Genomic DNA, 65,860 nt, shown 5'->3' on the forward strand with positions numbered 1-65,860 from the left:
CCAAGTCATGAATATGACAATTCTTGTCCATTCGTCTTTGATGTGTTTTGTCATTTGATTTTGCCATGTGATTAAGGACTTTCCTATTTGATTTTCCTCTGAGTTCAGTATTTTGGTGATTTTACTTTTTTTCTACAAATAATTTACCACTGCTGCCATGATTGGTATACCTATGTCTCTATACTTTTGTTGCAGGGGAGACAAATAAGCAACTGTTCTATTATATCCCTCGCCTATGACTCTCAATTTATTCTTTTGAAAATTTTACACCCTTCTTTTTGCACCATGGGAAACTAATTTAATTAATTACAACATTGGACACAATATCATGTCTTAAAATGAACAAGACTAAGTTCCAACCAATAAGTCTTATAAGTTGAAAATTTCCAATTTACAAGTCTTGCAAATCTTCATATATGTAGATTTTATACAGAGTGATATGTGTAAAAGAGGGACAAAAGATACCAGAGGGACAGTCAAACTCATAAATCGAAAATATACTGACAATGCCAATGAAAAAGAAAAACGGACAAACAATAGTACACATGACACAACATAGAAAACTAAAGAATAAGCAACACAAACCCCAAGTGTAAGCTATGTGTATACAGCACTAAATAATAAGTTTCAACATTCAAACTTATGATCGATTTGATATGGAATTGGTTAAACAGAAACATAGTGATATACATTTACTTTTATGGGTGTCAATTTTTGTGGATTACTGAAAACTTGCATTTTCGTGGAATTTTGATTTTGTGGATTTGCCAATCTCTGTATGCAAAGCCTATTGACAATATGTTATTCGTTGAACATTTGAATTCGTGTTTCACCTATCCCTACAAAACCCACGAAAATTGGTATTTAACAAATAATAATGAATCCACAGTACATTACAGTGTATTTGGTCATGATTTCTATATTAAGTATATTCATCTATGAACAAGAAACTGTGATATATACAAATAATAAGCCTTTTTGTGGTGTGATTAACAATGAGACCACTATAAACAAAAGGCAAAGTGACATAGGTGTAAGCAGATATAAATATAAATTCTACCACTGTATCGAGTGTGACTATATTTTTCCCCTTGGGACAGTTAAATTTTCAAATTTAAACCACAAGGCTCGCTGAGCGTTTAAAATATTTAAAATCTAGATCGAGAGTGAATAAATACAACACAAAATTTGGTGGTAGAATCTGTTTCTCTAATGATTTTTAAACAGTATCATATGCTGGCAAAAAGATGCGTTCTCTCTATGGAATGGTCCCCTCTTTCATACCGTCACAATAGGACATTCAGAGGAAAGCAAGAAGATTCATCGTCATAATTGAATTTTTACCAATGAAGAACTGATTTCAAAAAACAAACCACAGGTTAATTAAACAAAAATAATCAACAAGTAAAAAACAGGTAAATTGTGTAAAAATTAGAGAAATAAAAGTAAGGCTTTCAACACCAAACAAAACCTACTGTATCAAAAGTAAGCTATTTAAGTCCCTGACATCAAAAAATGTAAAAGATTTCAAACAAGAAAACAAACAGCATAATTTATCTTGTATATGTTCAGGTCATGGCGTCCAATAAACCTATACCATGTGGACCCTGCCAAGAAGGAAAGGTAAACAATGAAGCTGACATCTGGTGTAACAACTGTGATGAAGGATTGTGCTCTACATGTTCCACTCATCACAAACGATCCAAAGGAACACGTAATCATAAGACTATTGATATCAAAAGCTATAAACCATCCATTCCTGCTATTACAACTGAATGTGCCAAACATGGTAAACAGCTCAACTTATATTGCCCCAGTCATTTAATGCCTTGCTGTGATGAATGTATGTCCAATAGTCATTCAAAATGTACTGGAATAAAAAGTCTAGCCGGTGTTGTGGAGAAAACAAAAATTGAGGTTTCCACACAGTCCATAGAAAAACAAATTGACTCCATCAAACATTTTCTGGATAAACTTATTGAAAACAAATCTATAAACATTAGCATAGGTGAAAAAGAAAATGAAAACATCAAAAAACTTATTACTAATATTCGCAAGAAAATTAATAATCATTTAATCAACCTGGAGAAGAAGTTATGCAATGAAGCAGACGCCATCTTGAATAAGGAAAAATCTAAAGCAACAGATCTAATGACTGAAGTTGAAGGAAAACAGAAAAAATTACAGGAAATGCAAGACCACTTACATACAGTCATATCTAACAGTTCAAAACTGCAATCCTTTCTAGGAGTACATCAGATTGAACAGCAAATACACCAATTTCAACGATATGTCGACAATCTAGAAAATGATGATAGGGTCAAAGAATTTGACATCAAAATGAAACAAAATAATGAAATAGAAACAATACTCAGCAAATTAGAATCATTGGAAACTCTTGGAGAAGTAATGGTTGTTAAAACCGATATAGACTTGAATAGAGATACAAGTGTGAAGAGGGAAGCACAAGTAGAATCAAGAGAACAATCCAACATAAACAACATGACCATGAATATTGAAGCAAAGATAGACCCCAATATAAAGAAAATGTGGTATAGTGACATGATTTGTCTGATGGATGGACGATTTATAGTAGTGGAATGGAGAGGTAAAAGTAACCTACTTAATTCAAATGGCAAACTTGAGAAACAGTTACCTATATCTGATGGAGCCAGTGTCACACAAATCAATCAGAACACTATTGCCATAACTTATCCTCATGAGAAAAACATAAAGATCTTCAATATGGACAATGAAACAGTTACCAAAGTTATCACCTTAAACAAAGCATGCCTTGGTTTATCATTCTCTAATAATTCTCTGGTTGTAGGTTTGGGCAGTGATGAAATCCGTATTATAGACTTAGAAGGAAAAACACTGAAGTCAATAAAAGTCCAGTGTAAATCAGAACTGGATTACCTTGTTTATTGTAATGACAGAGTAATCTATAGTGACTTGGTTGGTGACACAGTATACTGTGTTGATGAATCAGGTAAACAGATCTGGCAATATAAACAGGATTTAAAAGGACCTATGGGACTTTGTAAAGATACTTATGGTAACATTATTGTAGCAGACAAAAACTCTGATAGAATAATAGTGATATCAAAAGATGGACAGAATAGTAAAGTACTGATAAGTCAAGAGGAAGGACTAAATGATCCTAAGTGTATTTGTTTAAAACATAACGAATCATCAGGTTTTATTTGTGATCTCATGGGCACATACTTAGCAAAATTCAATTTATCTTCTGGATAAAATATGCAATTAGAAGTAAAATGATCATGTACTACAACAAATTACATATATTCATTTACCATAGGCATACGCTTATAAGTTGGAGTTTAGGAGAAAGTTTAGAATTCAGAGAGAGATACTTAATCATAAGCAAGATTCAGCAACCAAAAGAAAAATCCAAACTGAGAAGAGATTGTCAGATGTGAATTTTTTTTATCAAATTAGTTTGGTGATGGCAAAACCTACTAAGTCTTTAAATAAAAGTTTTTGTTGAAAACAAAATACTACAAGACTGTCTTAGTGATATTCAGTAAGATATAAATTTTTATCAGCTGATTAACAAAAAGACAAGCTTCTCTCCAAAAATTTATTTGTAAAGGTATAGAACCACTAATTCATGTCTGGTTGGAAAGAACATTCAAGAAAAAAGTATATATATTTTAAACAAAATAGTAAAATATTTGGATAGTTTTGATATCAAATAAAAGCTTGGGGATTAAGGATCACTGTAGAACCCTTGTTGAAAATTTCTTTTGAATAATAATAAGTAAAATATAAAATTTTAATAAGAGGGCAAATTTTCCCTTTTGTTCAGATCAGAAGTACCTGTTTTTGTACTACCATTCTTCCGGGAACCAGTATGCTCTGATATATATATATATGCAATTAAAGGTATGTTTAATTTTTCAGCACAGGATAAGGTATAGTTTTGACATGAAATAACTGCCACTATATTTGAACTTAAAGACAAGATTTTAACATAGAAAGCAATGGCGCTATGAATTAGTGGTTTTACACCTATATATGGTTGCTTTTAGGAATATTTCTATGTTTCAACAGAGGTATTCAATTTTTCCATCACTTATGATCATATTTTGATTTTTGATAAAAAATAATATGCCACTGAGGATGACAGGTTTTATATCATTTCTGTAATCTTATTTAAAAATTGTATTCAATTGTCAAAAGATGTTGAATTTCTCAATATTGATACAAATTCTTTTGATCTTTCAATTGTTTAGAAGGGGCAAGGATTTCTAATAAGAACAAAATATCAATTAAATAACTTGGCATGATTAGAAATAGAATCTTGAAAGGAACATGTAGTATATTTTTTCAATGCTGTTTGACTTAAAATAATTTAAAAAAAGAGAATGTTTTCAACAAGAGCTAAATAATATTTTTTATTTAAATAGTAGTTAAAAAATTTCCTGCATATAAATATACATGTACATTTACCCTAGGATGGAGTACTCTCAAACATAATTAACCCTTCCCACCCCCACATTCTTTGTGTGCCTTTCCCAAGTCAGGATCCTGTAATTAAGTGGTTGTCATTGGTTCATTTCTGTCAGATATTATTTTTCAAAAATTGTTTTGTTATAATTAGGCTGTAAATTTTCTAAATTGGAATTGTTTCATATTTTTCATGTCATGCCTTTAAGGAGGCTCGCTGGTATGAAAATTTCAGCAAAAAATTGAACATTTTTTTTTCATTACAAATTTTATTTATATATATTCAATATAGTTATTACTTTATGATATGGTACACCAAATAACCCAAAAATTAGATTCAGTTTGGCCCCAGATGACTTTTAAAATTCTTATATCATTATAAAGGCTCCAAATTATCTCCCTTTGGTGCAAAATTGCCATTTTTTGCCATAAAATTGAAATATCTTTTTTCACTCATCGGTGACCTATATTTTTTATTACTGTTTTCAAATAAGCTGTACACAAACTAAATAATTGTAAAATTTAAGCGATTTCTGTAATTTAGTTCTTTTTTTATTTCGATATTACCTCTATTTCTCCTATTAGTTCAACAGAAAAAAGGACATTAACAAATATGTATGCTTCTTTCGGAGGCAGATTGTGAGCTTAAGGATGTTCGCTACTCTGTTAAAAAATAACAAGCTTTTTAAAAGACTATTATGAATTGATAGTATATAAATAAAGAAACTAAAAAAGTAGAAAAAAATGGAGGATCCGTGTGCTCGTTTTCGAGCCATTGAAAATTGGCAGGAAATAATTCTCTCTAGATTTTTTATATGTTTAACCTTATTTGTTTCAAAAACTATGAAACAATAACAAGAATTTTATAAAATTTTGAAATATGGCTTTTTAAACTTTATGTAATAAAATTATGAAAAGAAAAGTAGGGGTTAGTGGGCAAAATTTTTTAATGACAATACATGGATAAAACCAGAGGATTCCAAAAATCTGGCAAAAAATTAAAAAATGGAGGAGCAAACATTTTTCTATTATATATAAGTATATTAAGTATATAATAAAGTTCATTTATAAAAAAATATAGCAAAATCCTATATTAAAAAAATAAATATTTATACCCGCGAGCCCCCTTAATAGCCAACTACATTGTATGGGTTTTTCTCATTGTTGAAGGCCTTACATTTTCCTACATTGTTTATTGGAGAGCAAATTTATGATAACTGTAACTGGAATTAATGTATTTTGTTTTAATTTTATCAAATGATTACGTAAATAACACTGATTTTCCAATTTTAAAATTTAAAAAGACTGCTTTTTTGTACATATTTTGTATTTTGTTTTTCCTATGGAAAAAATGAATATTTTTTATCATTCATCTTTAAAAAAGCATTTTTCAGAATTATTTTATGAATTTGGAAATCCGCACCATCTAAAAATCCAAAGTGATCACATTGATCAAGCATGGCTGAATACAAAATCTCAATCAGTTCAGTGAGACAAATGCCTGAATTTATGAATGGTTGGATACACAGTAAACTTCTGTAATTAAATGAGCCCTTTTACATGAGGGTGAGGGGATGTCAATATTCCATGGCTGAAAATTGACATAGGGGTTACAAAAGAATTATAAAGTTCAAAAATAAAAACAATTATCTCTATTTTATGAAATTTTCCTTTGATCTTACTGACTGATCATTTCCTTTCTAAGCACAGTAGATTAATAAGAAAAATTATCGCTAAATACTATGGGCCTTCATGCTCGTTGTCAATGAAATTAACACTGTTGTCATAAAATTATAATCCTGGTACTTTTGATAACTATTGTCATAGGTAACAGATATCATTGGTCATCTCAACTCGATTGCTTTTTTTACTTTTCCCTATATCGGCTAAAGTGAGAAAAACAATCCAGTTGAGAAGATCAAAGATAATCTATAAATAACTTAACAACCAACCACAAGTGAGTAACTTGAAATAAAATATAATTTTTCTTGGTCTGAAAATATGATTACCTTTGCCCGTCTATTGTGCATATAGATATTCCCCAATCATCAGGGCTGTACCTTGCCAGATGTGGTATATAATTAGCTACCTGTTAAAATATTTTACATTTTTAAGTGTTTTGTTTTTCAATTACAAATATATTACTGTAAATTCAAAAATTAATGTGATCTCAATTCGATTCATTTATTTTCGTGGGTACCAATTTTTGTGGATTAAGGAAGATTTGCACGTTCATGGATATCTAATTTTGTGGTTTTGAACAGTCTGTGTACAAGCCTATGTAAAATATGTCATTTTTTTAACTTTTAATTTCGTGGTTCACTTGTACCCAAGAAATCCACAAAAAATGGTATCCAACAAATAATAATGAATCTACAGTATGTATATCATATTTGTTTTTCATTTATTGTTTTGTACATAAATCATGCAATTAGTTTTATATTTGAATTGCTTTACATTTGTTATTGGGTTTATTTAAGCTAATTATATGCAGTATGGGTTTTGTTCATTGTTGAAAGCTGTACAGTGACCTACAGTTGTAAACTAATATTTCATTTGGTCTCTACTGGAGAGCTGTCTCAGTAGCTGATAAGAGGAAATGATCGCTAATGGTTGCTATTAGTGATCATTTCCTCCTATCAGTAATACAATGTACATGTATTACCTTACCCTCCCACCATTATTACTTTTAACTACCAAATAAAAATCATCTATTTTTTGCCTAAACATAGGGAAATCTGGTATGATGAAAAGCTTTTGTAATATAAATTATAATTACAGTTAAACCCTTTTCTCTATGTCTAGCTGTTATTGTAAATAATAATAATATGCAGGTTTTTTTCTATGTCTAGCCGTAATTGTAATTAATATATATGCTTTATATAATTTTTGTATATACATACGTAATTCTTGATCGATCCTTTCATTAAAAATGTATGTTGGTTTCTATGAAAATTAAAATTTTGAAACCTATATCTATAAATAGCTAGATTTAAATCACGTCAGAAAACACATTTCTATTGTGATAAAAATGGAAAAGGCTCTTTGTAAATGAAAGCAAGTTATAACTTTGAAAAATAAGATTAGAATCATGTTCAGACTTATTTGCATGAAACTGATTGGCAGAATTTCTATAATATTATCCATAGCAAGTTTATCTAAATGTTCGATGTATACAGAATCAGTTTTAGTCTTGATATTTGTATGAATATATTGGCATACTGGTAGCAAGATCTTGATCCTGGAGTTAAGTAATAGAAATCGTAATGTTATCAGTTTATATATGGAAATGGATATTGCTTTTTTCCATATATATTTTGTGGTGAATAATTTCTCCCTTATAAAGTAAAAAATATTAGTAATTTCATATGGGATATACATAATTATTATTATTATACTTCATGTTAAAATGCCACCTTTTGATTGGCTAATATGAGGGTGTTAATTTACTCTATCACATGGCTGAGAGGGTGACAATTTTTTTGAATGTCACCCTCTCATGAAGATCAATCAAAAATCTTTAAAGGACAATGAATTGAATTTACATCAAGTAATTAAATACAATACTTTAAAAGTTCTACGCTTTGACTCAGATTTTATTATCTGTCAAAATAAAAAAATAAAATATCTTGCCTCACTTTTGTTGTTTTTCTAATACTCATAACGTTTTTATGTACCGGACGTCATAGAAATTACGTTTAAATAAAATTAAACTGTAAAAGACAATAATGATAGGACATTCAGTACAATAAATCAAATAGTACATAACTGAGAGGGCTTTGTCGTGGTTGACAATGTTTTCTCAGGGTAACAATCTGCTCTTTCACCCTCTCAGCTATGCGTTATTTATATAATAATTTTTATTCTGTCTGGGGGAGATTATTTACCACATTTAAATTAAGTGAGATTGATTATCTCCGCTTATTTTGTTTTAATCATTAGTTGTAAGTTATTACATTAGTATATCATGTATATATAGTGTGCAGTGCATTTAGATTTACACTCATAACTATATTATTTCACAGCACTTTTTAACTTATCACCCTTTAAGAAGGATTTATACCTTGCAAGACACCCATGAATAAAGAGTAGTATTTGATAGGCTGATAGGCTTTTGTAATATTTTATAATGATTACTGCTCACTCTTTTTATTATGTCTAGCCATAACTGTAAATAATATGGTTGTAAATTTTTGGATACACATAAGTAATCCTCCTTTTAATAAAAATATATGTTGGTTTATATGAAAATTAGATTTTGAAGCCTATCTATAAATAGCTAGATTAAGTCACATCACCCATTTCTGTTTCGATAAAAATATAAAAGATGCTTTGTAAAAGAAAGCAAGTTTAAACCTTTAAAAAAAAAGTTTAGAATCATGGTAAGACTTATTTGTATAAAGCCGAATTTGAGAATTTCTATAATGTTATCCAAATCAAGGGTTAATGTTAGATGTATACAGAATCAGTTTTAGTTTTGATATTTGTATGAATATATTGGCATACTGGTAACACCATTTTAATCCTGAAGTTTAGTAATAGAAATTGTAATGTTATCAGTATATATATGAAATGAATATATTACTTTAATTGTTATATATTTTATTGTGAATAATTTCCCCCTGACAGAATAAAAATTGTAAATAATTTCATCACTTTGAGATTAGTTGTCTCCCCTTATTTTGTTTTAATCATCAGTTGTAAGTTATTATTCATCAATTATGGACTTTTTGACGAGGTCAATATGTTATAAATATGGACCGGTTCAGACTATATTGACCGTGGACAAAGTTCAAGTGTCAATATAATCTAACAGGTCCATATATTACTTATTGACTGAGTAAATATTCTTTAAATTATATATTACATATGTAAATAATGTATTAGGAAAATGGCGTTCAAAGTATTTTTCTGTTTATTTTTTAATTGTATTTTGCTTGTTGTGTTAGCTAAAAGTTCTTGTATTCTTAGCATTTAACATAAAATTCTTGATATCTCCTTCTGATCAACTTAAAAATTTACTTTTCGAATCGTCTGCAGCGCTTCCTCCATGTTCGCTATGTATGATGTGTGAATTTTTAATATTGACCATCAAAATACATATAACATGTATAAATAGAAACATAGCGTCAATATACATTAAAATAGAAAAAAGGCTTCGAATACATAAAATAACCTTTGAAACAATTAATATTATATATCCAATGATAACAGGAGAATGCTACACCATATGAGCCAGTCCATGCGAAAAGGTACAAAAACGAAAAATCTACGAAATTCTAAAAAGTGTGCATAATTATTGGTAGTAGACTTGTGATTTACAAAACACATGTACTTTTTCTCATATCATCAAGCTGTGAGCTACACGCACCTGCAAGTGTTGAGACCCATCTTTAGTTTTATCAAGATTTTTAGTGAATTATTTCATATATTTCAATCATTTTCAAAGTACAGTTTAAATGGCTTGATTTGCCAATTGATAATGTTAACCCCGGTAGCAGTGGGGATAAGGCTCTCGCTTACAATGCGGATATCAATGCAATCAAACCGGGCAACGGGTCGAATCCAGTGCAACTTAGGTTGATTTATATAATATTAAATAACTTAATATAATATTAAATAACTTAACTTAACTTAAAATTATTTCAATTTCTAAAACACAAGATGTCATAGTTTTTGTATTTTCCCTCATGTTTTAATGTTGTCTTACTTTCTTTAAACCTGTAGAACTGACGGAAATTATTGACTTTTGTCTCTGAAGTGTCGTAAATTTTTAAGTTTCTGGTCGGTATAGCATTAGTCCGTGGAACAAATGATTTTACACTTGCTCAAATACCAAAAATTCAGATATTTCTACTTCTTTTTCTGTTTTAGTTGACAAATTCGGGATAGAATTGACAATCTTATGAATGTTTACATTAATGTAATTTTTTTCGGATAAAATCGTTTTTCAAAAATACTATAACAAACTTTCATAACGTGTCCTGTAAAGTTTACCAAAAGGACTGTTTGTACCTTTTCGCATGGACTGCATGGTTCATATCATTTTTAAAAATCACAAAAAAAAAACCAAAAAAATCGAAATTTCCAAAATGCAATGAAATATCGAAATATTTATAATACTTCATATCCAACGTTATAATTTAATGCAAATTTTGACATATAATTATCCCTAGCAACTTAAATTCTCCCCTTAGCAACCATACACCAATCAGCAAAAAGTCCATATTCCAAATATTTAAGCAACGATTTGAAGTTTCAAATGGATTCGGCATCTATCAAAACATCTAGTTTGCATAAAACACATCTAAAATATATTGATTTTTTAAAAAGTTATGGCGAAATCACTCATTTACTTTACATTGGCTTTGCTTGGTACTTTCGCCGATATCACCTATATGAGCCAGTCCATGCGAAAAGGTACAAAAACGAAAAAATTACGAAATTCTAAAAAGTGTGCATAATTATTGGTAGTAGACTTGTGATTTATAAAACACATTTACTATTCCTCATATTATCAAGCTGTGAGCTACGCGCACCTACAAGTGTTGAGACCCCCCTTTTAGTTTTATCAAGATTTTTAGTGAATTATTTCATATATTTCAATCATTTTCAAAGTACAGTTTAAATGGCTTGATTTGCCAATTGATAATGTTAACCCCGGTAGCAGTGGGGATAAGGCTCTCGCTTACGGTGCAGATATCAATGCAATCAAACCGGGCAACGGTTCGAAATCAGTGCAACTTAGGTTGATTTATATAATATTAAATAACTTAATATAATATTAAATAACTTAATATAATATTAAATAACTTAACTTAAAATTTCAATTTCTAAAACACAAGATGTCATAGTTTTTGTATTTTCTCTCATGTTTTAATGTTGTCTTACTTTCTTTAAACCTGTAGAACTGACGGAAATTATTGACTTTTGTCTCTGAAGTGTTGTAAATTTTTAAGTTTCTGGTCGGTATAGCATTAGTCCGGGGAACAAATGATTTTACACTTGCTCAAATACCAAAAATTAGGATATTTCTACGTCTTTTTCTGTTTTAGTGGACAAATTCGGGATAGAATTGACAATCTTATGAATGTTTACATTAATGTAATTTTTTTTCAGATAAAATCGTTTTTCAAAAATACTATAACAAACTTTGATAATGTGTCCTGTAAAGTTTACCAAAAGGACTTTTTGTACCTTTTCACATGGACTGGCTCATATGTAATATTCTTGTATATAAAGTGTGTAGTGCATTTTTATTAAAGGTTCATACTCATAACTATGTTTTTCACAGCACTTAATAACTTATCACCCTTTAAGGTGGGTCTCATTGGGGTCTAAGCGTGACACGGGATTGCCTATTTTTGGTAAGCGTGACACAGGAAAGTCAAATTATTGTGTCATGAAAACGGGAAATGAGGTCTAGCGGGACCCGGGTAATGACAAAAAAATGAGAATTGCTTATGTACATAGTGTAAGCGGGATACAGGAATCTGACAAAACAGTAAGCGGGATCCGGGATCCGGGATCGGAACCCCCCAATGAGACCCCCTTTAAGTCGGATTTATACCTTTAGGTGTTATACCATGGTACGTTACATCTGGGACCCGGGAAATGACAAAAAAATGAGAATTGCTTATGTACATAGTGTAAGCGGGATACGGGAATCTGACAAAACAGTAAGCGTGGTCCGGGATCGGAACCCCCCAATGAGACCCCCTTTAAGTAGGATTTATACCTTTTAGGTGTAATACCACCAAATCATGGTACGTCACATCCGGTTGTATACGAAAATAGGTCAAAAAAATTTCCCTTGAATTTGACAGTTGTAGGTAATTAATCCTACATTTTATTGCAGTAAAAGATGTCTGTGTCATAAACATATGTCTTGTGTATTCCAAAGCACCATTATTTTTTCATTTGGGATTTCTATAGAATATTTTGTAATTTTGAGGTTACATGGTGACTAAACCTTGTACACAGTTAAAATAAGGGGAGAAATTTGATTGGTTAACTTCCAGTGATGGTTATTTTCTTATATGCAATGAAATGTTATGTGAATTTTTGTCTATTATACTGGACAGGATCAAACTTTACTCATGCCAAGTATTTCTTGATTTGTAACAAAGATAAATTCGACATATTTTTTGAAAAAGTGCAAATTTAACAAAGACTAATAGGGGGAAATCAATGGTGGTATTACACCTTTTAAGACACCCATGCATAAAAGTATGATTATTTCCCCTTAAATTAAAGTGTATCAGTTTTTCAAAGAAATAACAAACAAAAGTGAACCAATGTAAATCTGTAGTACAATAGAGTCAATAAAGTCGATACCTCGGGTATGCAGGGTCTTTATGATAAAAAACATAAAATGTAGAGAGTCTTATGACAACAACACTTTAGGGACTGCAGAAATTTATTGATCGACATGTTTCGATGCCTAGGGCACCGTCATCAGGATAAAAACAATACATAAAATCATGTTGAAGTACAAAATTGGGTTGTTAAAATTTAAACGTCACAATGTTACAGTTTCAAAGTTTATTTTATTAATTGTATCTTAATGGCTTAACAAATTATAGAATGAAGGTCCATGCTTATCCAAACTCTTGATAAAGTAGCTAGTTCCTCCCTTATTTGTTGTATATGTATGTAAATTCAGATTCTATATTATCTACCCTTCATTTTAGTATGATTAATTTTTCAAGGTGTGTTTTTTGTTTCTTTGTTGTAAATAGTTTTTGTTTTTAGTATATTTTTATATTGAGGAATATGAATAAGTTTAAATATGGAAAGAACCCTATATATTTGTTTTTCTTTGAAATCAATCACAATAACTAACAATAATATTAATATCAAAATATATTTAATGAGTATTAACTATAAATGGCAACATATATAATGCAAAAAATAATGGTCTTGCCATGACAAAAAGTAGATATGTTTAGTATTTTTTAATACCATCCAGTTAGGCCAACTAAAATTAATTAGTAGATTTTCATCCAAATTTTTGAAAAAAATGGGGAGGATTTTATTTTTTATTTTTTATTTCTTATGAAACCCTCTTGTGACGTGTTCTTCATATACCCAAGTGTAATAATAAGCTTATATCATGTATATACATGTATTTATAAGGAATCGTACATAATTTTTTTTAAATCTTAAATAAAAATCTAGTGTTGACAACCACTCACGGTTCTACATGTAATTGCTGCTTTAGCAACCTATTTTTAGTAAACGGCATAAACATAAACGGCATAAACATGCTCTCTTCAGTTGGACTTCCTTCACCAAATTTATGTTTTTTTGTCTCCATAAAATGGAACAAATATGCATTGGTATGCAACACAAGAATTATGAGTACAGAATAAAATGAAAACTCAAACAGTTTTGAAAATAATAGGGTTGGTGCTTTTATGATTCTTCTTATAGATGCAAATATAATTAATATGTAAAACATGAACTAAACAAAAAAGAAGTTGTTTAATGACTCTATTGAGGGTATTGGGACAGAAGGTGTTTGCTTTTTGTCAACAAAAAAGTGTATGTTTGCCGACTTTTTGAACTCAATATACTGTCATAAATCTAACAAGTTCGTGCTTGTGTCAATTGGTTTAATCCAGTTATATTTGTACCAATGTGTTCCACGATTCTTGCTCTTTGGATATAATTCATAGTAAAAAATTCCTGACACAAAGGCATTTTAGATTCATTTTATCAATAAAATAATAAACGGTTCTAATCACAGAAATGTGTGTCATGCCGCAATTTGCGTTCTTGGACACAGCGTATTACTTGAATCCCGAGTATTTCATGCCCTTCTCGTAATCAATCTCTATTCTCGGTAGATGATTTGTCACCATAGAGCTGCAGAATCATTTTAAATTACTCGGAAGGAATACGAAAACCGAAATTTGAAACAGGAAGTTTTGAATGAAACGAAATGTTTGACGTTTACCGGAAACGGAAATGAACAAAATCCGGAAATCGTAAATTTTTAAAAATAAAAAAAATCGGGGCGGGGCGATTTCAGAGGGGCGGGCGGGGATGAAAATCTATCAATTAATTTTAATTGGCCTTAGACAAAAAACTTATATTTTATTTGGTACACATAAGTATACACATTTATTTAGCATTTCAAATTGTTTCTTTATTCAGTATATATGTAGTAGTCATTATGTTTTATTGTTGATTAATTGAGTTTGACGAACAAATAATAAGTACTGCAATTGTTCCATATTTTTACTTCTATCTCTTAAGGTATAGAACCACTAATTCAGGCAGGGTCGGAAAGAACATACAAGAAAGTAGTACATATTTTGAACAAAATAGTTCCTACGCATAGCTGTGTCAATAGTGGGAATATTTTGGTAGTTTTTGTATCAAATGAAAGCTTGGACACTTGGGATCACTGCAGAACCCTTGTTAAAAGTTCCACTTGAATAATAAAGAAGTATATGAAATTTTAATAAGAAGGCACATTTGGCCTGTTGTTCAGATCAGAAGTTCCTGTTTTTGTACTATCAAACTTCGGGGAACCAGTACGCTCTAATATGCAATTAAAGGTATGTTGATTCTTTCAGCACAAGTCAGGATAAGGTATTGTTTTGACATGAAATAACTGCCACTTTATTTGAACTTCAGGCAAAGTAGCCATAAATGCTTGAAATTGCAGAATTTAACATAGAAAGCAATGGGGCTATGAATTAAGCTTACATATGTGTATGTTCATGAATGTCATTGAAGCTTTTTATTAATCTATGATTTTAATTTACAGGCTTTGTATTGTATTTGCATATTTCATGATATTTGACTTACTGATCTATTTTCAATTAATAAAAATCTATATTTCAAGTTTCTCTTGGATTGTTTTCAGAACCCAAATGAAGTATCTTATTCGATTATTTGAGTACTGTGGACTCATTATTATTCGTTGGATACCAATTTTCCTGGATTTTGTGGGTACAGGTGAAACATGAATTTAAATGTCAAACAATTGACAAATTTTCATAAGGCTTGCATGTAGAATTTGACAAAACCATGAAATTATATATCCACGAACATGCAAATTTTGCTCAATCCACAAAAATTGGTACCAAAGAAAATAAACATGATAAATGAATCCACAGTACTCAAGTTTAGCCGAACACACCACCCTTATCCAAACAAACATCAATGTCCACAACAAACCAGCAAATTTCACATCCTGTCTGTATAACCTTACCCTGCTAGCATTATTACTCTTACCTTTCCAATAAAGAACCTTAACCTGCCAGCACTATTACTCTTAGCTTTCCAATAAAGAACCTTACCCTGCCAGCACTATTACTCTTAGCTTTCCAATAAAGAACCTCACCCTGCCAGCACTATTACTCTTAGCTTTCCAATAATGAACCTTACCCTGCCATCACTATTACTCTTAGCTTTCCAATAAAGAACCTTACCCTACCACCACTATAACTCTTAGCTTTCCAATAAAGAACCTTACCCTGCCACCACTATTACTCTTAGCTTTCCAATAAAGTACCTCACCCTGCCAGCACTATTACTCTTAGCTTTCCAATAAAGAACCTTACCCTGCCATCATTATTACTCTTAGCTTTCCAATAAAGAACCTTACCCTCCCACCACTGACCACTATTACTCTTAGCTTTCCAATATAGAACCTTACCCTGCCAGCAATAATACCCTTAGCTTTCCAATAAAGAACCTTACCCTGCCAGCACTATTACTCTTAGCTTTCCAATAAAGAACCTCACCCTGCCAGCACTATTACTCTTAGCTTTCCAATAATGAACCTTACTCTGCCATCACTATTACTCTTAGCTTTCCAATAAAGAACCCTACCCTACCACCACTATTACTCTTAGCTTTCCAATAAAGAACCTTACCCTGCCATCATTATTACTCTTAGCTTTCCAATAAAGAACCTTACCCTCCCACCACTGACCACTATTACTCTTAGCTTTCCAATATAGAACCTTACCCTGCCAGCAATAATACCCTTAGCTTTCCAATAAAGAACCTTACCCTGTTAGCACTATTACTCTAAGCTTTCCAATAAAGAACCTTACCCTGCCAGCACTATTACTCTTAGCTTTCAATAAAGAACCTTACCTTGCCAGCACTATTACTCTTAGCTTTCCAATAAAGATCATCTATTTGTTGTCTAAACATAGGGAAATCTGGTATGATAAAATTCAGGGGCGTAGCTAGGCAATTTTGATGTGTACGCAATGTCAGAGAAGGAATTCATACGGCAGGGGGTCTGGGGGCCGCTCAACTTTGCTATCAAATGATCGACGAAAGGTAGATACATTGTACATTTTGAGTTTCATAAAAATGAGTTGATGTCCATGGTCTCTTAAGAATGTCATATTTTATTTCATCAGTTATTTTGAAATCTTCAGAAAAGATGCATGTCAGGGTAGGAAGGCATAAAAGACATGACAATGGTGTTTTGACACCCGGAGGACTCAGCCATTTTAAATTGTTTGCATCAGCATTGAACAGAATCACAATGCTGGTTTCGTAAATGAAAAGGGAAGACTAGTTTTCAGAAGAATATAGCTACAAAGCGGCAGATCATTAACATATTTGTATATATTTTTTTTTATTAACTTCATTACTTTAGTTATCATGGTTATAGTGTTACTAGATTTACCATATTTATATTTTTGTGAAATTTTCGATGTGTACGCAACTGCGTTTTTGCTTATGGGTTGCTACGCACCTGAAATTGTTGTGGAAGGCTTTGGCTATCAAGACTATATTATCTGCTATACAACTGAAATAAACAAAAAGAATTGGAAGCTATTGTTAACTAATGATACCCCCTTTTAATATTCTTTAAACAGGAAGTTAAAGAGGAATCAAATCACAAAATAAAACATAATCGCATCAAGCTCAATAAGAAATTTGAGGAAGCTCTTATTTGTATATTTTCCCTAAAAAAGTGCATGGCCTGTATGTGTCAGTATAATACATGTGACGTTGAGATGAAAAGCAATAAAATCCCTTATGCTTTGTTTTTTTGTGTGTTTATTGCTGTGCATGTACTGATTTTTTTGTGTCATGGATGAATACACCATATTCTGGGTTTTTTTTATGACATGTAAGTATTTGGTAAACAGGAAGTTGATAAGGGATGAATCTGATTCTGAATTTGTGTCACATGGTCTAGAATGCTGAAATGAAGCCTGGGAATAAATTTCAGGAAGTGATTATCAGAAGTTCCTTAGCAAATGCAACAAAATGTTAGTTTTAATTGTTTTACAGTTTGTTATGTCAGAGCCTGTATTTGGTATGAGTTTTGCACAATGTGAAGGCTATAAAGTGACCTATAATTTCTTAACATCTAACTCCCTTGCGAACTTGTGGCTAGTTATCTCATTGGCAATCATACCCAAATTTTCTTATTTTATATAAATGGGAGACAACTTAAAATTACAAAAAGAAGCTCTATTTAACCATCATTATCTATTAGGATTTCATTCACAAAACAGCTGTTACTCAGTTCTATTCAAACTAAAACAATTCATAACATTAAATAAATGTATTTGTATGGTTTTGTTTGTTCAATTTATGCTTTTTGATTTTAAAATTGTTTCTAAATTTTAGTGTCTGATGAAAAGGTTATTCTAGAAACATGTTCTGCACACTGCCTCTAACCTGTCTTTGTTAAGTAAAATGCATGCCGAATAACCACAATATCCCAAGATGACATCTAAAGTTCTATATAACTTACTCTTTGAATGTGTTTTTATCAACAAACAAACCATGTAGGTCTGCCTGTGCTTGTACATTGTTCAAATTCTCCATACTCTCTGTCAGCCTGGGGTCAGAATCACGTAAACCATAATTTGCTATTGCCTGAAGAAGGAAGAAAAATAACGATTTGTCATACAATTGACCTAGTCCCAAGTCAGGGGCCTGTAATTAGGTGGTTGTTGTTTGTTTCTGTATTATATCATAATTGATTTTGTCATGTTTGTGGTGTATTGTTTTGTTACGAAATGGTTGGTTTTCTTGTTTCAATTATTTTACATTTTGTCATGCTAGGCTCTCTTAGAGTTGACTATTTGGTAAGGGTGTTGCTCATTGTTGAAGTACAGTGATCATAAGCTGCTTACAACTGGATCATTTGAACTCTGGTGGATAGTTGTCTCATATACCACTATACATGATCTTCTTATTTTTATATGATGCTGAATAAAAACACAATCGGATTAAAATAAAGATAATGAGTCTACTTAGCTTTGTTTTATACAAGGATCTGAAAACACTGGGCTCTACTTTCTGTTTTTAAAATTCTTTGAAGAATCCTCTGATTTTGTTGAATTAAAACACACCATCAAGAATTTGAAAGCTGAAATTTCATTGGCTGATATATATAGTAAATACAAGAACAGAAAGTAAAATGGAGTCTTGTCAGATCCTAAATGAGCAATGTTTGAACACAGGATCTGTATTTTAATCAGATAGAATAAAAACAAGGAATTATTTGAATCTGGAAAATTGATGAGAAATTTATGATGAAAACTAACCCATGCAACTAAATAGGGTTAGCTGTGTGCCCATGGCTAATTATAAGGGGGGTTAATCAATTCATACTGAAATTATAGTGAAAGCAGAATTGACCTTAGCCATGCTCATATGACTAACCCTATTTAGTTGGGTTAGTTTTCATCATACATTTAAATTTCTAATCAATTTTCGAGAATTCAAAATTATTCCAGATTCAACTGATTTCTAGTTTAAACATGATAAAATGGCATTTCTTACAGTTCTAAATTTCTGCACGCTCAACCTGTCTCCATTATCACTAAGATAATCAAACAATCTATCTTCAAAATTCTGTATTGCCCAGGATTCTCTGCAAAATATAAAGTTCTATTTATTTTGAGTCGGTTTATATATCTACACACAATTGATGATGTACCTCATGTTGATGAAGTTGATAGTTCAAAGAGACAAACTACAGGATGTGTTGCACATAAATATATACATGTACATGTGTATAAAAGTTACATGGATATATATAACAAAAAATGTTCAGTTTTTATTGCCAAATGTCATGAATGTAAAAATTTGCAAACAACCCTGTATATCTGGTACCAATGTGCATTAAAATACACACACAGGGGGATTTAATTTAAATATCACTCTGGATTGTGATCAGTGATTTACTCCAAAATATTGTCATGACACATATTTATGTCTTTGTCAAATATAACATTTTGCACACGGAAAGATATTTTGGAGTGAAATTAGAACACTGTTCATAATGAAAAAACTTTACACCCCCAAAAAGAGATTTTAACTGACTTGCATGTGTGTGTTAAAGCAGTGTCTAAAAGAAGAATAAAAATATAAAACACCATGCACAAGTTGTGTTGAAATCATTTAGAAAAAAAAGTGCACATGAAAAACAATCTTGCTAGAAATTACCGTTCTTTTGGTAGTTTTCTTGATGCAAGAACTCTGTAAAAGATATATATAATATATTATCACAATTACAGTTACCATGGTGAAACAATTAAATCTTAGTTGAATAAATGTCTCATTTTAAGTAGATCGGGCATATATTACAATGCATACATGTACATGTCCCAAATCATGAGTCTCTGGCCTTTGTTAGTTATGTATGTTTTATAATTTAAGTTCATTTATATGTTTTAGTGACATTCATTTGGTGACCCTCTGCTGTTGTTTTTTATTTGGGCGGGTTGTTGTCTCTTTGACACATTCCCCATTTCCATTCTCAATTTTATTTTGATTGAACTAGCTAGTACACATTTTATTTAGGGGACAGCTGAAACCCGCCTATAGGTGCAGGATTTTCTTGCTATGTAAAGACCCATTGGTGGCCTACCGCTGTTTTCTGATCTTTGGTCGGGTTGTTGTCTCTTTGATACATTTTCCATTTTCATTCTCAATTTCATGACCTGATCAAGCTATGTCTCTAAGTACTGGAAACAATAATGTTTTGTTATAAAAATGAAAGTTTGAAGGAGGAATCCTGAATGAATTACATGTATTAAAGTGTACCAAATTCTGGACCCTAATTTGGACCAACTTGAAACCTGAGCCCATAATCAAAAATCTACGTACATGTTTATATTCAGCATATTAAAGAACCCCAAGAATTCAATTTTTGTTAAAATCAAACCAAGTTTAATTTTGGACACTTTGGACCTTAATCATGTTAATGTACATTGTCAGATTGTAGACCAATTTGAAAATGGGATCAAAATTTAAGAATCTAAATACACTGTTAGAATCAGCATATCAAAGAACCCCAACCTCAATCCCAACTTTTTTTTTTGTGGTCATAAACCTTGTGTTTAAATTTTATAGATTTCTATTTTCTTATACTAAAGTTATTGTGCGAAGACCACAAACTAGAGGCTCTCAAGAGCCTGTGTCGCTCACCTGTTAATGTGTTTACTGATGTCGGCCATCTTCGTTGGTAGGTGGGGTCATTAGACACTTTTTTTTAAAATAGATACCCTAGTATTATGATTGTGGCCAAGTTTGGTTAAATTTGGCCAAGGACGTTTTAGAAAAGATTTTTATACAAGTTACAAAAATGACGAAAAGTTGTTCAATATTGACTATAAAGGGCAATAACTCCTTAAGGGGTCCTCTAACCATTTTGATCATGCTGACTTATTTGTAGATCTTACTTTGCTGAACATTACTGCTGTTAACAGTTTATCTCTATCTATAATAGTATTCAAGATAATAACCAAAAACTGCAAAATTTCCTTAAAATCACCAATTTTAGGGCAGCAACCCAACAACAGGTTGTTTGATTCAACTCAAAATTTGTGAGGGGATATATCTTATTCTGATGGACATTTAAATCTTGAAAGATTTGCCCTAAATGTCTTAATTTCAAAGATATAAAGCAAAAACTGCATTTTACCACTATGTTCTAATTTTAGCCATGTCGGCCATTTTGTTTGGCAGGCTGGGTCATCGGACACATTTTTTAAACTATAAACCACAATGATAATTGTGGCCAAGTTTGGTTAAATTTGGCAAAGTAGTTTTGGAGAAGAAGATTTTTAGAAAAGTTACAAAAAATGATGAAAAGTTGTTAAAAATTGACTATAAAGGGCAATAACTCCTTAAGGGGTCAACTGACAATTTTGGTCATGTTGACTTATTTGTAGGTCTTACTTTGCTGAACATTATTGCTGTTTACAGTTTATCTCTATCTATAATAGTATTCAAGATAATAACCAAAAACTGCAAAATTTCCTTAAAATAACCATTTCACAGGCAGCAACCCAACAACAGGTTGTCCTATTCGTCTGAAAATTTCAAGGCAGATAGATCTTGACCTGATCAACCATTTTACCTCATGTCAGATTTGCTCTAAATGCTTTGGTTTTTGAGTTATAAGCCAAAAACTGCATTTTACCCCTATGTTCTATTTTTAGCCATGGCGGCCATCTTGGTTGGTTTGACGGGTCACACCACACATTTTTTAAACTAGATACCCCAAGGATGATTGTGGCCAAGTTTGGTAGAATTTGGCCCAGTAGTTTCAGAGGAGAAGATTTTTGTAAAAGTTTACGGATGACGGACGACGGACGCCAAGTGATGAGAAAAGCTCACTTGACCTTTAAAAATGCTTATTTGTGCCCCTTTTTGGCCCCTAATTCCTAAACTGTTGGGACAATAAAAACCAAATTCATTCCCAACATTCCTTTAGTGATTATGAAGTTGAACCTTGTGTTAAAATTCTATTGATTTCTATTTACTAATACTAAAGTTATTATCCAGAAATAATCTGTCTGCGGAAGATGCTGACAACGACATGATACCAATATGACCAATATATATGACTAAAAAAAAATTTGTCATTCGAATAAAAACTAAAGGGTCAAAAGAGCCTGTGTTGCTCACCTTGGTCTATATATATGTGCATATAAAACAAAGGACAGGTGAGCTAAAAATCCAATAAAAACATTGAATGTAAATGATCAATGATATGAACCTCAGGCTCTCACAGAAGTCGTATATTATAAGACTTGTGCATGTTCTGTAAAATCTTGATGTTGTCAATGTCATTACATCTTGTTCATGCTATGATTGTGAAATCTTGGTGTCAGCAATGTCTCATATATATAGCTATTTTTTAAGTCTGTGTAAAATTTAAAAGTCAGTCATCATCACTTTAGTTTGGCTACATTCTTTTGTATAATCATGGTGTTAGCAACGTTCAAGTTTTAGAAAAAGAGTCAATTTGCCACCCCTATATATACAGTTAAAGACTTTTTAATGGTCGTGTCATTGGTTTGCAGTCTCCTTTTTATATACTTAATAGTCGTGATAGTAGAAAGGAAATCCAGGATTCATTCTTAAACTGATTCTAAACATGAAGAAACTAGCTAATTTCCTAATTTTTCATAATTCAATATTTAGTGTGAGCAATACAACAAGCATATCTACAAGAACATATTTGCAATTATGTATAAATCATGATAAATATAGGCATAACTTACTTTTCCTCTTTTGCTGGAAACTGTGTATGGTAAGTGTTTGGATTGTTGGTACCAGTGTTGTACCAGTGTCTGTTTATTACAGAGTTACAAGAACCAACCAGTGTAAAACCGTTCTTAGAATATCGTCCAAAGTTTTCAAGCTTGATTATTTTCTTTACAAAGGTTACATGTCGATGCATCATAGTACTAAATTAATAGTAGATTTTCGTCCAATGTTGTAAGCCAGTAGAAATGTTTTACGTTGAATCTAATTAAATCTGTCTTTTACATAAACAAAGGCAAGATTTTTCTGAAAGCACCTGTACAAACTATCATATAAGCAAGTTTTTCCACATGTAAATTAATTTTAGAGAAAAATGTCTTCTGTTAATATTTCAACAGGAAGTAGACTGGCTTTCTTACAGTCTGGAAGTTTGCAATCGTATAGAAAATGTTGTTAGATGACAAGGGAAACTACTCATAACTTTGGAGGTGTGTACAAATACGGCATTTTAATTGGTTGATAAGTACATTTTTGTTTGAAGATGTCAACAAATACACGTGGAAAACCAAAACCCTTATATATGTATATGTGTATAACTTTCTTATTTCAATAAACATGTACGAGGGTGTGAATAGGGTTATTATATAGAGAATAATAATATAAAAATAACTTTATGATAACCGAGGGTTTTGATGGGGTTAAATGATTTAAAAAGAATAATATATGCCCTTAAAAATGAAGATTAGAAAATAACGGGCAAAAAAATGAAGATTAGAGAAAAAAAGGGTTAATTTTTTGAAGATTAGAGAAAAAAGGGGTGAAAATTAAATGTTTACAGAATAAAAGACCCCCCCCCCCCCCATTCAAACCCTCATAACCGACCATAACATAAGTCCAAATAATTATGACTTCTTGCAACATTGTTATACTCATTTTCTTGAAAATTGTATGCAAGTTAAATAATTTGTCAGAGGCGGATTAAGGGGGGGCTTTTTAGGGAAAAAAATGGTTGCTTATATATATATATAGGGAATAACTGAAGCGTCCCTCTTAGGCAGTCAGTGGGCCCCCCGAAATCCTGGGCTTAAAAACACGAGATCCCAAGGTCCCGAATTCAAATAAATGAAATCCCGGCATCCCGAAATTTGAAAAAAAGAATTTCCGGATCCCGAAAGGGTCAATCCCAAAATCCCGAGTTTAAAAACACTTGATCCCGGAGTTCCGATAAAGGTCCTATCCCCCTTCTTGAATGATTGACTGATAAGAAAACGTAGCCGGTAGGCATTTTCTCCAAGTTGCATTGACTTCCAAAAGGCTAATTTTTTGTCAATGAAATTGTTTAAAAATATCGCTTGTTTAAAATTTTAGAAAATATCAATGTAGTTTGAAAATGAATGATAAAAATCGACCAGGAGCTGTCTCGGGCTCCCGTAGAATGCTTTGCAGAAGATTACGTACTTTCTCCGAGTTGCCGCGTGGCTTCCAAAAGACTTTATGTTTTGAAATGGGAAATATGTCAAAGAGACAACAACCCGACCAAAGAGCAGACAACAGACGAAGGCTACCATTAAGTCTTTTGATTATATTGCTCAAATTTTGACACCATGATTGGTTAATGAAAATATTTTTTTTTAATATTTACTTTCCCTCTTGATAATTTCATTCTTTTGAGAATTTCGCAAGTTGGCATTGTTTACAGCAGATACATTGTATTATATGTCTCTGATGGCAGCTAAAGCTAGACACTGGCTTTCTTCGCTTATCTGGAAAAATAAACTGGTTTAATAAGGGTGTGTTTTTTTAATTGGGGTTAAAAGTTACAGTGCATGTGTTGATGGTCATTAGTTAGTACCATATTGTTTTCTCACCTGTGACAAAAGTCGTAGAATCCAAGACCTATATGGAGTAAAATCCAGTGGCTGTGGCGTCGTAAACGATTTGTAGAAAGCTTTATATTCTGTTGTTTCTTATTTGTGTTTGTAACTTGTGTTGTTTATTATATTTGTAAAAGAATATTATATTACAATGATATTATATTATGCTCCTTGTGAGCCCATTTTATGGAAATAAAGCATCTTCTTCTTCTTCTTCTTCTTCTTCTTCTTCTTCTTCTTCTTCTTCTTCTTCTTCTTCTTCTTCTTCTTCTTCTTCTTCTTCTTCTTCTTCTTCTTCTTCTTCTATTCCATAATGTAGAAGAGCTGACTGCATGCAATAGGTAGGTTTTGTCATAATAGAGGCCATTCGGGATGATGATCGGGAAAATTTCGACTGCCACTGGAAAATGATGGGATATTGGATTGGGACAGAAATTTTCCATTGCAACATGCCACCTACGGACCCCTCAAAGAGTTGATGCAAAGGTGTTTACACGAGGCATCGGTTTTAACGTCCCCATTCTGACCGGACGTGACTGCGAACTTGATACATCCCGCACAACCAAACGGACGCCCAACTTCGTTATACTGGCGATCGGGGGAAGACCAAGTGACCATATTTCATTTCCCCAGTCACCCTTGGGGAACTTTAAATTAGAAACAACAGAAATCCATATATGTGATCAAATTGATCGACATGTATCATCACAACCTGACACTTTTATACGATCTCGCGCTCAGTTTCTTCTTTGTAGTTTGGATATGAAAACAGGATTTTTGTGTAAAAGAAAAACCTCTAAACGTGTTGACAGCCTTTTAAGTTGTGCTTATTAATGTTAGTAATCATTTATCCATGCATAATCAAGTACTTATTGAAGTCAACACCTGTGCAATTAAGTAAAACAGTCACTGAAAAAATTAGAATTTGAACTTGCTGTCAGTTTATTAATAACGATTGTTAGTGATGTAATTTGTTCTTCCATAAGAAAAAGTCTTTCAGATGTAGCAAATCCTCTATATATACCGAACAATTTTACCCAAAATTGTCTCTGATGCTTACCAAACTGCCAAACTCCAGAACTAACTAGATATTGTGACACCTTACAATTCAGACACAGTGGGGCCAAGGGATATGAATTATAGAGTTTAGCTCTGAACTCAATTTAGGGGATGCCATATCTGCTGCAGGAAAAATTGAAGTTTATATTAAGATTTTCAGAATTACACCAAGGTGTGTCTGAAAATATCAAGGATACATTAAAAGTAGAACAATTACTTCATCCTGCCACTAGTGCTCTTATGAGCTATGTCCTCGTTTTGGTATTTCTATGGAAATGATGCCCGCATAGCTTGTTAATAGATATAGGAAGATGTGGTATGAGTGCCAATGATACAACACACCATCTAAGTGACAATTTATAAAAGTAAACCATTATAGGTCACGGTCCGGTCTTCAACACGGAGCCTAGGCTCAAAAGTTCATTTGATAGTTAATCGATGAAAAATAACACAAAGGCGCTTCTGAACCGTATATTGTCCCTAAAGATAACAAAAATTCGTAAATGTATGGCTATTACAAAATCAATCGTTTCTGTAGCAACATTCGCCCCGGCCATTACATTTGGGATTGGCAGTGCAGATACATCATGCATATGCATATGGGAATATGGGTCACGAACATTGATCGAAACGTTGTACTCACATTTCTTTTGTGTTTCCTATGCAAAGGTAAGACTATATCTGACGAGTTTGACCAAATCATGACGGTATTTACGCTCCAGATAGCATTTGTACTAAAAAACTGTGTTTGCTTTGAACAAACTCTGTCCTGCGCCGAACTTGTTCTTATTCTTATAAAAAAAAGGGAAGTGTCTTGTAATGCTAATACGCGTACTGAATCCGCATATGATGACTAAGAGATTGATTCATGTCCCTATTTTGTGAATACTTGAGCTATTGTGTGTCGCTTTTTAAAATTTATATAAGGATCATGACTGATTTTGAATTACAACATTAGAAAATTGGCATTGCATTGTATAATTTTTCATCCTTCCCTTAAAAAATTAATGAGTTAACTAAAAAATGTTTATGCACCAAACTGACCTTGTTTTACACTCAATTTTTTTTAAACCTAGCATTCGCCTCGGGTGACTATAATATATTTTGTGTAATAACTGCTCTGTCCAGACTTTCCAAATACATATGTATTTATCTATAACTAGATACTAATTTTCACAAAATACACAACCTTAAAGATGCAAAATTAAATGCACTGTTTCAGCGCTTGAATTTTGTTTTTTCAAAGATAGAAAAAATATTGAAATAATTTGATAAACTGGTGTTTTATACTTTAGAAAATAATTCTGTAATATACTATAATGAAATACTATACACAATATGAAAGTTTATGGATGTGAAAAGGCCAAGGCCACTTCTTCTTTTGCTATGTCTTAAATGGAAAAAAATCAGAAGGTTCCAAATCAACGCCATTTTGTAATGGCAACTCTTCATATAAGTAGTCAAATTTGTCGTTTTAACATCGTTTATAGCATATGCTTATGATTGAATCGTTTTTGTAGCATTCTATTGAATAAATATCATAATATTTCTCCTTTTTGTTCTTGTGGTTGAAATATTGATATTTTTAGGTCTGACCTTTGGCCTCAATTTCACAAAATTGTGAACACTCTGTATTTTTACGACCCAACTTTTCTTATTGTACACGTTTCCCTCTTTCCATCGATATATAATTTAGGTGTGTGTTCTTCCGGACCATTAAAGTTTTTTAAAATGAACTCTGGTTGCAGTACTATTAATTAACCTTTCCGAGGCTTTTAAATACCTCGGACTGTAGGTTTTCATAAACAATTTCATGTTTAATAAAGGTCGTACGATCACCTTTTAAAATAATTACAAGTAGCTTACTTCTATACCGGCCATTTGGTCTCTTAATTTTCATTCTTAATTTTATTGGTTAAATAAGTAAGAACGCAAATCTTTCTAAACTGGACAATCTAAAAAGACCGTGATGTACGTATGTGTTATTCTATTTTTTTTTATTTTAATACGAGCATGAAGTAACGATGATTAATAGCATTTGTTTAAATAAAAGTCAGAAATGACTTCAAATAAAACCAGGTGCTCCGCAGGGCGCAGCTTTATACGACCGCAGAGGTCGAACCCTGAACAGTTGGGGCAAGTATGGACAAAACATTTTAGCGTGATACAGCTCTGAATTTGGATTGTGATCAAATTTTTGACATTACATGGGTTTTTTTTTACACAAAACAAAAGTCAAGATTTTACAAATTTTTCAATTAAAGATTTCTTCTTCAAACTTTTTAAATCTAAAATTAAATAGTTGACACAGCATAGGTTTCTGACACAGAATGAATGTGGTCTAATGAACTTAAAAGTTTTTTTCTGCCTTTTAGCAATTCACTATGCTGTTGAATATTAATCCTCTCAAAAAAATGTTTGAAGAAATTTTCTTTTTATTTATGAAATCTGAAATGAGAAAAATTTAACCCCCCCCTTTTTTCACATCCCTGTTTCCCTTTTTCCAAGACTGATATCAATTCAAATTTCTAATGGAGTTTGCAACAATAACTACTCTTTTAAATACATCATAAAATATCAAAATGTAAAATAAAGTGCTTGTTATCACTGAATGGTAAAGATTGGTTGGTAGTAAAAGTGAATATACATTGTTTATTGTATAAAACAATAAAAAAAACTTCATCAGCAACATTTTATATTGGCAAATTTCCAATGAAGTTATTTACATAAAGTTATGGGCAAATAAAAATAGAAAATGACATCATAGTCATGTCTGGCAAATGTCCAACATACATTCATACATTTTCTAAAAACATTTTAGATAAGATAAGGAAATAAGATGTAAAAAAAACTGCTTGTTATCACTGAATGGTAAAGATTATTTTAATTTATCAGTTGGTAGTAAAAAGTGAATATACATTGTATATTGTATATAACAAAGATTTAAGTTGATTCTGGACAAAGAAAGATAACTCCAATTAAAAAAAAAATCTTGCTATTGCACAATATTTTGCAATTAGATATTTCTTGCTTACTATTCTGGACAAAGAAAGATAACTCTAATTAAAAAACAATTGCTATTTCACAATATTGTGCAATTAGATATTTCTTGCCATTGCGCAATACTGTGCAATTGAAAAGACTTGCTATTGCACAATACTTAATATAATAATTTTAGATCCTGATTTGGACCAACTTGAAAACTGGGCCCATAATAAAAAATCTAAGTACATTTTTGGATTCAGCATATCAAAGAACCCCAAGATTTCAATTTTTGTTAAAATCAGACCAAGTTTAATTTTGGACCCTTTGGACTTTAGTGTAGACCAATTTGAAAACAGGACCAAAAATGAAGAATCTACATACATAGTTAAATTTGGTATATCAAAGAACCCCATTTATTCAATTTTTGATGAAATCAAACAAAAAAGTTTAATTTTGGACCCCGATTTGGACCAACTTGAAAACTGGGCCAATAATCAAGAATCTAAGTACATTTTTAGATTCCGCATATCAAAGAACCCCAATTATTCAATTTTGATGAAATCAAACAAAGTTTAATTTTGGACCCTTTGGGCCCCTTATTCTGTTGGGACCAAAACTCCCAAAATCAATACCAACCTTTCTTTTATGGTCATAAACCTTGTGTTTAAATTTCATAGATTTCTATTTACTTATACTAACGTTATGGTGCGAAAACCAAGAAAAATGCTTATTTGGGTCCCTTTTTGGCCCCTAATTCCTAAACTGTTGGGACCTAAACTCCCAAAATCAATACCAACCTTCCTTTTGTAGTCATTAACATTGTGTTTAAATTTCATTGATTTCTATTTACTTAAACTAAAGTTATTGTGCGAAAACCAAGAATAATGCTTATTTGGGCCCTTTTTTGGCCCCTAATTCCTAAACTGTTGAAACCAAAACTCCCAAAATCAATCCCAACCGTTCTTTTGTGGTCATAAACCTTGTGTCAAAATTTCATAGATTTCTATTAACTTAAACTAAAGTTATAGTGCGAAAACCAAGAAAATGCTTATTTGGGCCCTTTTTGGCCCCTAATTCCTAAAATATTGGGACCAAAACTCCCAAAATCAATACCAACCTTCCTTTTGTGGTCATAAACCTTGTGTTAAAATTTCATAGATTTCCATTCACTTTTACTAAAGTTAGAGTGCGAAAACTAAAAGTATTCGGACGACGACGACGACGACGACGACGCCAACGTGAGAGCAAAATACGACGAAAATTTTTTCAAATTTTGCGGTCGTATAAAAATAAAATAAAAAAATATGTCTCATACACTTGCTTTTTTTTATTAACCATGATTGTAGTTGCGTAAACTATCTTTTACAAAACATACAAAGTGAAACTATCTTATCTTATAGCGACATATCTAGCAGCAGTATCAATTATTGAGAAATTGGTTGTAAAAGGATACCAAGCTTATAAAAGCAGTTTTATTGACCAATTTGTTGTAAAAGGATACCAAGCTTACAACAGCAGTTTTATTGACCAATTGGTTGTAAAAGGATACCAAGCTTACAACAGCAGTTTTATTGACCAATTGGTTGTAAAAGGATACCAAGCTTACAACAGCAGTTTTATTGACCAATTTGTTGTAAAAGGATACCAAGCTTACAACAGCAGTTTTATTGACCAATTTGTTGTTAAAGGATACCAGGCTTATGCCAGCAGTTTTATTGACCGATAGGTTGTAAAAGAATACCAGGCTTATGCCAGCAGTTTTATTGACCAATTGGTTGTAAAAGAATACCAGGCTTATGCCACCAGTTTTATTGACCAATTGGTTGTAAAAGGATACCAGGCTTATAAAAAAGTACAACAAAGGAACTCGGAAATCCAAGATTGGAAATCTAAAATCTAACGTTTTTCACTAGCGGAACGAGTGAAAAACAACTATCATATGCTTGATTTGGTACAGAAAAGAAGGGCGAAAGTTACCATGCAGTGGCATATTTCCAAAAGAAAACTGTGGGTTAAACCTGGTTTCATATCCAGCTTAATTTTCCACATGTACGACAGGTCATTCTGTTATATTGACAAAATTGGGTGATCAACCCAAATAGACATACATGTACATGTAATAGGGTTAATAAGTTAACGTAACAATAATTTGGACACCGTCGATCGAGCGATAGTTGTAAGATCTTGTAATGGCAAACCAAGCCGTAGATTAAAAAATAGTTTTTGTTGTTTATGTACATGTACACTGTATTTAGAAAAATAAAATTACAAAACTAGTGACCTTCGAAGAAAATTCAAAACGGAAAATTCCCAATCAAATGGCAAAATGAAAAGTTCAAACATATCAAACGAAGGGCGTATTGCATTTCCGCTAATTTTTCATATTCCCAATACTACTCTGCAAATTTCCTGACACCGAGGAAACGAGAACAACAAATTCGAATGGTGCCGAGTCTTTTCATGACCACCTGAACGAGCAGTTTTCGCTAGCCATCCTAACATTTTATCTTTGTCGTTGTGTTATTGAAACTGCAAACAGCATCTTACATTAAGATGATAACTGTAAAAGCATCCGTTCGGAAATATGAAAAGGAGATCCTTCTTGAACAAAATACAAAACTTGTAAACGGTGAAAGTACAAATATGGACTTTGTGTATACAGTACGACGTGTTGGCTACAAATATTCTGCCAGAACTGACTTATGAACTCATATCAACATGATCAAGTATATCTGAGTGCTGACTTTTGTACATATGTTTTCACACATTTTAATGATGAATTTCACATGCATGTTATGATGACCTTTAACTTAATAAACATTTATTTTGTATTATGAATTTGCTTTCGATCAAAAGGTATTCTTTAAATAACTTAAGATTCATGCTTGAAAAAATACCAAAGAGATATAAATGAATTATTATTTTAATTGGCAAAATAAAGGCCACGGCTCACAAATTAATCAAACATTAATTTATACTCAATAAAGATGAAACATTAGCATGATCATGAGTCACAAATGATCAAAATTAACACATTAGCGTGGATCACTTTTGATCAGTTATAACATTAGAATGGATCACGATTGATCGATTAAAAACCTTTAGCATGGATCACGATTGATCAATCATAACGTTAGCATGGATCAAGAATGATCAATTAGAACCATCTGTACAAAAAGAGCACTTTATCATTACTGTCCAATAGTGACATTGACTTTAAAAATACTGGCCCTGGGAACAGAAGCTCAGTAACGGATATTAGAGTCCATTGTGAGAACATGGTGCAAGATTGTAGGCGTTGTGTCGTTTTCCCGCCAATTTTCTTCAGATAGTCCTTCAAGAAATTAGTTGAAAATTAATAGAATGAAAAGTTTATTAATCCAACGCTTCTGTGTCAAAATATTTCAACATTTGTCCATTAGTTAAGGTGTACAAAGTTCAATTTTAGAATCACGATCAAAATTTGAACGGAATATAGGGAATAAAATCTCTTCTTGAGTCATCTTGGAATTTCTACACTTGGTGAGCCATGACGAATCATCATACAACATTGGGTGCAAGGAAATAAAATATGTCCATAAAACCTGAAAAATAAATCATTTATACATTTATCACCTATTTTCCTACGTTAATTATAGGAGAAACCCCATTCCTAAGTTAACTCTTTATATATTTAATTTCCTTTGGGTCAGTGATCATGACGTCTTTCCGTACACATTCCTCGGTTTAAATTGCAATCGTTTTTAATATAATACGACGTTTATCGACAAAACAATTTTATTTTTCTCAACATGTTGTTTTGATTCAGTTACTTCCAGAAGGGAGACAACTAGAAACGATAATATGGAAGACTCCATTTCGCCTGAAGGGGTGTTGTAGTTACTTTTACGATGTGGACTACATTTATTTTAATTTAAATGATGCATATGATTTCGAATTATGCAACAACAATAACCCTCAATAGTAGACATACATAGAAAGGATTCCATGAGTTATAAATTAATAAATTGAGTGGGAAATCCAGAGCAACTATTCAATCTAATACCCCTTGAAGTCAAGAAAACTATACGCATGCGCATAATTACCTAAACAAACCCTAGAGCAAGAACGTACATTAATTAAACGACCTAGATGGTTCTCTATTTCTTTATGGAAGTACATTATCAAATACCAGTTTCATAACAGTGACATATAAGAAAAACTCCACTTCAGTTCGTATATGACAGAAATAGATTTATTGGAATTCAGAGAACTCTTGCATTTTTATCACAACTGGGGAATTCCCTCTGACGTGTTTCTAAATTTATAAAAACACTAAATACAAATACTGCTTAATTCTGATTTTCCGTGTTGTTAAAAACACGCATATAAGTCAAGGGAAATATCAAACATGAAGATTATGAAAAGAACATTATAGGACAGTTGTTTAAGTTCAATCCATTTGTTTGTTTTTACCTTTTAAACCAAGACAATCATAAGAATCTGAGATGTTCCAAAATGTTTAGAATAAAACGGTTGACGTGAGGGCATGACACCCTGAGCCAATCGTATAAGTCTACAGATTGCTTGAAAGCAATCGTATCCCAAAAACCTTCACTTGAGTCACTAAATCATGAAAATAGGGTCAGATGACACCTGTCAGCTAGACATGTACACCTTACAATCATTTTATACACAAAATATAGTACACCTATTGCATATAGTATAAGAAAAACAGACCAAAACACAAAAACTTAACTATAACCACTGAACCATGAAAATGAGGTCAAGGTCAGATGACACCTGCCAGTTGGACATGTACACCTTACAGTCCTTCCATTCACCGAATATACAAGACCTATTGCTTCTAGTATTTGAGATATGGAATTGACCACCAAAACTTAACTTTGTTCACTGATCCATGAAATGAGGTCGAGGTCAAGTGGAAACAGTCTGACGGACACGAGGACCTTGCAAGGTAGGCACATACCAAATATAGTTATGTTATTACTTATAATAAGAGAGAAATTAACATTACCAAAAATGTTCACTTTTTTCAAGTAGTCACTGAACCATGAAAATGAGGTCAAGGACATTAGACATGGGACTGACGGAAACTTTGTGACATGAGGCATCCATATACAAAGTTTGAGGCATCCAGGTCTTCCACCTCCTATAATATAAAAGCTTTTAAGAAGATAGCTAATGCCTCCGCTGGATCACTATCCCTATGTCAAGCTATTGCGAAAAAAAGTCACAGGCTCTACAAAAACCACACAAACAAATATCCACGAATATGCAAGTCTTCCTAATCCATGAAAATTAGTACCCCAAAAAACTAAATGAATCCACAGTAGTTGTATTATGATATTTCATTTCTAATCACGTCTGTCTTTAATTTGGCACTTACATAACAGTTGACAAAATGATTTTAATACTGAAATAAATTATCCAAATCATAGAAAGGCTATTTCTTAATCAATAGGTACCTCACAATTACAGCAAAAGAAGTAATCATTAGGTAATCAGCATCTGCTTTTTCCAAAACAAAATGAACTGACATCATTGCATCATAGGAGTCTTCTTTTTTTCTAATGTGTTTAATACAGCAATAATGTTGAGAAAGATAAATGATGATGTTCATTTCTGTAAATAAAAAGTTTTTCCTTCTCATCAGTCCATAAATGTGTGAATGAAATCTTAATGAACATCATAGAATATAATATGTCATATAAGAACATAATAAAAACATTGTTTTCCCGGTATAAATTGTTTTCTTTGTAAATTATAGAATGCATGTCATATGTGAACATAATACAACATTGTTTGCCTGGTATAAATTGTTTTCTTTGTGAATTATAGAAAGCATGTCATATGTGAACATAATACAAACATTGTTTGCCAAGTATAAATTGTTTTCTTTGTGAATTATAGAGTGCGATTCATATGTGAACATAATACAGACATTATTTGCCCAGTATAAATTGTTTTCTTTGTGAATTATAGAAAGCATGTCATATGTGAACATAATACAGACATTTCTATGTGAATTATAGAAAGCATGTCATATGTGAACAAAATACCGACATTGTTTATCAAAAACATGCCTCGCTAGTTATTATGGACATCTGACTTGTGAAATACAGTATAAAAACACAATTTATCAAAAACAGGCCTCGGTAGTTGTTATGGACATTTGACCTGTAAAATACAGTATATAAACACAATTCATCAAAAACAGGCCTAGCTAGTTGTCATGGACATCTGAACTGTAAAATACAGTATAAAAACATCATTTATCAAAAACAAGCCTCGGTAGTTGTTATGGACATTTGACCTATAAAATACAGTATAAAAACACAATTCATCAAAAACATGCCTGGCTAGTTGTTCTAGCATGAATGGATTTTAAAACAACCTTGAGAGGTGAACACTGACAAGACTGTGTTTGTTCGTCATTCAAGTATTACCCTATAGTTAGGCAGCTGGGGGGGGGGTGTGGCTATGGATTTTTTTTTGTTTATTTCACCCTCAGCTGCCACTATATATATAATACTAAAATTGAAAAAATAATTGTTTTTCGCCACAGGCGAAAAAAAAATTTGTCTATAAAAAAAATCCATAGCCCCCCTCCCCTCCCCCCTAGACAATCAAATGGTTGCTGCCTTACATCAGTCCATTCATGCTAGCTGGAAGTATATTGGACTTCAGTGTCTTGCTGGGGAATTATTATTGTCAAGTCAGGTCTGCCTAAATGTCCGTTTTTATGGATTTTTGACAAAACGGTGACCTAGATTTTACACACTAGATTCCTATTGGCCATATTATACCTCGTTTTGTTCCTATAACCCTATGCATGCATATATGATAATAGTTTTTACCAACAGTCACTTCCAGTTTCGTAGTGACCATCAAAATATGCCCATCCCCAACTGATTTTGGCTACTTTTCATGTTTTTCCGATTTCAAAGTGCCATATTTTCATGAACAGACATCTGAGAAGAGTTGATGGACCATGAACTGCTTGGTTGAAATCCTTGCTATCATGACAGTTCAGCTGGGGCAGTTAAAAAAAGTATGGAGGGTCATACGGGCCATCAAAGAATGGTTGTCACCATCACGTCTACAGGCGGGATTGGGGGTTAAAGGGTTAAACACATCAAACAAATGGATAACTGTCATATTCCTGACTTCATGGACTAGGTATAGGCATTTTCCTATGTAAAAAAATGGTGGATTGAACCTAGCTTTATAACCAGCCAAACCTCTCACTTGCATGACAGTCGCATATTCAATTACACTGACAACGATGCGCGAACAAAACAAACAGACATAATAGGTAGAAATATAAAAAATGAATCAGCCAAAATTGTTATACAATCCAATTCACTATAAAAAAACTAAAACAAAAAACAAATAACAACATAACAGGCAGTTATTTCAACTTCAAATTAATTTTAATTATGGAATTTGCATTATTTCTTGTGCTTTAATTTAAAAATATATCTTTCTATCTATACATGTAGTTATCCTATTACTTATAATAATTAAGTGAGTATTTCACTTCAAAAAGTTTTTGAAATTTTAAATTTTGTTCAAAGTTTTAAAATATCAAAATTCCAAATGTTACAAAATGATTAAGGTATCAAAAATAAAGAGGGGCGGAAAGAGGGATTCCTGTAAAGTGCAAAATGGGATAAAAGTGGAACGAAACAAAACAAAATGAATTGAACAGTTACTGCATGTTACTTAAAAGTTAATGTAGAAAATAAAACTAGTGAGAGGCAAACAGTTGTAAGCCATGAAAAAATATTTCTCAAAAGTGGAGTATTTATTCTAAAACAAGAATAACAGATTTGGTTTCTAATCACAAAACTAATACATGTAAACAAAGGAAAAGTTTCAGTCAATAGACCATGACTGAGGGGGGGGGGGGATAATCTCAAATGAAATTAGATGTACCTATGCTTATACAACTGCATACAAAATATCATTTTCCATAAACTGACTTAATCATAAACTGATACATTATTGATCTGACGCTGCAGGAAACAACATACCTATATCTTGCTTTTTGACTCCATCAAGGTGAGACAAAAAAAAACTTGTTGAAAAAGTATTGTTTTTGTTTTTAGAACAAATATTCTAATTACTGCTCATTGAAAATTTAAATCCCTTTAATGATTGAAAGATCATTATCACATTTAACTATCTGGGTCATGTATTTTAAGTGTCATTTAAATGTTCACTATTACCTGCAACAGGTATGGACATGTACTAATTAACTTCCTATTAATGGTGGACATTTTTCAAAACGGTGAAAGAAAAGAATTTTCAACAGACAATACACACAGCTGACGTTAATTTTGTCATAACAACACCAAGAGGTATTTTGTTGAAGTCTTAACCTGTTAACTATTCTATAAAATGTTTTGTTTGGTAAATTCAATGGAGAGGTGTTTCTTAAATTATAGATTACAAAAGACGTGATTATGGCCTGTACTGCTTTTAGGTACCCATGCCTAATACCTAGAATAGACCCCTCATCTCAACGAAACCTAATTAAGCATCCTTAAATTTGTAATAATTTTGTCCTTGTTTGAACTTTCAACTTTTCGTATAATAAAGAAGTTATGTTCATTCATTTACCAAGTTTCATGTAGCTGGATCATCAACCAAAACTCTGATAAGTAGATTAAAAATGTTTAGTTCTCTCAAAGATTAAACAAAAATGCACACACTGAAATGTCACACTTATCAAGATTTAATGTCATAGTCATACCGTTACACTGTATATAGTTAGTCTATTACTTATAAGTATCTAAGAAGCAAACTTATTTACTAAAATTGACCATTGAATTAAAAAAAAAGGTCATCTAAACACTTCCAAACAATTATGTACTTCATTCAATGTAATATTGTTCCATATATAATATTATAGATGACCTATTGCTCATAGTATTTAAGAAACTACATATCAAACCACACTTACTCAAGAGCATGTGATACCATATCGTTTTGATCCCACAGGGATTTAGTGCTAAAAACTTAGCAAACAGGCTGTTTCACATACTAAATAAAAAAATTCCTTCAATGCCAATTTACAGATAAACCTACCAGAGGTCGAAATTTTAACTAATTTACTCTCTACATGTATTTAAGTCTTGAAAGGATCGCAAACAAAAATTATACATGTATATTACTCATAATAAGTGAGTATTTCACTCTCCAGGTCTTCTTATGTCAGATATATTATTAAGGCTTGGTTCACCGTTATGAAATATCTGTTGTCTATAATACTAAAATTACGAGGTCCAATTTGTCAGCCGTCATCACGTAAAAACGACGAATCAAAAAATTCAACTTTATATACAACTAATATAGTACAAAGGTGTAGATTAAAAATTACACCACTCCGAGCCCTTTTGTTTTCCACGTTATTAATATTGCCAATAATTAGGAAGTTCTGGGTCGAGTCTGATACCGATACCAATAGTATAAACACCTGTTACCTATTACCTTATCTGTACGTTCCGCATCTGACAGACGCACCACCAAACGGTGTATTCAGGATTAATATGCTATATAAGCGGGTCATAATCACAGGGTTGACACTACTAAATTGTCAAATTGTTACCTAGTGTAGTATTTTAATCCGTAAGACTTTCTAAGATAACAATACGAATACTAAAAATCTGGACTAAAAATAAGTTTCAATTTGTTAGCGGTCATGACGTAAAACAGCGAATCAAAGAATTCAACTTTATTTATAACTAATATAGGACAATGCTGTTGATTAAAAAATACTCCATTCCAGGACCTTTTGTTTTCCAAATATTTAATATTACCAATAATTGATAAGTTCCAGTTTGACGGGTTCAAACAGAAAGATTTGAAAGCAGAGAAAATTGTGTATCTTATAATCGCATTACTTTATCAGATGACAGTACTAATACTAAGATAAGGCTTGCGCATAGTTATATACTTTAATTCAGTCACGGACCCGCGATATCACGGGTGTGTTCTAGTATAGATGATTTTGGATGTGTTCCTTGTGTGTCGTGAATACAATCCCTTTCCCTTTTCATGAATGTGACCTACCCAATTAGACTCTTTATCTTTATTTGTGACATTTTTACATTTTGTATCTGTTTGTATTGTTCAGGCATCATTATCAATTTTATAAAATGTGATGCCCCTGTCTTACAAGGGAGGGGTTTAGCACTATAAAACCTGGTTCAATCCACCATTTGCTACATTTGAAAATGCCTATACCAAGTCATGAATATGACAATTCTTGTCCATTCGTCTTTGATGTGTTTTGTCATTTGATTTTGCCATGTGATTAAGGACTTTCCTATTTGATTTTCCTCTGAGTTCAGTATTTTGGTGATTTTACTTTTTTTCTACCAATAATTTACCACTGCTGCCATGATTGGTATACCTATGTCTCTATACTTTTGTTGCAGGGAAGACAAATAAGCAACTGTTCTATTATATCCCTCGCCTATGACTCTCAATTTATTCTTTTGAAAATTTTACACCCTTCTTTTTGCACCATGGGAAACTAATTTAAATAATTACAACATTGGACACAATATCATGTCTTAAAATGAACAAGACTAAGTTCCAACCAATAAGAATAATAAGTTGTCAATTTCCAATTTACAAGTCTTGCAAATATTCATATACGAGATCTCATACAGAGTGATATGTGTAAAAGAGGGACGAAAGATACCAGAGGGACAGTCAAATTATGATCGATATGATATGGAATTGGTTAAACAGAAACATAGTGATATACATTTACTTTCATGGGTGTCAATTTTTGTGGATTACTGAAAACTTGCATTTTCCTGGAATTTTGATTTTGTGGATTTGCCAATCTCTGTATACAAAGCCTATTGACAATATGTTATTCGTTGAACATTTGAATTCGTGTTTCACCTATACCTACAAAACCCACGAACATTGGTATTTAACAACTAATAATAAATCCACAGTACATTACAGTGTATTTGGTCATGATTTCTATATTAAGTATATTCATCTATGAACAAGAAACTGTGATATATACAAATAATAAGCCTTTTTGTGGTGTGATTAACAATGAGACCACTATAAACAAAAGGCAAAGTGACATAGGTGTAAGCAGATATAAATATAAATTCTACCACTGTATCGAGTGTGACTATATTTTTCCCCTTGGGACAGTTAAATTTTCAAATTTAAACCACAAGGCTCGCTGAGCGTTTAAAATATTTAAAATCTAGATCGAGAGGGAATAAATACAAGACAAAATTTGGTGGTAGAATCTGTTTCTCTAATGATTTTTTAAACAGTATCATATGCTGGCAAAAAGATGCGTTCACTCTATGGCATGGTCCCCTTTTTCATACCGTCACAATAGGACATTCAGAGGAAAGCAAGAAGATTCATCATCATAATTGAATTTTTACCAATGAAGAACTGATTTCAAAAAACAAACCACAGGTTAATTAAACAAAAATAATCAACAAGTAAAAAACAGATAAATTGTGTAAAAATTAGAGGAATAAAAATAAGGCTTTCAACACCAAGCAAAACCTACTGTATCAAAAGTAAGCTATTTAAGTCCCTGACATGAAAAAATGTAAAAGATTTCAAACAAGAAAACAAACAGCATAATTTATCTTGTATATGTTCAGGTCATGGCATCCAATAAACCTATACCATGTGGACCTTGCCAAGAAGGAAAAGTAAATGCGGAAGCTGACATCTGGTGTAACAACTGTGATGAAGGATTGTGCTCTACATGTTCCACTCAACACAAACGATCTAAAGGAACACGTAATCATAAGACTATTGATATCAAAAGCTATAAACCATCCATTCCTGTTATTAAGACTGAATGTGACAAACATGGTCAACAGCTCAACTTGTACTGCCCCAGTCATTTAATGCCTTGCTGTGATAAATGTATTTCTACTAGTCATTCAAAATGTTCTGGAATAAAAAGTTTAGCTGATGTTGTGGAGATAACAAAAATTGAAAAGTCCACACAGTCTATAGAAAAACAAATTCACTCCATCAAACATTTTCTAGATAATCTTATTGAAAACAAATCTGTAAACATTAGCAGAGGTGAACAAGAAATCAAAAACATAAAAAAAACTTATTGTTAATATTCGCGAGAAAATAAATAATTATTTAATCAATTTGGAAAAGAAGTTATGCAATGAAGCAGACACCATCTTCAATCAAGAAAAATCTAAAGCAACAGATGTCATGGCTGAAATTAAGGAAAAACAGAAAAAAATAAAGGAAATGCGAGACCACGTACACACAGTCATATCTAACAGTTCAAAACTGCAATCATTTCTAGAAGTACATCAGATTGAACAACAAGTACACCAATGTCAACGATATGTTGAAGATCTTGAAAATGATGACCGGGCGAAAGAATTTCACATCAAAATGAAGCAAAATGACGAAATAGAAATAATACTCAGCAAAGTAGAATTATTGGAAACTCTTGGAAAAGTATTGGTTGTTAAAACTGATAAAGACTTAAATAGAGATACAAGTGTGAAGCAGGAAGCCCAAGTAGAATCAAGAGAACAATCCAACATAAACAACATGACAATGAATATTGAGACAAAGATGGAGATCAATATAGGGAAACATATTAGTGACATGATTTGTCTGATGGATGGAAGAGTTATAGTAGTGGAGGAATGTGGTAAAGTTAACCTATTTACTTCAAATGGCAAACTTGAGAAACAGGTTCCTATATCTGGTGATGCTCTCAGTGTCACACAAATTAATCAGAACACTATTGCCATAACTTATCCTTCTGAGAAAACCATTAAGATTTTCAATATGGAAAATGAAACAGTTACCAAAGTTATCACATTAGACAAAGAATGCTTTGGTTTATCATTCTCTAATAATTCTCTGTGTGTAGGTTTAGGAATGAAAGAAATACGTATTATAGACTTCGAAGGAAATACACTGAAGTCAATAAAAGTCCAGAGTAAAGTAGAACTGTATCACCTTGTTTACTGTAGCAACAGAATAATCTATAGTGACTATATTGGTAATGCAGTATACTGTGTTGATGAATCAGGTAAACCGATCTGGGACAATACACAGGATTTAAGTCGACCAGAGGGATTTTGTACAGATACTTATGGTAACATTATTGTAGCAGATACCTACTCTGATAGAATAATAATAATATCAAAAGATGGACAGAATAGTAAAGTAATAATAAGTAAAGAGGAAGGACTAAAGAATCAGTGTATTTGTTTAAAACCTAATGAGTCTTCAGGTTATATTTGTGATCACTTTGGAAAATACTTGGCAAAATTCAATTTATCTTCTGGATAAAATATGGAATAAGAAGTCAAATGATCATGTACTACTACAACAAATTACATATATTCATTTACCATAACTACTCGCATATAAGTTGGAGTTAAATAAAAGTTTTCATCATAAAATAATTAACTTCAATACTGTCTTTGTGAAATTCAGAAAGATAATTTTTTACCAGTTGATTTACTCATAAATGGTTGCTTTAAGGAATATTTTTATTTTTAAACATAGGTATACAATTTTTCGGTTTTATATCATTACTTTAATCTTACTTAAAAAATAGTTTTCTATTGTTAAAAGATGGAGAATTTCTCAATATTGATACAATTTTTTTTTGTCTTTCAATTTTATAGAAGGGGCACAGATTTCTAAAAACATTTTCTTTTATCAATCCAATAATTTTGCATTATTGGATTGAAAATATTTAAAGGAACATGTAGTATATTTATATTCCAGTGTCTGAATAATTAAAATAAAAAAGATCCTTAACCAACATGATCAACAACAAAAACTAAATTATATTTTTTTATCTAAATAAAGTTCATAATTTATTGAGAAAAGAATAATTTCTGCATCCAAATATACATGTATATTTCCCCTTCATTGTCGCAAGGTTAGGAAGGGTTGAGGTTCCACAAACACTCTTAACCCCGCCTCATTTTTTATGTGCCTGTCCTAAGAGCCTGCAATTCAGTGATTGTCATTGGTTCCTGTCTGTCACATACTTGTATTTTTTTTTCAAAAATTGTTTTGTTATAAATAAGGCTGTAAATTTTCTTAAATGGAATTGTTAAATATTTTCATGTCATGGCTTTAAAAGCTTTAATTTTATGGAGTTTTCTCATTGTTGAAGGTTACATTTGCCTATATTGCTTATTAAAGAGCAAATTAATGATAACTGTAACTTAAATTAATGTATTTTTTTACTAATATCAGATGATTATGTAAATAGCACTGAACTTTCAAAATTAAAATTTAAGTAGACACTGCTTTTTTGTACATATTTTGTAATTTGTTTTTCCTTTGGTAAAAAATAATCTTTTTATTCATTAACTTTTCATCTTTAACATGTTTAAGAAATAATTTACAGAACAATTTTATGAACTTGGAAATCTGCACCATCGCAAAATCCAAAGTGATCACATTGATCTAGCATGGTTGAATACAAAATCTCCATCAGTTCAGCGAGACAAACGTCTGAATCTATGCATGGTTATTTGGATACACAGTTAACTTATATAATTAATAAATCATTTTACATGAGGGGAGGGGGGATGTCAATATTCCATGACCTAAAATTGACATAAGGGTTACAAAAAAATTGTGAAATTCAAAAAATAAAAACAATTACCGCTATATTTTCCTTTGATCTTATGTATACTGACTGATAATTTCCTTTCTCAGCACAGTAGAGTAATATGAAAAATTATCGCTATAAACTGAGGGCACGCATGCTCGTTGTCAATGAAATTAAACAAGAATGTGTCCCAAGTACACGAATGTCCCACTCGCACTATCATTTTCTATGTTCAGTGGACCGTGAAATTGGGGTAAACCCTCTAATTTGGCATTAAAATTTAAAAGATTATATCATAGGGAACATGTATACTAAGTTTGAAGTCGATTGGACTTCAACTTCATCAAAAAATACCTTGACCAAAAACTTTAACCTTGAAGGGGGACAGACGGACGGACGGACGGACGCACAGACCAGAAAACATAATGCCCCTCTACTATTGAAGGTGTGGCATAAAAAGTGTCATAGGTAAAATAGCTATACACAGATTATCATTGGTCATCTGAACTTGATTGCTCTTCTCACTTTCACAATACCGGCTCAAGTAAGAAAAGCAGTCTTGTTGAGATGATCAACGATAATCTATAATCAGAAATCACAAGAGAGTAACCTGAAATAACTTACTATTTTTCTTGGTCTGAAAATAATATTACCTTTGCCCGTCTATTGTGCAGATAGATATTCCCCAATCATCAGGGCTGTACCTGGACAACTGTGGTATATAATTGGCTACCTGTTAAAATATTTTAAATTTTTTAGTGTTTTGTTTTTTCAATTACAAATATATTACTGTAAATTCAGAAATTATTGTGATGTTTTTGTCAATATGAAAAATGTGACAGAGTTATCATCGCAATAATTATAAAAAATTTGAAATTTTTTATTTGATTTTTCTGAATATTGCAAAAATTTAAATTCCAAATTCAGTAGCTTGTAATTCAGCAGTTAACACTACTGTGTATTCATTTAGTTTTTTGGGTACCAATTTTTGTGGATTAAGGAAGATTTGCATGTTAATGGATATTTAATTTTCTGGTTTTGAAAACTCTGAGTACATTTTTTTTTAAGGAAATTATATGCAGTATGGGTTTTGTTCATTGTTGATAGCTGTACATTGACTACAGTTGTAAACTACTATTTCATTTGGTCTCTACTGGAGAGCTGTCTCAGTAGCTGCTAAGAGGAAATGGTTGCTATCAGCGATCATTTCCTCCTATCAGTAATACAATGTACATGTATTACCTTACCCTTCCACCACTATTACTTTTAACTACCAAATAAAGATCATCTATTTTTTGTCTTAACATAGGGAAATCTGGTATGTTAAAAGCTTTTGTAATATAAATTATAATTACAGCCTACCCTTTTTTCTATGTCTAGCCTATATTGTAAATAATAATAATATGCAGGTTTTTTTCTATGTCTAGCCATTATTGTAAATAATAATAATATGCAGTTTTTTTTCTTATGTCTAGCCATTATTGTAAATAATAATAATATGCAGTTTTTTATACGACCGCAAATTTTGAAAAAATTTTCGTCGTATATTGCTATCACGTTGGCGTCTGCGTCGTCGTCGTCCGGCGTCCGAATACTTTTAGTTTTCGCACTCTAACTTTAGTAAAAGTGAATAGAAATCTATGAAATTTTAACACAAGGTTTATGACCATAAAAGGAAGGTTGGTATTGATTTTGGGAGTTTTGGTCCCAACATTTTAGGAATAAGGGGCCAAAAAGGGCCCAAATAAGCATTTTCTTGGTTTTCGCACCATAACTTTAGTTTAAGTTAATAGAAATCTATGAAATTTTGACACAAGGTTTATGACCACAAAAGAAAGATTAGGATTGATTTTGGGAGTTTTGGTTTCAATAGTTTAGGAATAAGGGGCCAATAAAGGGCCCAAATAAGCATTTTTCTTGGTTTTTGCACAATAACCTTAGGTTAAGTAAATGGAAATCTATGAAATTTAAACACAATGTTTATGACCACAAAAGGAAGGTTGGTATTTATTTTGGGAGTTTAGGACCCAACAGATTAGGAATTAGGGGCCAAAAAGGGACCCAAATAAGCATTTTTCTTGGTTTTCGCACTATAATGTTAGTATAAGTAAATACAAATCTATGAAATTTAAACACAAGGCTTATGACCATAAAAGGAAGGTTGGTATTGATTTTGGGAGTTTTGGTCCCAACAGTTTAGGAAAAAGGGGCCCAAAGGGTCCAAAATTAAACTTTGTTTGATTTCATCAAAATTGAATAATTGGGGTTCTTTGATATGCCGAATCTAACTGTATATGTAGATTCTCAACTTTTGGTCCCGTTTTCAAATTGGTCTACATTAAGGTCCAAAGGGTCCAAAATTAAACTTTGTTTGATTTCATCAAAAATTGAATCATTGGGGTTCTTTGATATGCCAAATCTAACTGTGTATGTAGATTCTTCATTTTTGGTCCTGTTTTCAAATTTCAAATTCTACATTAAAGTCCAAAGGGTCCAAAATTAAACTAAGTTTGATTTTAACAAAAATTGAATTCTTGGGCCTCTTTGATATGCTGAATCTAAAAATGTACTTAGATTTTTGATTATGGGCCCAGTTTTCAAGTTGGTCCAAATCAGGATCTAAAATTATTATATTAAGTATTGTGCAATAGCAAGTCTTTTCAATTGCACAGTATTGTGCAATGGCAAGAAATATCTAATTGCACAATATTGTGAAATAGCAAAATTTTTTTTAATTAGAGTTATCTTTCTTTGTCCAGAATAGTAAGCAAGAAATATCCTATTTGTGCAATAGCAAGAATTTTTTTTAATTGGAGTTATCTTTCTTTGTCCAGAATCAACTTAAATCTTTGTTATATACAATATACAATGTATATACACTTTTTACTACCAACTGATAAATTTAAATAATCTTTACCATTCAGTGATAACAAGCAGTTTTTTTACATCTTAATATTTTATGATGTATTTAAATGAGTAGTTATTGTTGCAAACTCCATTAGAAATTTGAATTGATATCAGTTTTGAAAAAGGGAAACGGGGATGTGAAAAAAAAAAGGGGGGGGGGTTAAATTTTTCTCATTTCAGATTTCATAAATAAAAAGAAAATTTCTTCAAACATTTTTTTGAGAGGATTAATATTCAACAGCATAGTGATTTGCTCAAAGGCAAAAAAAACCTTTTAAGTTCATTAGACCACATTCATTCTGTGTCAGAAACCTATGCTGTGTCAACTATCTAATTTTAGATTTAAAAAGTTTGAAGAAGAAATCTTTAATTGATTTGTAAAATCTTGGCATTTGTTTTGTGTAAAAAAAAACCATGTAATGTCAAAAATTTGATCACAATCCAAATTCAGAGCTGTATCATGCTTGAATGTTTTGTCCATACTTGCCCCAACTGTTCAGGGTTCGACCTCTGCGGTCGTATAAAGCTGCGCCCTGCGGAGCACCTGGTTTTCTTATGTCTAGCCATTATTGTAAATAATAATAATATGCAGGTTTTTTTCTATGTCTAGCCATTATTGTAAATAATAATAATATGCAGTTTTTTTTCTATGTCTAGCCATTATTGTAAATAATAATAATATGCATTTTTTTTTCTATGTCTAGCCATTATGGTAAATAATAATAATATGCAGTTTTTTTTCTATGTCTAGCCATTATTGTAAATAATAATAATATGCAGGTTTTTTTCTATGTCTAGCCGTCATTGTAAATAATAATAATATGCAGTTTTTTTTCTATGTCTAGCCGTCATTGTAAATAATAGAATATGCTTTATATATTTTTGTTTATACATTAGTAATTTTCTATTGATTCTTTCATTAAAAATGTATGTTCATTATTATGAAAACTAAAATTTTAAAGCCTATATCTATAAATAGCTGGATTTAAATCAAGTCAGAAAACACATTTATATTGTGATAAAAAATAGAAAGGTGCTTTGTTAAAGAAAGCAAGTTTTTACTTTTACAAGAAGTTTAGAACCATGTTAAGACTTATTTGCATGAAGCCGATTGACAGAATTTCTATAATATTATCCTTATAGCAAGGTTATCTTAATGTTAGATGTATACAGAATCAGTTTTAGTCTTGATATTTGTATGAATATATTGGCATACTGGTAACACGATTTTAATCCTGAAGTTAGGTAAAAGAAATCTAAATGTTATCAGCTAATCTATGAAAATGAATATTATACAATTACTGTCTTTTGATGAGGTAAATATGCGGTTTTATTGACTTTTGAAAAAATGATATTCACTGAGGCCGACGGCCGAAGTGAATATCAGTTTTTCAAAAGTCAATAAAACCCCATATTTACCAAAACAAAAGACAGTAATTGTTTTATTCCATAGTTCGAGAGAAGAAAATGTATCTAATGACAAACATATACCATTTTTTTTTTACATGAAACATTATACCATAAGCGCGTGACATTTAGCGCGGTGAATAACATGCACTTTCTCAGGTGAATATGCTTTTTTATTCAAAATCCAATTCATATAGAAAAACCTACTAAAATAATACCAATATGGAATAAATTGTTTTATTCCTTATATATGTTGTTGTGAATAACTTCACCCTGACAGAATAAAAATCATGTCATCACAAGTTGAGATTGATTATCTCCCCTTATTTTGTTTTAATCGTCAGTTGTAAGTTATTATTTATCAATTATGGACTTTTGACGAGGTCAATATGTTATTAATGGACCTGTTCAGACTATATTGACCGTGGACAAAGTTCAAGTGTCAATATAATCTAACAGATATATATATATAACTTATTGACAGTGAATATTCTTTAAATTATATATTAGGAAAATGGTGTTTAATGTATTTTTCTGGTTTTTTTTAATTGTATTTTGCTTGTTGCGTTAGCTTTGCTTGTATTCGTAGTGTCTGCATTTAACAAAAAAATTCCTGATATCCTTCTGATAAACTTAAAAATTTACTTTTCGAATAGTCTGCAGCGCTTTCTCCATGTTCGCTATGTATGATGTGTGACATCATGAATCTATTTTTTTTAGTATTGACCATAAAAATACATATAACATGTATTAATAGAAACATAGTGTCAATATACATTAAAATAGGAAAAAGACTTCAGATACATAAAATATAAAAGAGGGACGAAAGATACCAAAGGGATAGTCAAACTCATAAATCTAAAACAAACTGACAACGCCATGGCTAAAAATGAAAAAGACAAACAGAAAAACAATAGTACACATGACACAACATAGAAAACTAAAGAATAAACAACACGAACCCAACCAAAAACTAGGGGTGATCTCAAGTGCTCCGGAAGGGTAAGCAGATCCTGCTCCACATGTGGCACCCGTCGTGTTGCTTATGTGATTACAAATCCGGTAAATAGTCTAATTCGGTACGTCACATTCATGAAAGGGAAGGGGATTGTAGTTACGACGTAAGGAACATATCCGATATCATTTGTGAAATGGTTATTCCATAACGGTCAACCAACTTGTGATGGCCTCCGTAAAATTTACGAAGGGATGATTTCAACTTCACCATTTGGAACTCTTGGTTTAATAGCTTCCTTGTGAGCAGTAACCCTCTATCAAGAAAATCATGATAGGAAATGCAAGCACGGGAATATCGTATCAATTGGGAGATATATACCCCGTATGCAGGTGCTGCTGGAATGTTGCTACTTAGAAATGGAAAGTTCACAATTGGAAAGCTGAAATCATCTCTTTTGTCGTAAAGTTTTGTTTTCAACCGACCCTCATTGTCAATTTCTAGATGTAAGTCAAGATATGAAGCCGACTTAACTGTATCTGTAGTATCCTTTATCTCCAATTCGATGGGATAGATGCGTTCCACATAGTCACCAAATTTTGAATTGTTTAGTGAAAGAACGTCATCTTTATAGCGGAAAGTAGAGTTAAAGGATATTGCTAACTTCTTATCTTTCTTTCTAAGAAGTTCCTGCATGAAGTCAGCCTCATAATAATAAAGAAACAAGTCAGGAAGTAGAGGGGCACAGTTTGTTCCCATTGGGATGCTGACAGTCTGTTGAAAAACACGTCCTCCGAACGTTACAAATATGTTGTCAATCAAGAAATCAAGCATCTTGATAATATCGGTTTCAGAGAATTTTTTGTTTGAATCAGAGTGATTCTTTACAAAGTATGATTTATCCCTCCCTAAGACAAGATACTTGTATCTACGTTGGCCATTCTTTTTTATGAAGCAAAGTAATACCAACTCTTTCAATTTGTCTTTTAGTTTGGAATGTGCCTTTGAAACAATTAATATCATATATATCCAATGAAAACAGGAGAATGCTACACCATATGTAATATTCTTTTTATTTAGTGTGTTGTGCATTTTAATTAAAGATTCCTACTCATCTAGCTATGTTATTCACAGCACTTAATAAAATATCACCCTTTAAGGTGGGTCTCATTGGGGTCTAAGCGTGACGCGGGATTGCCTATTTTTGGTAAGCGTGACACGGGAAAGTCAAATTATTGTGTCGTGAAAACGGGAAATGAGGTCTAGGGGGACCCGGGAAATGACAAAAAAATGAGAATTGCTTACGTACATAGTGTAAGCGGGGTACGGGAATCTTACAAAATAATAAGCGGGATCCGGGATCAGAACCCCCCAATGATGGCCCCTTTAAGACGGATTTATACCTTTTTAGGTGTAAAACTACCAAATCATGGTACGTCACATTCGGTTGTATACAAAAAGGTTGAAAAAAATATTCCCTTGAATTTGACAGTTCTAGGTAATTAATCCTACATTTTATTGCAGTAAAAGATTTCTGTGTCATAAACATATGTCTTTTGTATTCCAAAGCACCATTATTTTTTTATTTGGGATTTCTATAGAATATTTTGTAATCTTGAGGTTACATGGTGACTAAACCTTGTACACCATTTTGTACACAGATAAAATAAGGGGAGAAATTTGATTGGTTAACTTCCAGTGATGGTTATTTTTTTGTATGCAATGAAATGTTATGTGAATTTTTGTCTATAGTACTGGATAGGATCAAATTTTACTCATGCCAAGTATTTCTTTATTTGAAACAAAGATAAATTATACACATTTTTTGGAAAAGTGCAAATTTAACAAAGACTAATAGGGGAAAATCAATGGGTGGTATTACACCTTTTAAGACACCCATGCATAAAAGTATGATTATCTCCCTTAAATTAAAATGTATCAGTTTCTCAAAGAAATTACAAACAAAAGTGAACCAATGCCTGGTAAATCTGTAGTATGATAGATTCCATAAAGTGGATACCTCTGGTAAGCAAGGTCTTTATGATAAAAAACATAAAATGTAGAGAGTCTTATAACAACAACACTTTAGGGACTGCTGCGATATTTATTGATCGACATGTTTCGGTGCTTAGGGCACCGTCATCAGGATAAAAACAATACATAAAATCATGCTGAAGTACAAAATTGGGTTGTTAAAATTTAAACGTCACAATGTTACAATTTCAAAGAAGTATTTATTTTATTAATTGTATCTTTTAAAACGACTTAACAAATTATAGAATGAAGGTCCCTTATTTGTTGTACATGCTGAAGTACAAAATTGGTTGTTAAAATTTAAATGTCACAATGTTACAAGTATTTATTTTATTAATTGTATCTTAACGACTTAACAAATTACAGAATGAAGGTCCATGCTTATCCAATCTCTTGATAAAGGAGCTAGTTCCTCCCTTATTTGTTGTATATGTATGTAAATTCAAATTATATATTATCTACCCTTCATTTTAGTATGATTAATTTTTCAAGGTGTGTTTTTTGTTTCTTTGTTGTAGATGGTTTTGTTTTTAGTATATTTCTATATTGAGGAATATGAATAAGTTTAAATATGAAAAGAACCCTTTATATTTGTTTTTCTTTGAAATCAATCACAATAACTAAAAAAAATATTATCAAAATATATTTAATGAGAATTAATTATAATTGGCAACATATATAATGCAAAAAATTATAGTCTTGCATATCCACGAACATGCAAATTTTGCTCAATCAACGCTTTCCAATAAAGAACCTTACCCTGCCAGCACTATTACTCTTAGCTTTCCAATAAAATACCTAACCCTGCCAGCACTATTACTCTTAGCTTTCCAATAAAGAACCTTACCCTGCAAGCACTATTACTCTTAGCTTTCCAATAAAGAACCTTACCCTGCCAGTACTATTACTCTTAGCTTTCCAATAAAATACCTTACCCTGCCAGCACTATTACTCTTAGCTTTCCAATAAAGAACCTTACCCTGCCACCACTTTTACTCTTAGCTTTCCAATAAAGAACCTTACACTGCCAGCACTATTACTCTTAGCTTTCCAAAAAAATACCTTACCCTGTCAGCACTATTACTCTTAGATTTTCAATAAAGAACCTTACCCTGCAAGCACTATTACTCTTAGCTTTCCCATAAAGAACCTTACCCTGCCAGCACTATTACTCTTAGCTTTCCAATAAAGAACCTTACCCTGCCACCACTTTTACTCTGAGCTTTCCAATAAAGAACCTTACCCTGCCAGCACTATTACTCTTAGCTTTCTAAAAAGAACCTTACCCTGCCAGCACTATTACTCTTAGCTTTCCAATAAAGATCATCTACTTGTTGTCTAAACATAGGGAAATCTGGTATGATAAAATTGTTGTGGAAGGCTTTGGCTATCAAGACTATATTATCTGCTATACAACTGAAATTAACAAGTAGAATTGGAAGCTATTGTTAACTAATGATACCCTCTTTTAGTATTCTTTAAACAGGAAGTTAAAGAGGAATCAAATCACAACTTATAACATAATAAATCGCATCAAGCTCAATAAGAAATTTGAGGAAGCTCTTATTTGTATATTTTCCCTAAAATAGTGTGACAAAAATGTTATGCATCGCCTGTATGTGTCAGTATAATACATGTGACGTTGGGATGAAGAACAGCAATAAAATCCCTGTAGCTTTGTTTTTTGTGTGTTTATTGCTGTTCATGTACTGATTTTTTTGTGTCTTCTGGGTTTTTTTATGACATGTAAGTATTTGGTAAACAGGAAGTTGATATGGGATGAATCTGATTCTGAATTTGTGTCACAGAGTATAGAATGCTGAAATGAAGCCTGAGAATAAATTTCAGGAAGTGATTATCAGAAGTTCATTAGCAAATGCAACGAAAATCTAGTCTTAATTGTTTTACAGTTTGTCATGTCAGGGCCTGTATTTGGTACAATTTTTGCTCAATGTGAAGGCTATACAGTGACCTATAATTTCTTAACATCTACCTCCTTTGGTAACTTGTGGCTAGTTATCTCATTGGCAATCATACCAAATCTTCTTATTTTATATAAATGGGAGACAACTCAAAATTACAAAACAAAGCTCTACTCAAATCATCATTCCCTTAGAGTTTCATTCACAAAACAGCCATTACTTTACTTCTGTTAAAACTGAAACAATGTAAATAAATAATGTATTTGTATGGTTTTGCTTTTTCCCTTTATGCTTTTTGCTTTTTATCATATTTACTGTTTTAAATTTTAGTGTCTGATGAAAAGTTTATTCCAAAAACAGTCCCTGCACACTGTCTCTGACCCATATTTGTGATGTAAAATGCATGACAATAACCAAAATATCCCAAGATAACATCTAAAAGTCTATATAACTTACTCTTTAAATGTGTTTTTGTCAAAAAACAGACCATGTAGGTCTGCCTGTGCTTGTACATTGTTCAAATTCTCATTACTCTCTTTCAGCCTTGGGTCAGAATCACGTAAACCATAATTTGCTATTGCCTGAAGAATGAAGAAAATAACAATTTGTCATACAATTGACCTAGTCCCAAGTCAGGAGCCTGTAATTAGGTGGTTGTCGTTTGTTTTTGTATTATACCATAATTGATTTTGGGGTGCATTGTTTTGTTAAGAAATGGTTGGTTTTCTGGTTTCAATAAAATTGAGAATGGAAATGGGGAATGTGCCAAAGAGACAACAACCCGACCATAGAAAAAAACAACAGCAGAAGGTCACCAACAGGTCTTCAATGTAGCGAAAAATTCCCGCACCCAGAGGCGTCCTTTAGCTGGCCCCTAAACAAATATATACTAGTTCAGTGATAATGAACGCCAAACTAATTTCCAAATTGTACACAAGAAACTAAAATTAAAATAACACAAGACTAACAAAGGCCAGAGGCTCCTGACTTGGGACAGGCGCAAAAATGCGGCGGGGTTAAACATGTTTGTGAGATCTCAACCCTCCCCCTATACCTCTAGCCAATGTAGAAAAGTAAACGCATAACAATACACACATTAAAATTCAGTTCAAGAGAAGTCTGATGTCAGAAGATGTAACCAAAGAAAATAAACAATATGACGACAATACATAAATAACAACAGACTACTAGCAGTTAACTGACATGCCAGCTCCAGAATTCAATTAAACTGACTGAAAGATTATGATTTCATCATATGAACATCAAGAAACAAACCTTCCCGTTAGGGGTTTAGTATCATACCATCATAACATATATGAGAAGAACATAACCCGTGTCATGCCAACAACTGGTTTTGGAATAAATGTGTTTAGTTCCAATGCAAAGACCCTATAAGTGAATCAATATTAATGCCAAAATATGCAATCTTTAATGACCTGACAACAGTATCGTAACTATATCCCTTCTTAATAAGTCTATTCAAAGGTTTGATTAGTTTTTGAGGTGAATACTGACACCTTTCTGCTTTATAAAGAATATTTCCATAAAAAATTGGATGTGAAATACCTTCATCTCACGTATAGGAAGTCTGCATGTTGAGCTATATTTACGAATGATGTCCTTATACCGATGATAAATTTAGTAAATGTTTTGACTAGTTTGTGATATCGAAAACCCTGGTGTAATAATTTTTCAGTAATACATAAATTTCTCTCGTTAAAATCTAAAACATTGTAACATACACGAGTAAATCGTACAAGTTGAGATATATAAACACTGTAGACCACTTTCGAGTTCATCTGTCACCGGAAAAAACTCATCAATTATGAGCACCTTTATGACGTCATTTACCAGATAGAGGGGGTCGCCTGTATCCCTGCACTATTAACATTCATCAAGCGTCTTAGTGACCGTCATTGTGCAGGATAAACTAGAAATAATTTTTGTTTTGTAGGTACTTAATTACAATTCCCTAATGACAGCATTGTTGATTGTCAATTATTAGAATTTAATTTGCCGAATGATTCGTGCAATATAACATTATAGTTTCCTGGCCACTGGCTCAACATTGGAACGGAAGTGACGATGCACCTAAACGCACGAATGATGTTCACTAAAACCAGAGTTTTTGACGGAATTGCATCAAACTCGAAAGTTGTCTATTGTTTTACATTTTGTTATGCAAGGCTCTCTTATAGTTGACTATTTGGTAAGGGTTTTGCTCATTGTTGAAGTACAGTGATCATGAGCTGCTTACAACTGCATCATTTGGACTTGGTGGTTAGTTGTCTCATATACATTTTATACCACTATACTTGATCTTCTTATTTTTATATGATCATGCTGAATTAAAAAACAATCAGATTAAAATAAAGATCATCTGTCTAAGCTTTGTTTTATACAAGGATCTGAAAACACTGGGCTTGTAACTTTCTGTTTTTAAAAACCTTTCAAGAATCCTCTGATTTTGTTGCATTAAAACACACCATCAAGAATTTGAAAGCTGAAATTTCATTGGCTGAAATAATAAATACCAGAACAGAAAGTAAAATGGAGTCTTGTCACATCCTAATGAGCAATGTTTGAACACATGATCTGTATTTTAATCAGATAGAATAAAAACAAGGAATTATTTGAATCTGGAAAATTGAGGAGAAATTTAGGATGAAAACTAAACCAACTAAATAGGGTTAGCTGTGTGTCCATGGCTAAGGCCCAGTAAGGGGGGTTAATTAACTCATACTGAAATGATAGTGAAATTAAAATTGACCTTAGCCAGGCTCACATGACTAACCCTATTTAGCATGTTTAGCATCATACATTTAAATTTCTAATCATAGTTTAAACATGATAAAATGGCATTTCTTACAGTTCTAAATTTCTGCACACTCAACCTGTCTCCATTATCACTAAGGTAATCAAACAACCTATCTTCAAAATTCTGTATTGCCCAGGATTCTCTACAAAATATAAAGTTCTATTTATTTTGAGTTGGTTTGTTTATCTACACACAATTAATGATGTACCTCATGTTGAAGAAGTTGATAGTTCAAACAGACAAACTACAGGATGTGTTGCATAAATATAGATTCTACCACTGCATCGGGTGTAATACAATATTTATCCACTCGAGACAGTTAAATTTTTAAATTTAAACCTCAAGGCTTGACCGAGCGTTTTAAATATTTAAAATTTAACTGACGAGAGTGGATAAATATCGTATTACACGAGATTTGGTGGTAGAATCTGTTTCTCTAATGATTTTCTAACATTATGCAGGCAAACTTATTCCTTCTTTTCCAATTATCTGCAAAAAGATGTGTTCTTTCTATGTGACGTCATCCGGCATGGTCGCCTTTTTTCATGCCGTCACAATAGGAAATTCAGAGGAAAGCAAGAAAATTTGACGTCATAATCAGATTTTAACCAATGAAGTACTGAGATCAAACGAACCACACGTTGATGAATTTTTTTTATACAATGGGTGCATAAAGGGATAAATTGACGAAGAATTAGAGAGAAATATATACATGTACATGTGTGTAAAAGTTACATGGATATACATGTATATATATATGTTACAAAAAATGTTCAGTTTTTATTGTCAAATGTAAAAATGTGCAAACAACCCTGTATATCTGGTACTAATGTGCATACAATACACACACAGGGGGAATTTATTTAAATATCACTCTGGATTGTGATCAGTGATTTACTCTAAAATATTGTCATGACACATATTTATGTCTTTGTCAAATATAACATTTAGCACACAGAAAGATATTTTGGAGTGAAATTAGAACACTGTTCATAATGAAAAAACTTTACACCCCCAAAAAGAGATTTTAACTGACTTGCATGTGTGTGTAAAAGCAGTGTCTAAAAGAAGAATAAAAATATAAACACCATGCACAAGTTGTGTTGAAATTGTTTAGAAAAAAAAGTGCGCATGAAACACAATCTTGCTAGAAATTACCGTTCTTTTGGTAGTTCTCTTGATGCAAGAACTCTGTAAAAGATATATATAATATATTATCACAATAACAGTTACCATGGTGAAACAATTAAATCTTAGTTGAATAAATGTCTCATTTTAAGTAGATCGGGCATATATTAGGCCAAATAAAAATATGTGTGGTTCCAGTAACCCTACCGTCCCTACTTTTTCGGCTAAAAAATACTCTACCCTAAATATTTTATTGTCATTTTTCACTGTTAAAGTCAGAATGTTGCTCCCATAGACTCAACTGCTCAATGTAAAAAAAAACATAAAATAAAAAAAAATTCCCTACCTACCTACCCTAACTTTTTTTCAGATGTAACTGGAACCACACATACTTTTTTATTTGGCCTTACAATGCATACATGTCCCAAATCATGAGTCTCTGGCCTTTGTTAGTTCTGTATGTTTTATAATTTAAGTTCATTTATATGTTTTAGTGACATTCATTTTGATTGAACTAGCTAGTACATATTTGAGGGCCCTCATGGGGTTTTTGATTATGTGATTACTTGGCCGTTTTTTTAATGATTATTTGATTATTAAGCCAAATATTTCATGATTATTTGATTACCTAGGACTGTATTTTTAGTTTGATTATTTGATTACTAAAGATAAGCAAATATTTAATGATTATGTGATTATATTGGCAAAAAAATGGTGATTATGTGATTACTAGGACCCCCCCATGAGGGGCCTCATATTTTATTTAGGGGACAGCTGAAACCCGCCTCTAGGTGCAGGATTTTCTTGCTATGTAAAGACCCATTGGTGGCCTACCGCTGTTTTCTGCTCTTTGGTCGGGTTGTTGTCTCTTTGATACATTTTCCATTTACATTCTCAATTTCATGACCTGATCAAGCTATGTCTCTAAGTACTGGAAACAATAATGTTTTGTTATAAAAATGAAAGTTTGAAGGGCGAATCCTGAATGAATTATATGTATTAAAGTGTACCAAATTCTGGACCCTGATTTGGACCAACTTGAAACCTGAGCCCATAATCAAAAATCTAAGTACATGTTTATATTCAGCATATTAAAGAACCCCAAGAATTCAATTTTTGTTAAAATCAAACTAAGTTTAATTTTGGACACTTTGGACCTTAATGTACATTGTCAGATTGTATGATTGTAGACAAATTTCATGAATTTGAAAATGGGATCAAAATTTAAGAATCTAAATACATTGTTAGAATCGGCATATCAAAGAACCCCAAAATCAATCCCAACTTTTTTTTTTGTGGTCATAAATCTTGTGTTTAAATTTTATAGATTTCTATTTTCTTATACTAAAGTTATTGTGCGAAGACCACAAAAAATGCTTATTTGTGCCCCTTTTTGGCCCCTAATTCCTAAACTGTTGGGACAATAACAACCAAATTCATTCCCAACATTCCTTTAGTGATTATGAACCTTGTGTTAAAATTTTATTGATTTCTATTTACTAATACTAAAGTTATTATCCAGAAATAATCTGTCTTCGGAAGATGCTGACAACGACATGATACCAACATGACCAATATACGACTAGAAAAAAAAATTCATTCGAATAAAGACTAAAGGGTCAAAAGAGCCTGTGTTGCTCACCTAAGTCCTTGGTCTATATATATGTGCATATAAAACAAAGGACAGGTGAGCTAAAAATACAATAAAAACATTGAATGTAAATGATCAATGATACATGTATGAACCTCAGGCACTAAAGTCTTATATTATAGGACTTGTGCATGTTCTGTAAAATCTTGATTTCAGCAATGTCATTACATTTTGTTCATGCTGTGATTGTAAAATCTTTGTGTCAGCAATGTCTCATAGCTAAAGTCTGTGTAAAATTTATAAAAGTCAGCAATGTCATCATCCCTTTACCATGCATTTACAATCTTTTGTATAATCATGGTGTCAGCAACGTTCAATTTTTAATAGAAAAAGATTTAATTTGCCACCCCTATATATACGGTTAATGTCTTTTTAATGGTCGTGTCATCGGTTTGCAGTCTCCTTTTTATATACTTAATAGTAGAAAGGAAATCCATGATTCGTTCTTAAACATGCTAAACATGAAGAAACTAGCTAATTTCCGATTTTTTTAATAACTCAAAATTTTCCTAGTGTGAGCAATACAACAAGCATATCTACCAGAACATATATGCAATTATGTACATGTACATGTATAAATCACAATAAATAGAGAATATCATATGGCTTTTTCAATATTGCATCCGTATCAACCCGAGACACCAATATAATCCCAAGAGCTCTGCTCCAGGGAATATATTGGTTGAGGGTTGATACGGTGTGTGATATTGAAAAAGCCATATCATATACACTTTATTATATGCATATATATACCTCAAGTAGATGTTTTTTTATGTGACATGATGTCATACATGTACAGATAAGGAGGTTTGAAATGACGCCATACAGATTATAGGTTTGACATGACATCATACAGATTAGGGATTTGAAAACCTTTCAACAGTGACTGTAATCGATGACGTGACGTCATACAGATAAAAGGTGTGATAAACATGATAAAGCTTTTGACAGTTAAACTTTTGTAACCGTGCTGATATCGATATCATCACGGGTGGCTGATACAGCAGGCTTACCAATGATTGTATTACACATACAATTTATCTGTATTTACTACTAAGTATATAATAAATAAGCATAACTTACTTTTCTTCTTTTGCTGGAAACTGTGTATGATAAGTGTTTGGATTATTGGTACCAGTGTTGTACCAGTGTCTGTTTATCACAGAGTTACAAGAACTAACAAGTGTCAAACCATTCTTAGAACATCTTCCAAAGTTTTCAAGCTTGATTATTTTCTTTACAAAGGTTACATGTCGATGCATAGTACTAAATTTAATAATATTTGTAGTAGATTTTCCGAAATTTCGTCCAATGTTTTAAGCCAGTAGAAAGGTTTTAAGTTGAATCTGATTAAATCTGTCTTTTACGTAAACAAAGGCAATATTTTTCAGCAAGCACCTGTACAAACTAACATATAAACAAGTTTTTCCACATGTAAATGAATTTTTGAAAGAGAAAAATGTCTTCTGTTAATATTTCAACAGGAAGTAGACTGGCTTTCTTGCGGTCTGGAAGTTTGCAATCGTATAGCAAATGTTGTAAAATGACAAGGGAAACTACTCATAATTTTGGAGGTGTGTACGAATACGGCATTTTAATTGGTTGATAAGTACATTTTTGTTTGAAGATGTCAACAAATACACGTGGAAAACCAAAACCCTTATATACATGTATGTATATGTGTATAACTTTCTTATTTCAATAAACATGTACGAGGGTGTGAATAGGGTTATTAAATAGAGAATTATGATATAAAGATAACTTTATAATAACCGAGGGTTTGGATGGGGTTAAAATTTAGAATAATGCCCTTAAACTGTTAAAAAATGAAGATTAGAGAATAACGGGCAAAAAAAATGAAGATTAGAGAAAAAAAGGAGTAAATTTTTTGAAGATTAGAGAAAAAAGGGGTTATTTTTTTTAAAGATTAGAGAAAAAAGGGGTGAAAACTAAATGATTACAGAATAACAGACCCCCCCCCCATTCCAGACCCTCTTGCATTGACTTTCAAAAGGCTAATTTTTTGTCAATGAAATTGTTTAAAATATCCTTTTGTTTAAAATTCTAGAAATTATCAATGTAGTTTGAAAATGAATGATAAAAATCGACCAGGAGATGCATGTCTCCCTTAGACTGCTTTGAATAATAAGATTACGTACTTTCTCCGAGTTGCCACACGCCGTGTGGCTTCCAAAAGACTACCTTTTGAAATGGGAAACATGTCAAAGAGACAACAACCCGACCAAAGAGCAGACAACAGACGAAGGCTACCATTAAGTCTTTTGATTATATTGCTCAAATTTTGACACCATGATTGGTTAATGAAAATATTTTTTTTTAATATTTACTTTCCCTCTTGATAATTTCATTTTTTTGAGAATTTCGCAAGTTGGCATTGATTACAGCATATACTTTGTATTATATGTCTCTGATGGCAGCTATAGCTAGACACTGGCTTTCTTTTCTTCTCTGGAAAAATAAACTGGTTTAATAAGGGTGTGGTTTTTTTTTATTGGGGTTAAAAGTTACAGTGCATGTGTTGATGGTCATTAGTTAGTACCATATTGTTGTCTCACCTGTGACAAAAGTCGTAGAATCCAAGACCTATATGGAGTAAAATCCAGTGGCTGTGGCGTCGTAAATTCCATAATGTAGAAGAGCTGACTGCATGCAATAGGTAGGTTTTGTCATAATAGAGGCCATTCGGGATGATGATCGGGAAAATTTCGACTGCCACTGGAAAATGATGGGATATTGGATTGGGACAGAAATTTTCCATTGCAACATGCCACCTACGGACCCCTCAAAGAGTTGATGCAAAGGTGTTTACACGAGGCATAGGTTTTAACGTCCCCATTCTGACCGGACGTGACTGCGAACTTGATACATCCCGCACAACCAAACGGACGCCCAACTTCGTTATACTGGCGATCGGGGGAAGACCAAGTGACCATATTTCATTTCCCCAGTCACCCTTGGGGAACTTTAAATTAGAAACAACAGAAATCCATATATGTGATCAAATTGATCGACATGTATCATCACAACCTGACACTTTTATACGATCTCGCGCTCAGTTTCTTCTTTGTAGTTTGGATATGAAAACAGGATTTTTGTGTAAAAGAAAAACCTCTAAACGTGTTGACAGTCTTTTAAGTTGTGCTTATTAATGTGAGTAATCATTTATCCATGCATAATCAAGTACTTATTGAAGTCAACACCTGTGCAATTAAGTAAAACAGTCACTGAAAAATTAGAATTTGAACTTGCTGTCAGTTTATTAATAACGATTGTTAGTGATGTAATTTGTTCTTCCATAAGAAAAAGCCTTTCTCATGTAGCACATCCTCTATATATACCGATCAATTTTACCCAAAATTGTCTCTGATGCTTACCAAACTGCCAAACTCAAGAACTAACTAGATATTGTGACACCTTACAATTCAGACACAGTGGGGCCAAGGGATATGAATTATAGAGTTTAGCTCTGAACTCAATTTAGGGGATGCCATATCTGCTGCAGGAAAAATTGAAGTCTATATTAAGATTTTCAGAATTACACCAAGGTGTGTCTGAAAATATCAAGGATACATTAAAAGTAGAACAATTACTTCATCCTGCCACCAGTGCTCTTATGAGCTATGTCCTCGTTTTGGTATTTCTATGGAAATGATGCCCGCATAGCTTGTTTTATTAAAATAGATATAGGAAGATGTGGTATAAGTGCCAATGATACAACACACCATCCAAGTGACAATTTATAAAAGTAAACCATTATAGGTCACGGTCCGGTCTTCAACACGGAGCCTAGGCTCAAAAGTTCATTTGATAGTTAATCGATGAAAAATAACACAAAGGCGCTTCTGAACCGTATATTGTCCCTAAAGATAACAAAAATTCGTAAATGTATGGCTATTACAAAATCAATCGTTTCTGTAGCAACATTCGCCCCGGCCATTACATTTGGGATTGGCAGTGCAGATACATCATGCATATGCATATGGGAATATAGGTCACGAACATTGATCGAAACGTTGTACTCACATTTCTTTTGTGTTTCCTATGCAAAGGTAAGACTATATCTGACGAGTTTGACCAAATCATGACGGTATTTACGCTCCAGATAGCATTTGTACTAAAAAACTGTGTTTGCTTTGAACAAACTCTGTCCTGCGCCGAACTTGTTCTTATTCTTATAAAAAAAAAAAAGGGAAGTGTCTTGTAATGCTAATACGCGTACTGAATCCGCATATGATGACTAAGAGATTGATTCATGTCCCTATTTTGTGAATACTTGAGCTATTGTGTGTCGCTTTTTAAAATTATAGCTTTTTAAAATTTATATAAGGATCATGACTGATTTTGAATTACAACATTAGAAAATTGGCATTGCATTGTATAATTTTTCATCCTTCCCTTAAAAAATTAATGAGTTAACTAAAAAATGTTTATGCACCAAACTGACTTTGTTTTACACTCAATTTTTTTTAAACCTCGCATTCGCCTCGGGTGACTATAATATATTTTGTGTAATAACTGCTCTGTCCAGACTTTCCAAATACATATGTATTTATCTATAACTAGATACTAATTTTCACAAAATACACAACCTTAAAGATGCAAAATTAAATGCACTGTTTCAGCGCTTGAATTTTGTTTTTTTCAAAGATAGAAAAAATATTGAAATAATTTGATAAACTGGTGTTTTATACTTTAGAAAATAATTCTGTAATATACTATAATGAAATACTATACACAATATGAAAGTTTATGGATGTGAAAAGGCCAAGGCCACTTCTTCTTTTGCTATGTCTTAAATGGAAAAAAATCAGAAGGTTCCAAATCAACGCCATTTTGTAATGGCAACTCTTCATATAAGTAGTCAAATTTGTCGTTTTAACATCGTTTATAGCATATGCTTATGATTGAATCGTTTTTGTAGCATTCTATTGAATAAATATCATAATATTTCTCCTTTTTGTTCTTGTGGTTGAAATATTGATATTTTTAGGTCTGACCTTTGGCCTCAATTTCAAGGCCGTAGCTACCCTTAAGGCAAAAGTGAGGCAATTGCCTCACTAAAATTTCGACACTGATTAATTTTTTTATACATATATGTAAATATAATAGTCATTTGTTGTTCTGTATCAACCTTAATTTCTATAACTTGTCATCATTCCTTTTAAACTTTTCTTCCTGGATATAACTCAGCATCTCAAAGGGTGATGTTTCTCGATTACATTAACCTAGTAACGATAATTATCATGAATCTTTTAATTTAGTTAAAAACAGGCACTTGCAGAAAAGGGAAAAGCGACACTGAAGGTAAAGAAGGAATAATTCTAGTAAACTATTTTTTTTAACAGAGTCTGAGTATTGTATATAACTTCATTAGAACAATCAAAAAACGATAAGTAGACGGACAAATAAAGGACTGGTCTTCGGAAGGGGACAGTCCTGTCTGCGTATTCATTTCTCCGTTTCACCAACTTTTGACAAATCAAGTACTGGGCATCGCAAGGGGCAGTCCTTTCTGCGTATTCATTTCACGAACTTTAAACTTTCTCTTTACAGATAAATGAAATGTAAATAATATGAAACATGAATGCATGGATTTGTTTTTATGCATGTTTCTTTAACCTTCAAAATTGAAAGAATATCCCATATTCCAATTTGATATTATTGAGGAATGGTAGAACCTTTAACACAGGATTTTGTCTTTACTTATTCGGGACTACGGAATTTCGTTTCTTTATATTCAGGGTTTCGGAATCGGAGACCCCAAACACTAACCCCTAAATTTATAGATTCTGGAACTAAAATACCACCAACTATTTCCAGAAATAATTTGAAATTACGGAACTACATGTACAAACGTCAAAAACTCCATTCCAATTCCCCTGTACCCATATCACATACACTCTATAGATAGAATCATATACTAGTAGTACATGTATCTTATATCATTCTATCCCTAGTTTGTCTACTCTTTGTCAGCATAAAAGCGAGTTTAATATTTTGTAACTGCGACTGTATGATGGTGCTTACAGGAAAGCTGTTACTACCGATGCTGCTACCGAATTGCTAATGGAGAAGGAATTGGAAGAAGACATTGATCATTGTGTTGATGATGATGATTTGCTACCTTTAGAAACACAGACTGCCCTGAAACAACTGAAAACTTGGAAAAGAGCATGCATGAGTGGCGCGAGATTGTGCGGTCTTGCCATGCTCCATGTTCATCGCGATAAGGATATCAGCAGACCAAATTATGATTCTGAAACGATTTGAACGAACCGGCCATAGAAAAATTTGGAAAACTCTACTGAATCGATGTTTGTTCTATGTTCTGGCAGCAGACTCAAATCAGTGATATTTGGATGATTATCTTACATATGAATTTAAATAAAGTTGTTAAAATTTTGGTGTTAGTAAAAGTCTTAAAAAATGAAAAATTTATATAAAAAGTGTCCAAATTCAAAACATTATCAAACTCTCTAAAAATACCTAGAATGCAGGATTTTGCACCATTCATTTCATACCCTCCAAAAAATATTTTCGCCTCGCTTCGCTAGGCTCAATTATTTTGCCTCACTAAAATAAGATGCCTAGCTACGGCCTTGCAATTTCACAAAATTGTGAACACTCTGTATTTTTACGACCCAACTTTTCTTATTGTACACGTTTCCCTCTTTCCATCGATATGTAATTTAGGTGTGTGTTCTTCCGGACCATTAAAGTTTTTTAAAATGAACTCTGGTTGCAGTACTATTAATTAACCTTTCCGAGGCTTTTAAATACCTCGGACTGTAGGTTTTCATAAACAATTTCATGTTTAATAAAGGTCGTACGATCACCTTTTTAAATAATTACAAGTAGCTTACTTCTATACCGGCCATTTGGTCTCTTGTTGAAAATTGGTCTCTTTGATAGTCATGAACGCCAAATCTTAATTCACGTGTTATAAATATTCTTAATTTTCATTCTTAATTTTATTGGTTAAATAAGTAAGAACGCAAATCTTTCTAAACTGGACAATCTAAAAAGACCGTGATGTACGTATGTGTTATTCTATTTTTTTTAATTTTAATACGAGCATGAAGTAACGGGTACACGACAACTCGTACTTTCGGCAAGTCGTACTCAACCAACTCGTACCCTATTTTTACCAACTCGTAACCATATTTTATTTGATATTATTTATCAAGTTTATATGCATAGTTATTGTAACTTTCTTTCGTATATCACTATATAGCAAAATACAAATAAAAAAACAACTTTCATTGTTAATAAAATTCAATCATAATTGTTTTAAATAAGCTTATAAAATGCTAATCGTTATAATCATTAGTATTCCTTAGAATTGATTGTTTGAAATTGTTTGCACGGCAATTTATTTGATATGCACATTAAAATAATTATGAGTACACAATATGCTAATCAGTGGTCATTAGTGGATAACATACCTACAAAAATAGAATGGATTTGTTAAAAGTAGAATAAACAGA

The 65,860-nt window shown here is 32.1% G+C and overlaps 2 protein-coding genes across 2 annotated transcripts; both read right to left on the reverse strand.

Moving 5' to 3' along the window:
* Window positions 1-18,219: 18,219 nt before the first annotated feature.
* On the reverse strand, window positions 18,220-23,364 carry LOC143053672 (uncharacterized). Its single transcript, XM_076226462.1, has 4 exons — window positions 22,995-23,364; window positions 19,927-19,959; window positions 19,261-19,351; window positions 18,220-18,348 (listed from the first exon to the last, which is right to left on the reverse strand). Exons 1-4 carry the CDS (start codon window positions 23,174-23,176, stop codon window positions 18,220-18,222), a joined length of 435 nt encoding a protein of 144 aa, XP_076082577.1. The 5' UTR covers window positions 23,177-23,364.
* A 20,815-nt stretch (window positions 23,365-44,179) lies between these two features.
* On the reverse strand, window positions 44,180-59,829 carry LOC143053673 (glutaminase kidney isoform, mitochondrial-like). Its single transcript, XM_076226463.1, has 5 exons — window positions 59,436-59,829; window positions 55,625-55,715; window positions 53,212-53,336; window positions 52,120-52,249; window positions 44,180-44,263 (listed from the first exon to the last, which is right to left on the reverse strand). The coding sequence occupies exons 1-5, from the start codon at window positions 59,612-59,614 to the stop codon at window positions 44,180-44,182; spliced, it is 609 nt and encodes a 202-aa protein (XP_076082578.1). The 5' UTR covers window positions 59,615-59,829.
* Between the last annotated feature and the right edge of the window lie 6,031 nt (window positions 59,830-65,860).

This window comes from Mytilus galloprovincialis, chromosome 12 (assembly GCF_965363235.1).
Source record: "Mytilus galloprovincialis chromosome 12, xbMytGall1.hap1.1, whole genome shotgun sequence".
Lineage (NCBI taxonomy): Eukaryota > Metazoa > Mollusca > Bivalvia > Mytilida > Mytilidae > Mytilus > Mytilus galloprovincialis.

What these genes read in the sequence shown, in the direction of transcription:
- LOC143053672 (XM_076226462.1), bottom strand. Translation starts at nt 23,176, where the DNA reads ATGATGCATCGACATGTAACCTTTGTAAAGAAAATAATCAAGCTTGAA. An exon ending in TTTCCAGCAAAAGAGGAAAA is followed by an intron (nt 19,960 to 22,994) that starts GTAAGTTATGCC and finishes TATCTTTTACAG; the next exon opens with AGTTCTTGCATCAAGAAAAC. An exon ending in GCGTGCAGAAATTTAGAACT is followed by an intron (nt 18,349 to 19,260) that starts GTAAGAAATGCC and finishes TTCCTTCTTCAG; the next exon opens with GCAATAGCAAATTATGGTTT.
- LOC143053673 (XM_076226463.1), bottom strand. Translation starts at nt 59,614, where the DNA reads ATGCATCGACATGTAACCTTTGTAAAGAAAATAATCAAGCTTGAAAAC. An exon ending in GTGTGCAGAAATTTAGAACT is followed by an intron (nt 53,337 to 55,624) that starts GTAAGAAATGCC and finishes TTCATTCTTCAG; the next exon opens with GCAATAGCAAATTATGGTTT. An exon ending in GACAAAAACACATTTAAAGA is followed by an intron (nt 52,250 to 53,211) that starts GTAAGTTATATA and finishes TGTTAATTTCAG; the next exon opens with TTGTATAGCAGATAATATAG.